At 39.7% G+C, this 72089-nt stretch overlaps 2 protein-coding genes and 1 long non-coding RNA gene across 3 annotated transcripts; 2 read left to right on the top strand and 1 right to left on the bottom strand.

The window, feature by feature from the left end:
- The first annotated feature begins 9695 nt into the window (after window positions 1-9695).
- Window positions 9696-13920, top strand: LOC145554638 (uncharacterized). The gene is made up of 3 exons (XR_014090622.1): window positions 9696-9834; window positions 11359-11679; window positions 11761-13920. It is a non-coding gene; the product is annotated as an uncharacterized LOC145554638 (long non-coding RNA).
- A 45485-nt stretch (window positions 13921-59405) lies between these two features.
- On the top strand, window positions 59406-63128 carry ttc36 (tetratricopeptide repeat domain 36). The gene is made up of 3 exons (XM_008426424.2): window positions 59406-59661; window positions 59867-60055; window positions 62780-63128. The coding sequence occupies exons 1-3, from the start codon at window positions 59556-59558 to the stop codon at window positions 63046-63048; spliced, it is 564 nt and encodes a 187-aa protein (XP_008424646.1). The 5' UTR covers window positions 59406-59555; the 3' UTR covers window positions 63049-63128.
- Window positions 61020-71036, bottom strand: LOC103475041 (F-box only protein 40). Its single transcript, XM_008426423.2, has 4 exons — window positions 70495-71036; window positions 70319-70358; window positions 67679-69565; window positions 61020-65316 (listed from the first exon to the last, which is right to left on the bottom strand). Exons 1-4 carry the CDS (start codon window positions 70680-70682, stop codon window positions 65134-65136), a joined length of 2298 nt encoding a protein of 765 aa, XP_008424645.2. The 5' UTR covers window positions 70683-71036; the 3' UTR covers window positions 61020-65133.
- Between the last annotated feature and the right edge of the window lie 1053 nt (window positions 71037-72089).

Genomic DNA, 72089 nt, shown 5'->3' with positions numbered 1-72089 from the left:
TGCAGTTGTTCTATACTCTTTTTACTATCAGATGATGGATTGAGCAAAGCTCTGTGAGATACTCCACAACTTTATCTCTGAACAGATGATTAAATCAGTCACAGGTTGATTTTATTTACTTCTTAGGTAATCATGAATCATTTTCATTTTGTTTAAAGGCATTATGTCACTTCCAGGCAAAATTGCTTGAAATAAAAATGATGTTTAAATCAAACACGAGTTCATAATTTTTGGCCTTGAAAATGGGTCTCTGTCTCTTTAAGAAGCTTCTACTTTTTCTGACACTCTACCTTCAGCACATCATCATAACAATGCTTCATTGTGCCGTTTACATCTGTTCTTAGCAGCACTGGGCTGAGAATTAGCTTCTGTGATAAGCTACACAGATCCACCAGGCGTCTGCTTATTGCTGCCACTAGTCTGGAGGAGCTTCGATAGGAATTTGGAGGGGTTTGTGAAAATAGGGAGTGATTTGCTTAAGTTGATTTGCTAACCGGGCTGCACAGTTGGTAGAGCTGTTGCCTTGCAGCGAGAAGGTTCTGGGTTCGATTCCCGGCCCCGGTCTTTCTGCATGGAGTTTGCATGTTCTCCCTGTGCATGGTGGGTTTTCTCCGGGTACTCTGGTTTCCTCCCACAGTCCAAAACCATGACTGTCAGGTTAATTGGCCTCTCCAAATTGCCCCTAGGAGTCAGTGTGTGTGCATGGTTGTTTGTCCTGTGTTGCCCTGCGACAGACTGGCGACCTGTCCAGGGTGACCCTGCCTCTCGCCCGGAACGTTAGCTGGAGATAGGCACCAGCACCTCCTGACCCCACTGAGGGACAAGGGTGTCAAGAAAATGGATGGATGGATTTGCTAACCGCCAATAAAACCCAAAAGAGGCTGAAGAGAGCAAGTGTTTAGGTACCACCAAATGGCAGGCATGGGAAATTCAAGGATTCCTCAAACATGCATGAGAGAATCAAACCAAAACTCCAAGTATGTTTTTGATGAGGAAATAACTTACAAAGCTAAGAAAAAAGTGGAATTTACATAGTATTCCCATTTAACAAAAATGCCATCATGAGGGGTTGAGAAAATAGACCCAATGGAAAGCAAGAATTGTGAATTATAACAATAGAAAACAAAAAAAGAAACTTGGAGATTCAGGAAGAAATTCAAAGAACGCTAGAATACACAACAGAGAGCAAGTTTTTCAAGGCATCTCACAATGAACTGACAGATCTGGGGCACTGATTAGTGAAAATTGATGTCAGGTGAGACCAATTAACCGAATGCTCTGCATCTGAGTAGAGACACAAAGTGGGACAATTGAGGGAGAAATGTTGGAAGTCTTACACAGGGAAATAACTGAACATGATGATCCCGGAAAGGATTAGAAATGAATAAGCACAAAACAAAACATAAAAAGTAAAGAACAAGCTGTCCACAAATTAATCAAAACACGAAACAAAAAGAGTTTTTGGCATGCACTTGACTTTGTGTTATTCACATAACGTCCCAATAAAAAACCCTGAAGCGTCTGCTTCTTATGTGGAAATGTGGATCAAGTCAGCGGATAAGAATGCTTTATTTGCTCGCAGATGAACTGCAGATCATCTGGTGAGTGTAGAAGTTTATACGTAAAATCATGTTTGCAGGGGTGGCAACCATGCCTTTGAAGAAGTATAAAAGAAGAGGGCATTCTTTATTGTGATTATGGGTATGACAGTGATGCTACAAGGCATCATCGTCTGAATGCATCAGCATCACAGGACTTTCAAATCTCTTGCCTTATGCAGAGCTTTGAGGCACTGTTGCTAGCTAGCAGCTTTTTTTAAAGATAAGAATACAATACAAAGCCCCGCAAAAAAGTAAATAACTTTCAATATTTGTTTCTTGGCAGTAATATTTTAAAATTTAAAGGTTTATTGACTCAACTGGAACTGCACAGAGTTATTTGCTTCAGCTAATGCACTGTTTGAAACAGAAGATAATGAGGAGTTTTCATGTTTTGGCACAGCCAAATCAACATGAGGATTGTGCGTTCCTCAGAAAGAGATCATTTCCTTCTGCAGAATGCATTCAAATGTGGAGCAGCAGAAACCAAGCAGATTGTAGATGATGTCTGCAGCCAGGCGTAGCAACGTCAGCCTTCTCGTCATGCTCAGCTGGACGTTCATGATGCACAATCCTCTCTGCCTGATGTCAGGAAGTAACCCTGTAGCAGGTACAGTGCACCCAAGACAGCCCTAATGATGCCTGCTCAAATTTGGTGCTGAATATCTGATGGAAAAATAGGAATGAAAAGCCAAGTCTCTGCCTGGAACCCAGGATTTGATCAGCATATTAATGCAGAATAGTGATTATACTCTGCTGGCAATACCTCAAGGCTGGACATTTAATGAAAGACTGACCTTCCAGCCAAAGCAGAATAGCATTACCCAAAATGGGAAGTTCACTATCAGCATTAAATCTTTAAATAAAATCTTCTTCATTTACATAATTAGAATTTTGATCTCCAATGAAGGCTGTCCACGTGCTGGGCCGTTTGGTAATATGTGCTGCAGGACATCAGGAACTTTCACAGAGGACAAACGAGACGTATTTTAAAAGGGAGATGAGGCAGACGGCTGTATATATATATATATATATATATATATATATATATATATATATATATATATATATATATATATATATATATATATATATATATATATTCAGAAAAAAAGCAACACACATGTTCACTCAGGAGGAGACACCTTTCCGCTGAGAGCTTCTGATTTAATAGAGCTGCTGCAGAGAATTTACCGTCGGCCACTTGCAGTATATAACTCCTGTATAACTTCACTGCTCTTATCTACCCTTGTAATGGACGCTGATTGGGGATAATGACATTGTTTGATGAGGTAGCCAAGAGCTGAGGCAGCAGTCAAACGATAAGGTGTATCCTTTGCACAATTCTCATAAATGCGCCGTTTATTTATTTGACCACTTATTCAGTTACTTTTATTTAGAGATGTAGAGATATTTGGCCAATTTCAGATCTAGCTTTGATCCCCTGATTTAGCTGATTCTAGTTTGCATTGCACTCTTTCATTGCTCAATGAAAGAACTAAGTCTCTGTCCAACCCTGCGCATGAAAGAGAGATTGCTGTAAAACACTGTTTTACATTTTTAAAACAAAGACAAGATTATGTGAAGCTGACATTTTAAACTGTCTGTAGAGGGAAGAAGACAAGAGCTGCACATTATCCTGATTGCACCATCCCCACAGCGAGACACGATGACGGGCCTTCTTCAGCTGACCCGAGTTGATAGGAAGATGGATGCAGCTACATACCTGGCAACCCTGGTGAAAACCTGTTAGAAAATAGTCCTACACAACCAGAGATTTCTTTTGCAGATTTCTTTCTCTTTTGCTTATTTATTAGTTACATGTATGCTGGTACTTTATGAGTCATCCACAGACTTCATAAACATGACAGGATGTCACGTGTAGGATTATGATTGCAGTGTGACAGCACTTTTAGTATCTCGACAAACACACTTTGTTGTCAAAAGTATTTGCTCAATCATCCAAACCAGTTAAATCTGGTGTAAAATAAACCAAGGCACAGTCTTGAGACACCCTTTAAAAAGTCTTTTTGCTGCCCATTTTAAAAACTCGAGCTCTAAATATACCTTAAAATCCATCAATACACAGAGTTGAAACTGTGTTAGTACTATCTTAGAAGCTAACACCAACAGTTCACAAATAGGTGAGTTTCCCCACAAATAATTTTCAGATATGTTTCAGAAAAAAATCCATGAATTATGAATCTCGGGAGGCAGGAGTCCACTATAGATTGCTCAGTGGATTCCACCACCTGATGTGGCAGGATGTAAGATGTGCAACAACCTTCTTAACCTTTAGCGGTTATTATAACACAGTGGAAGTGATTGGGAGCAACGCCAACCAGCCATGAAGTGGAAAGCCGTGAGAACCATAGAAATGGATGAGCCTGGCCTTCAGAGTGGCTCAGGAACAGGAAGAGTGTCAAGGAGTTGGTTTCAATGGCAGAGCCACTGCATCCAAACCGAACGTCACCAGCTGCACAGCACACTGCCGCTGGACGCTGGCGCAGAGCAGATGTGTTCTCATGCCTGTCTGCCAATCATATGGATGAGTCTGGGTTTGGCAGTTTCCAGGAGAAGAGCACAATATGGTGCTGAAGGGATTATGGTGTGGAGTTGTCTGTCAGGAGTTGGGTTCACTCCCTGAGTCACAGTGAGGTTAACTCTTAAATGGTCCCACATACTCTCCTGTGTACTGTGGGTGATCCAAGAGCCGTGTGGACTCCGTCCGCACTGATGGACGGTTGAGATTTCACTGATTTCCTACATTTCTTCTGATAAATTCCTTAACTTCCCAAAATGCCACTTAGCTCGACTTCCACTCACCCAGGGTTTGAGGTATTATTCATGTTTTCCATTCTCTGAAAGTCCCAACATTCCCACACAAGTTCCTAGATTTTGTAACCTCTTTTATCAGATCCGATTCAAAATTTAACTCCATTTTATCCACAAGATTCCACCAGTTTTGAACTCATCAGCTCAGTGTTGCTTTTTAAACACCACTGAGAAGTTAACTGTGTAGCTGACACACACTGTCATAAAAATCCATCTCTGCACTGCCGAGTCTTTGAGTCCAGATTGAGTCTTCCTCAAGTATGTGCAGACCTCCGTAGAGTGAAGTTTGTTCAAGTAACTCTTCAGCAAACTGGGACATTTTGGACAACCTGATGCTCTTGACACTTTGAGGTCCATGAGAACATTGAAGGTTTATCAGTTTGAGGTCAGGGCTACATACCAGCCATGTTTCTCAACACCAGATGGATTACAGTGGAGACACGTTTCTTGTCTAACATCAGTTCCTGATTGGACGAATCCTCTGATATTCCCTTTCCCAGAGGAGTTAAAAGTGTTTTATGTGAAAAGGATGGGAAAATTTCTCTTTTCTAGTCAAAGGGTTACATTGAGACATTCGTTGACAACATACATGATATAGATTTGGGCTTAAGTGTCCTGTCCAATCGGCACGTGACAAAGGATGAACCCACAAATGTTCAGTGGAAAGACGACGACTCTTCCCACCGAGCCGTAGTTCCTCCTCAGCCTACTGAGGATGAACCTTTGCATTATAAAAGAGGGATCTCATTACAATTCAGGAGTGTAAAGGTAAGTGATCCATTACTTTTGGAAATATAGTGTACTCCCTCCCTGCTGCATGGTCCGCGAACTTGCGTCAATCACAAACCATCTTTTCTGGTGAAAATAAAAACAAAATCTGCCATTCTCATTCAGAAGGATATTGTTTAGGTGAGTGAATAAATATTTATTAACCGTGAACTGGAACAGCAAATGTGTGTGGGTACCCTTAATATGTAAATGTGTCTTCACAGGCAGTCAAAAAGCAGGAAGTGCGGTAAACCATGGTGAAATGAAAGCAGCAGGGCGATGTAAAAGCTCTCTCTGTGCTGCACTATGAATCAGAGTTGGCCCACCTTTCCAAAGATACAAATGAAATTAATTAACTGCTGACAGACAGCCATATGGTTTGTAAACAACAAGCCGGTATACAATATATCATCCTATTAAAGGTGAGGAGTTTGTAGGACAGGTGTTATTAAGAATTATTAAAATTAATGTGGATCAGCCCAGACTGATTTTTAATGAAATGTTGTTTGCTTTGTAAATAACTGGAGCAGTGTCCTGTTTCCCCCTTTATATTCTTGCTGGAAAAAAAACTTGAAAATGGTGGGAAAACACGGCAGGTGTCTCAAATATTGCTAACGTTGCAGAGTTACCAAATTGAAGCAAAAAGGCTGAATTGTCAGTGTCAGGTAAGAAGTAGCATTATTTGGATACTGAAATCACAAAAAAACATGGCTGGAAAGGGAAAAAAAAGGCTTGTTTCTAATATTCTAGTTCATAACCATAAACTGAAAATATCCCACTGACAGCAGAGAGGGTAATGATGTGATATAAAATGAAATTCTTTAAACTGGGTACAAATCCAATTCCATCCCGTCGCTGTTATCACAAGTTTGTCACATTTGTGCATCATGTCCCAATACTCTTTAATCCCTTGTGACAAGTTCTGCAAATGTACTTTTTTTTAAACATTCCCTCTCATTTCTTCAAAGAGCCACACAGTCGGAGTCAGGAACACAAACTCCGTCTCTCGTGTGCTGATATCAGATGGCGGCTTCATCTCTGGGTAGGAAATCCCTCACCGACGCCGCAGCGGCGAGGAAAAGACAAATCTGGAAGTTTGTTTTCTGTCCTGATTTAGTTCTGGAAAAACTTAAGGAAAGTTTTAGCTCTTGATTGGACCGTAATGGGTAGCTCTTCCCTTTGAAAGCCCCTCTGCGCTGGCGGCCTGCGGCTAAGCTGTCCAGCCGGCAGCAGAAGGTTTGCGAGCCGATGACGGAGCGTTGCAGGGAGGAATTTGATGAAGCACTCTGAGAGGCTGATTCGACATACAGCTGATGGCTTAACTCACCTCAGGCGTGTAAGCTATTGCTTTACTGTTTAGCAACAACACTTTACCTCTCATAGCTCTTTGGAAGGAGACATTTAGCGTGAACCAGCTACGACGGTAATAACTGCATAGAATCACCTGCTTTATGAGCTTATCCAGTCACAATGAGCTCTGATGATGATTCCTCTGTACTAGGGTGGCCAGTAAGTGTGGAGAATGACTTGGCAGCGTCAGACTACGTGGAGGCTTGTGCTTCGCTGCTTGGGTTTTATGTTTGAGTGAATGGCTGATAGCAAAAATGGACTGCAAGCAGAATGGCTGTTCAGAACTGCAAAAACTGGTCTCACAAGTCGTTCATCATCCAACAGCTTGAGACGTGCAAAAATAAAAACGCGAAATATGATCAAGTTTCAGGTGGCGACATAAAGTTGGCAATGAAAGGGCATTATTGATCGTTTTTGAACAACAAAACTGTGCAATTTGTGAAGAGGATGAAAAATGATTCATGCCTTGTAGCATTTTTTTTGCAAATAAAGACCGAGCAAGTAGCGCGACATGCATTTGTTTTACCCCCCCCTGACATCTAGGCCTAGTTAAATCAGACTGGGAGGTTAGTGTTGGTGAACATTTGCTCAGCAGGGTTTAGGTCTGAACTTTAACTAGGTCATTTTAGCTTATTAACATGCCTATGACTGTATGTTCCTGAGGTGAACCTCGGCCCTCAGCCTAAATGTTATTCTACAGAATTGCTCTGTTTTTAGCTCCATTTATGATCCCTGACCAGGTCACCAGCCCCTGATAGAAGAAAAAGCATTTCCACAGTATGATGATGCCATCACAATGTTTTATGGTGTTATTAGAGAGCTTTCTTCCACATGATTGGGGTTGTGTGTGTTGTAGTAGTAAAGCTGGCGCCCCCTGCAGATGAGCCATCATCTATCAACGCAGGGCTTTGACTCATGACCTTGGGACCTTTGCTGCATGTTGCTACCCCTTCTCACTCTCTGCCGGTTTCCTTCTGATGACTGTGAATAATAGCAACCCGTATCACAATCATTTTCAAGAAATAAAATATTTTTTTTCCCCCCACATATTTTCCTGTATGCTCCACACATGGCTTGTGGTCAATCAAGGACGGGACTTTTTCTGTGAATATCTGCAGGTCCTCCAGAGTTCTCATAAAGCGAACTACAGTGACCCAGAGCCTGTTTGTTATTTGCCTATTTTTCTGTGGAATGTAACTCCAAATTATTCATAGAAAATTCAGAGCATCGGTTTTCAAAGTTTGAGAGAAATAATACACAACTGCATTCCCCTTTGACCCTAAACATCATTGCTACTTTATGTGTAAACTTTTTGCTGTTGCTATGCTTGATGTTCCATTCTTACACTCTTACACGTTTCACTGATGTTGTACCTGCTGTCATGTGTAGCACCCAAGGGCGTAGGAACAAGTTTATCATTGGGGGGGGGGGGTCACATATCGGAAACTTGAAAGATCCGTAAATAGCTTGAGCAAAAATGTCAAACAATGGTGTCATCAACATGTTACTCTAATCTGACCCCTTGTAACGAGTAATCTAACGTGTTACTATTTACAATCCAATAATCAGATTACAATTAACCAAATTGAGTATTTGTGATTATTTTTAGAAAACACATATTGTTGCTTTCTTCTTTTTTCTGGGGGAGATGCGTTTCATATGTAACACCAGCGACACAAACGTAAACGATGGAGGGAAAAGAGATGCACATTTTCTAGCTGATGGATGAATTTTTCATTGAGTGATCAAATAACTCTTTCAAAGTAACTATGCCATCCAAGGCAATAAACTAACTACAGTATATATGTGTGTACACCTGTCACAATAACAAATTTTGATTTTTAATAAACAATATTATTGTTGTTTTTAGACCCATTTTTTAAGTAATAAATGTTAATGGGATAATTATAATGCAAGAACACAATCTGAAAGATGAGTAAACTTTAAATTATAATGAACATTTAACACTGCAACTGGAAGGCATTTCAAATATCCAAAACAAATAAACAAAACGACAAATAAAATGAATTTTGAAGTCTTTGTAAATAAAATTGTCCTTCAAAAAAAGGTTTAGCTGAGACCAAAGCACCAACCTGAAAGCTTTTATCATACAGTTTTTTGTAGAAAGAAAGAGAAATAAAAAGAAGTGATAAATCATGCCAATGGAAATGATTGAATTTGTTTTAATTTATCCTGAGCACGGAGCTCCGTTCATTGTGCGCGTGGAAGCGGACACGCAGTGCGGATCACGCGCGCCGCTCCCCCAGGAGGCTCCAATGTAAACCTTAACTATAAACCTTGGGGCTGGTACAGTTTATAATCAGTTAACTCACATTGTGATTAACAGTAGAGTTGCTATCCTGGCTCCCTGGCTGGGCTGGCAGTTTTGGCGGGTCTGAATCGCTGCCAACAAAAAACTCCGCTTCATCTCCAAGACGACGAACAAAATGTGTCCAGTTTTTGGTTTTTCCTTGCTCTCTTTTTTCCTTCCTTCTCACTTTGCCGCTCCACTCCATTTCAAAAGAGCAGAGCAAATTTTATGTTTTATGAACAATTACCATTTTTGTTGCTTAGAGATGAGTATGTTTACTGGTAACCAAGTGCCACGAAGTTTTTATGTTTTTGAACAATAACAATTTTTGTCGCTTATCTGTTGCTAAGAGATGGTTGTGTTTACTGGTAACCAAGTGCCACGAAGTGAACTTCAGATTCTTACTTTTGCGAAATGTGCCAACGGTAAATGTCCTGTATCTAATCAGGTAAGCGTTATTTCGAAAGAGCTTTTGTTTTATAAACTACTTGTTATTAATTTGGTTTTAAGAGATAAGCGGGTTTTTTCTGGTAACGAACTGCCACGAAGTCTAAATCGAGATTTTTACTTTTGTGTTGAATGTGTTAAATACATTTATGAATTACAAAAAAAAAAAAAAAAAAAAACTATTCTGCAAAATTCACCAATTGCACAAATCTTGTTAGTGTAAAATAAGTGGTATTTCAAAAGAGCGGGAGAAACATTATATTTTTTTAATCAATAAGAATTTTTGTTGCTACGCTGTTAATGTGTTGCTTAGAGATGATCGCGTTTTCTGGTAACCAAGGTCCACAAAGTAAACGTCTGAGAGAGAGCAGAAGAAATTCTATGTTTTTTGAACAATAACAATTTTTGTCGCTTATCTGTTGCTAAGAGATGGTTGTGTTTACTGGTAACCACGAGCCACGAAGTGAACTTCAGATTCTTACTTTTGCGAAATGTGCCAACGGTAAATGTCTTGTATCTAATCAGGTAAGCGTCATTTCGAAAGAGCTTTTGTTTTATAAACTACTTGTTATTAATTTGGTTTTAAGAGATAAGCGGGGTTTTTTTTTTTCTGGTAACGAACTGCCACGAAGTCTAAATCGAGATTTTTACTTTTGTGTTGAATGTGTTAAATACATTTATGAATTACAAAAAAAAAAACAACAAAAAAAAAAACAACTATTCTGCAAAATTCACCAACTGCACAATTCTTGTTAGTGTAAAATAAGTGGTATTTTAAAAGAGCGGGAGAAACATTATATTTTTTTATCAATAAGAATTTTTGTTGCTGCACTTTTAATCTGTTGCTTAGAGATGATCGCGTTTTCTGGTAACCAAGGTCCACAAAGTTCCATAAAGTAAACGTCTGAGAGAGAGCAGAAGAAATCCTATGTTTTTTTAACAATAACAATTTTTGTTGTTAATCTGTTGCTAAGAGATGAGTGTGTTTACTGGTAACTAAGTGCCACGAAGTGAACTTCAGATTTGTACTTTTTCAAAAGTAAGTAAAAATCAAAAAGCAGAGCACAAACATTTCTAATGTAACTATTACCCACATTAAAAGTAGGCTTTTTCCTAAAATAAGCTTTTTAGCTATTTTGTTTATTTATTAACCATGTTTAGCACACTGAATGGAGGAAGTCAATGTAAGACAACATGCTAGTTATAGCCCACATGCCACTGGCTGCATTTAGGCTAATATTACCATTATTCGATATTGATATTGCCTAATGTTTTGTGATACCAAGTATAGGCTACAGAACAAAGACAGAAATATTTACAGAAAGAGATGTTTAAGCAGAATCATTGCAAAGGCAGAAATGAGAAAAAAAAACACCATTTATCTTAAACTCCTAGAACTGGCTTTAACTCTTGAGTTAAAGGAATTCTATTAGAAAACAAACACCTGCTTTAAAATCAGACTTGAAATGTTCCTTTCTGTGAGCATCCTATGTATCATCTGATATTGTTCGGACAGGTTCAGATCTGATATCACTTGCCTTGTTAAATTTCCTGTTCCTAAGTTCTCTGACGAGGCCCAGAAATTTGATAACGAGTCAGATTTCTAAGTTTTAAAATGTTATCAGAAAGGTAGAAAGTTTGCAAATTATTTTCCTTACACTTTACAGTTATGCAGCACTTTGTGTTGATCTGAAGTAATCATCTTTGTTGTAAAATATCTTGGAATTTGTGGCTGCAGCATTGCAAATGCTAGAAATAGTTATGGGATGTGAGCACATCATGGTGCTTGTTAGAGAGCCCTAAATATTGTATGTTATTGTATTATTTCCCTCAGTTGCTCAACATATACTGTTACAGAAACTCACAGTTTCAGTGTTGGGGTCACATTGTATTTGGGAAACGTTTGATAGTTGTGCACATAAGAAAAAAATAATGTAGTTTACTGCTAGGTGAAACGCTAGTTAAAATCTAACCTGCTTGGAGATACTCAGACAATGTGTATATTTATTTATTCATATTTATATAAATTTCCTTCTCACCCTTCCGCAGGTGGACTCTTTCATCCACTGAGCTGGGGTCGTCTACCAGAGGCCTGGGAGCTTGAGGGTTCTGCGCAGTATCTTGGCTATGCCTAGAACCTGACATTTCCGGACTGAGATGTCTGATGCTGTTCCTGGGATCTGTTTTAGCCACTGCTCCAGTTTGGGGGTGACTGCCCCGAGGGCCCCGATGACCACAGGCACTACCACAGGTCCCTGCGCTCCACCCTGTAGACGCAGGGTGAATCCTAGCAACCTGCGGCCTCTTTGCCGGGAGCACCGGATGCCACCTGATGGTGTAGACCCGCCGATTTCTGCCAGGATCAGTTTGGTAAATGCCAGGTCGCTGACAAATAAAGCTTTCATCATTAGGGATTTTTTTCCACTTATTGATTGGATGTTTTATTAACAGAATCATGGACAAGTGGTTTGGTGACTCCAGCATTTTTAATGAACTTGTACTGCGGAACTGTGGCTATTTTAATGCTCCAAGGATGTCGGGGTCCGGTGGAGGAATAGTGACTGTTTTTAAAAGCAGTTTTACTTGTAAACAGTTGCCTCTGGCCTCGTTTAGTAGCTTTGAGATCAGCCTATTTGAACTCGGCAGCTCTCACACTGTGCTGTGTGCAGCGGTCTATCGGCCACCGAAGTACAACAAAAACTTTTTAAATGACTTTTCTGATTTCCTGGCTGATATTATGCCATGGTATGACCGAGTTCTCATTGTTGGTGATTTTAATTTTCATGTCTGTCGTCCTACTTCACCTATGGCTCAGTCATTTCTTAATTTTACCAATTCTTTTAATTTTGTGCAGTCTGTGACTGGTGCTACCCATGAGCATGGTCAGTCTTGATCTGGTTTTATCTTATGGTCTACCAGTTTGTAATTTAGTGATTGGTGACTCATTATTTTCAGACCATATGCCTGTTTTATTTGAGATAACGCTGTCCTGTGCTAAAGCTAAAGCATGCACTGCAGCTCGGTTCTATCGTGTTCTTAACCCTTCTACTGCTGGTCAGTTTTCTTCTGTTCTTAATCAATTTATTGGTGTATAAACTGCTTCATAAATAAAGTTGGTATGGGATGGTATGGTACTGCGGTCTTCACCTTCCAGGCCTTTTCCAGTTCCTCTCTGAGGCCCTGGTATTTCTCCAGTTTCTCGTGCTCCTTTTTCCTGATGTTGTAGTCACTTGGTATTGCTACATCCACCACAACGGCTTTCCTCTGTTCTTTATCCACCACCACAATGTCCGGTTGGTTCGTCATTACCATTTTGTCAGTCTGGATCTGGAAGTCCCACAGGATCTTAGCTCGGTTATTCTCCACCACCTTTGGGGGTGATCCCCACTTTGATCTTCCAGTCCATATTCTGCAGATGTTCCTGTACACTATGCCCGCCACTTGGTTATGTCGTTCCATGTACACTTTCCCTGCCAGCATCTTGCACCCTGCTATTATGTGCTGGACTGTCTCAGGGGCCTCCTTGCACAACCTACACCTTGGGTCTTGTCTGGTGTGGTAGATCTGCGCCTCTATTGCTCTGGTGTTTAGGGCCTGTTCCTGTGCAGCCAGGATGAGAGCCTCTGTGCTGTCATTGAGTCCAGCTTTCTCCAGCCATTGGTAGGATTTCCTGATAACAGCCACTTCAGTTATTTGTCGGTGGTTCATCCCATGTAGGGGCTTGTCCTCCCATGAAGGTACCTCCAGCACCTCATCCTCTGTTCCCCATTGTCTGAGACATTTATTGAGCACATCGTCTGTTGAGACCTTGTCCTTGGTGTATTTATGGATCTTGGATGTTTCATCCTGGACAGTGGCTCTCATACTCACTAGTCCTCTGCCTCTTTCCTTGTGGCTAGTCTCAGGGTGCTGAATTTGGGGTGGGACCCTCCATGCATGGTTAGTCGCTTCTGAGTCTTAACATCCGTGGCGTTCATCTCCTCCTTTGGCCAGCTAGTTATTTATTTATTTATGTATTTATTTTTATTTCTAACTGACAGAAAAGACAATCAAGAAAGAAAAAAAAAGAATGAAACAGACTACAGAAATAAGAGATAAAACAAATTATTATGCCCAAGTGACAAGCAAATTTTATATTTTCTGTTTGAAAAGGAGCAGGTAGAAGATGTAATATCTTATAATGTCCTGCCCCTTTAATACTTATCAATTTATAATCAATTAACTGTCAAAACATCAAAACAAGACAACTTGTTTCCATTTTACATGACATTTAAAGATGTCCCATTATTTAAACACTATTTATATCATCAATAGTATTTACAGACTTTAAAACAGTCATCTTATAGAACAAATTTTGCAATGAGCTCATTTTTAATCAGTTTTTTAAGCTGGTTTATATTTCTACTTTTTTTAACTCATCATTCAATCCATTCAATACATTTACTCCACATGCCAATAAACAAAAACTCTGCATGGTTGTTCTAATACATTGTTTTTTAAAATGTCCATCACCTCTTAAATTATAACTTCCCTCTCTGTCACAAAACATTTTCCATATATTGGGTTTAAGTTGCTGATTTCTGACCTTAAACATGAATTGTACAGTTTTAATATTTCAGTATTCTGGGACCTTGATGCTCAGCTTGGGTTCCCCAAGGTTCAGTTTTGGGCCCACTCCTCTTTTTACTGTACATACATACGCCCAATAGGTTTTATTTTAAATAGCTACAGTAAAGGATTCCAAAAAGGTTTTGTTCCCTCAATTTAGAAAACTCAAGAAATCACCTGCCTTATTTACCTTCCTTGTTCCTTGTTTAGGCAGCCAACTAGCTATTCCTGCAGGATCTCTGATTACTGGTAAGGCGTAGCTGTTTATTGCACTGATCTTGTTCTTGCCATTGAGCTGGCTTCTCAGGACTTGCCTTATTCGTTGGAGGTATTTGGCTGTGGCTCCTTTCCTTGTGACCTCATTGAGGTTGCCATTTGCTTGTGGTATTCCCAGGTACTTGTAACTGTCCTCAATGTCTGCTGTTGTTCCTTCTGGGAGTGAGACCCCTTCTGTGTGGACGACCTTCCCTCCATCCGACCACACTTCTCTAGTCCGAATGACATCCCAATGTCAGTGCTGTAGATCCTGGTGGTGTGTATCAGTGAGTCGATGTCTCGCTCGCTCTTGGCGTACAGCTTGATGCCATCCATGTAGAGGAGTGTTAGGGTAACATTAATGGTGGCCCCATGCTTGAGTCGGTATCCGTAGCCAGTCTTGTTGGTGATTTGGCTGAGGGGGTTCAGATGCAGAACAGCAGTGGACACTTGTGCAAGTGGTTTGTAGTTTGCATTTTGTATAAATAAAAAAATAAAATAGAAAAACAAAACTGCAACTGCAAACCAACTGTGCAAGTAGTTTGCAGTATATATTTTAAAAAAATAAATAAATAAATAAAAAACTGCCCTGCGACAGACTGGCGACCTGTCCAGGGTGACCCCGCCTCTTGCCCGGAACGTTAGCGGGAGATAGGCACCAGCACCCCTTCCCAACCCCACTAAGGGACAAGGGTGTAAAGAAAATGGATGGATGGATGGAATAAATAAATAACTGCCCTGCGACAGACTGGCAACCTGTCCAGGGTGACCCCGCCTCTTGCCCGGAACGTTAGCGGGAGATAGGCACCAGCACCCCTTCCCAAGCCCACTAAGGGACAAGGGTGTAGGAAAATGGATGGATGGATAAAAAACTGCAACTGCAAACCAATTGTGCAGTTTGCAGTATACAGTATATATTAAAAAAAAAATAAAAAAAATAAAAATAAAAAAAAACCTGCAACTGCAAACCACTTGCACAAGTGTTAATCAAATGGGGCAGAAATCAAAAACTCTGGAAAGAATCATAATTCTTTCCAGGAAACTCTCTGCCCCCACTGCTGTTCTGCATAGGTCTGAATCCCCACAGCCAAATCATCAACGCGAGCCATCCCGTCCTTCCAAACAGACTCCAGGATGGTGGCTCATGGGATCCTCCCGGTCAGAGCCATCATGCACTCCCGCGACATCTGGCCCCAACCCGGAGTCGGTTAGGCACCTTCTGTGGGAGTGTAGCGCTGCTGTGGGCCTGTGGGCAAAGGCCGGCTCCTTGCAATTCCCATACTTGCCAGCAAGGGAGGTCCTCGACACGCAGCTAGTGCTGCACGGGGTGAGCCACCGGAAAACATAAAATGGGGCCTCATGGAGATGTGGCTCACCCTAGCCACCATATGGACCTCCAGAAACCTGCTGGTAAGCAGGCGCAGGCAGATGCCCACCCACGTTTCTGTGATCCGAATGGTGGCAAAAAAAAGAAAAACATACAGAGCTGCAGGTGGCGCGCCTGTAGCTCAAGGACACAGGCACAAAGAAGAATCGCCTGCGCCTCTTTGGACGAAGGAGCCGGCGCTCCACGGACAGAGGTCCCAGCAGCAGCGGCCTGGCTCTCCGGGTGAGGCAGGTGGGAAGGAGCAATGGGGGAGGAAAGCCTCTCTGAGCACCATCGCTGTTTCGAAGAACGGGATGGCTCCAAACTTCAACCAGACTGGCCACGGATACCGACTCAAGAATGCAGCCACCAAAAGTCTCCTCCTCTACATGGATGGCATCAAGCTGTACGCCAAGAGCGAGCAAGACATCGACTCACTGATCCGCACCACCAGGACCTACAGCACTGACATTGGGATGTCATTCGGACTAGAGAACTGTGGCGGATGATTACAAAGAGAGGGAAGGTCATCCACACAGAAGGGGTCTCACTCCCAGAAGGAACAATAGCAGACATTGAGGACAGTTACAAGTACCTGGGAATACCACAAGCAAATTGCAACCTCGATGAGGTCACAAGGAAAGGAGTCACAGCCAAATACGAGGGGGTACCCAAAAGTTTCCAGAATGACGCTGCTGCATGCGCATTTTTCGTAGTGCACGATTCTGCCGCTAGGTTAGTGGTTCTCAACGTGGGCGGTACCGCCCCCCAGGGGGCGTTCAGAGGACGGTAGGGGGCGCTGGCGGGACATTTTCACAAAAGGGGGGTGCTGGGATGCTTTTGGGGGGCGTTTAGTCGAAGGTAAATAAACTAAGAATAAACTAAGAAACTAAAGTAAATACAGAGCAATAAACTGGTATGGCAAGACCTTTCGAGCAATAATTAATACAGAGACTGTATGCCAAGAATAAACAGACACTTTCCAGATAAAAAGTAAAATAATATTGTTGAAATGTTATGGGTTTGTTGAGACCATGGGTTTGTTGAGAATAAATATATCTTACAGACCATAACGGTAAAGAACTGATCACTTATTTATGTTTTTAATTAGATTTGATATATTTATTCAATATTATTTTTCATATCAGTGTTAATGTCATGAGGCTGATGACTCCATGACACTTTCAATTTGACTCATTACGATTTGATTAAGAACCAGATTTGTTCTTTGTAATTTCTGTCCAGTAAGACTATTAATCTATAAATCAATGGACAGGTCTATATAAAGATATAACCCATATTTCTGTCTTATATTTGTCTGGCATTAAAAGGAACTTTTGTTTTTCCACTGAAAGCTCTGGTTTGCACAATAAATGCCATGTGGGTGAAATTTTATGGATGATACTCTGATGTCCCATTCTCCTGAAGGCAGCACAGAGCTGCCTTCAGGAGAAACCGACAGAAACACTGAAGAGAAGAAGAGTTATGATTAATGTAGTTACAGTTCTATCCATGTTTTAATGTTGCAGAGTTCAGTCTTTTTGCAAATAGTTCAAAGTTTAAACTGGCATGTTGTACATCTTTTATCTGCTCATTTTGTGGAATATTTAACAACTAGAAAATGGCAAAGAAGAATAATATTTTTCCACTCTGGCTGCTGTTAGGCCTACCAATTTTAACTTGAATGTTTATTGCATTTTTCTTAGACACCTGTGAAAATAATTTCTATTCTTTTTTATTCTCTGGGAAATTATCTTGATGATAAATACAGAAACAAGCATAAAAATCAAAACATCTACAATAGTGATTGTAATATTGATAAAGTAATGATCAGTGCAAAGTAGCTTGCAAATTCTTTGGTGGGGGGCGGTGAGGGACCTGGATAAAGGCTAGGGGGGCGCTGGCCCGAAAAAGGTGACCGCTTTTTTCCGGAGCAGGAAGCAAAACTTCACAGCCACGCTGTGAAGCCGGAAAAAAGCGGTTGATCATCAATTGACATTTCACCATTTTTAAAGCGGGTGAACCACGAGTAAACTTGAGCTCAACACATAGCGTCATCCTTGTAAGCGGTCTTCAACATTTGAACGGTTTCCGATGCTTTTTTCCCGAGCAGGAAGCAAAGCTTCAGCCGCGCGCTGCTCATAGAACTTCTCCATGAAGAAAAATGACGTCTGGACAAAACAGCTCTTACAAGGAAATTCACTGTGGGTAGATGAAACCTTCCACATCAACGCTGCTTGGCACACTGATTGAGAAGGCGTGGTTGAACAAATACCTAGAGGCAGAATCGTGTACTACAAAAACTGCGCGTGCAGCAGCGTCATTCTGAAAACCTTTGGCCACCCCCTCGTACCTCCAACGAATAAGGCAAGTCCTGAGAAGCCAGCTTAATGGCAAGAACAAGATCCGTGCGATAAACAGCTACTCACCAGAGTAATCAGAGACCCTGCAGGAATAATCAGCTGGCCAAAGGAGGAGATGAAGACCACCGATGTTAAGACACTCGGAAACTACTGACCATGCATGGAGGGCTCCACCCCAAATCTAGCATTCTGACTAAACACGAGTCATAGGTAAGGTAAATAAGGCAGGTGATTCCTTGAGTTTTCTAAATTGAGGGAACCAAACCTTTTTGGAATCCTAAAGACCTTTATTGGAAATAACAAACTGTTCCACAAACAGGAGCCTTAATACTGGACGGATAATAAATGACTAAAACTATATGATCACGTAAAAGGTTAAAATAAGATTCATAAATATATATGTATAGAAAACAACAAGGAACATGACAAAACAAACCCTAATTGATATCTATGTGCTTTTTCTCTTTCTCTCTGTCTGAGCCTCGTGCGGTGCATCTGACCTCTGACCTCAACTCTTCCCATCCGTCCTCCCATGGACCAGATGATCTCCCTCCTACAAAACCAGCCGATGAAAATGATAGAGAAGATCTGGAGGATCAAGAAGACAGAAAAGACCTCCATCACCTCCAGGGGACAACTGTCAGTCTCCTGTTGGGCATTTGGACTGAAAACTGTGTGAGACTGAGCTTTAACAACCTCCACTGGTCTGCTGTCCAGTATCAGCGTAGAGGAAGAAAAGCTAAACATGCTTCAGAGCTGTGAGAGAAGACGACTCTGAACTGTTGACGCTTGTTTCATCTGTGGACAACATGGACATTTCCTGAGGGACGATCTGGACAACCCAAAGATCCAACACCAGAACCAGTTGGACTGACAGGAAGCCAGAGGAAAGAGACGGGGGAGGATTTCGCTGCAGCAACGCCGAGACCGAGTGGGGGAGAGGGGCGAGAAGGAAGGAACAACATGAATCCACATCAACCACTGTGAAGGACGACCTGTCTGTAATGTCCATCTAGATCACGACTTTAAATCTGAAACAACAGAGCAACAGAGTGAGCAGCAAAACTTCCCTCTACCAAGTATCAAGTACTTCAACTTTTGACACCAAAGAGGACAATGTCCAGAGCAACAGCTAGTTTAGATGTTTCTGAAAGGCTCTCCACTCAAAGAACTATTGCTGGTCCACTGTCGAGTGACCGAAGTCCAGAATGAAGTTTTAGACTTCTATGACAGGAAGTAACAAATCCTCCTGAGCAGACAGGCGATCAGTGTTCCTGCTTCTACGCTTTACCTACTTTCCAGATGGATAATCTGTGCTTTCTTGTTGTGTTTTGAACGGACACTTAAATATACCTTCACTGCACTAATGTAATTTTTTTGTTTTGTTGGGTTTCCTAGAAAACACATGAAATTGGGTAGCTTAATTATGATCATTCTTAGTTGTTTGACTCCTGAGGATGTTTAAGAGTTTAGAAATTCATTCTTCTAGACATAAGAGAAGTCAATTTAAAATTAACTTTAATGTGTGTAAAAGACTCATGTGTTGTCTCTGCCTGGCAGAGCTTTCCATCCAGAATTGCTTCATGATTGATTGTCCTACAAGCTTTCTGTATTGTGCATAATTCATAAATAAACCTGATTGAGTGATTTTACCTGAACAGTGCTTAGTAAGTTTTTTTCCACAACAATGGACAAAAACATTAAAGGCTCTCAAGTAAAAGGTGTGGCGGTTTTAGCTAATGTTGGACCCATGAGCCAATGCTAACATTAGCATATTAGCCTGCAAAGACTTTTATGCGTCATCTTTTCAAAGAAAAATTAACCTGTAACCATATATGCGAGTAGTAAAGGCATACATGGCACATGAAAATATACTGAAGATGAATAACTCACCTTTAAAGAAGCTCTGTTTCTTCCAATGGAAGCTTCCCGCACTTTACTGCACATGCGCACCGCTGAGCTGAAGCATTCACTCCAGCGACAAAAATAGTCAAATCCAGTTTACTCAAAATAATGCAGTTTTGTACTTTTCTCAGGCCAAACATGTACATTGCTCACATTACTTGAGTTGAATAAACAATTTAGTGAGACTTGAGTAAAGCATACAAACCTAATTTAAGTAAGAATAGGTATTGCCTTTTAGTGTTCTAGGCAAGGGCGTATGAACGAGTCTGTCATTGGGGGCGACGCATATCGGAAACCTGACAGATCAGTAAATATTTTGAGCAGAAATGTCAAACAATTATGCCATCAACACATCAGTAATGCGTTACTCTAATCTGACCCTTGTTTCAGTAACAAGTATTCTAACACGTTACTATTTACAATCCTATAATCAGGATTCCACTTTAGCATTTGCCTCACAACTAGCAAGTTAGGGTTATCTTCACACTCTGAAACTCCACCTGGCTCTCCTATGCCTGATCTTCTCATAATAAAATAATTTAGCTTATTTAAAAATTAAAAACAGTTCATACATATTTCACTACACTAAATGAAGACCTCACCAGAGCTTCTTCACCTTTCTTCAACATCATTCTAGCACTGCTGTTCTCCTAAATATCTAAATAATATAATATAATATAATATAATATAATATAATATAATATAATATAATATAATATAATATAATATAATATAATATAATATATAAATACACGTTAAGCGGTCGCGTATGATCAGGTGTTGCTCACTTTAAATAATAAAAAGGCTAATTTTGCTGCTTTTTCAGTCTCATTCTAAATCATTGTGACTAGACTAGCTAACTTTTAAACAAAGTTAGCAGTAAAATTTTGGACATGTGACTATTGCAGAATTAAAACAGCTTAACCAAAAAGATTTAGTTCTATATATGAAAATAAACTGAGAACAAGATGTTATAAACGAGCGATATTCATGGCAACATTCCTGACAGATCGTTTACCTCATTCAAACATAGTTTTTCTGACCCGTCTGCTGCTGCCTTTATTCTGAGCCGTTCAGAGAGGGGAGGAAGCGCTTTGCTGAATGTGCTGTTGTGGGCCTTCAAAATAAAAGCATGCGAGTGGAAGATTTTAAAATTCTTCGCAACTGAGGTGAAATTATTGGGGGGACGAATGTGACTCTCTTCAATATTGGGGGGGACATGTCCCCCCCGGCCCCCCTGCTTCCTACGCCTATGGTAGCACCACATGATATGAAGCTTTAGCTGCTTTGTCATTTACAGTGCCAAAAGTCTGCAAAGCTAGAAGAGCTTTGCAGACAACACTGTAGCTGTGGAGCATCTTCAGATCCTGCCTGTGAAAATCTAACTTTAAACAATCATGGTCACACTTTCTGATTTTTTTTACTCCATCTTGTCCCTACCAGAGCTTTATGGATTACAAATCAAACATTTTTCCCCCTGTGGGTGTAGTTTATTACACCCACAGGGTGTTTGCAGTTATTTTTCCAGGTTATTTTTTTCTGGATCTCACACCCCCTCCTGAAGTACCGCTGATTGGCTGTACCCCAGAGAGAAGAGTTCTGGAAAATTTCCATCTGTTGTAGCGCTAAGATGGTTTCCACTGTGTGTATTAATTCATATTAACCCTTTCATGCATGAATTATTATCCTTTGTGTCAGGACATTTTTCCAAAAGATTTTTTGATTTTCTTAAGGCATAAAAAAATGGTAGGAAAATTCTTTGTAAAAATAACATTTTTTTAGGTGATCAATTACCATTTTCTCCAAATACAAAGTTGTTATTTGAAAAATACTTCAGTAGTATTGTTCTTTAAGGATTATCTGATGTCACGATATGTTTTTTACCTGCAAGAGTCGTCTGCAGTAGAAGGAGGGACCGGGTTGGTCGGCATGCTTTTTTGTCTGTCGGCCATATTGGATTGAACAAAAATAATTTCTTGCATTTGCAGCTGATGGCCAGTAGTTGATGGTGTATTTTATGATGCATTAGTGTCCACTTCAGTGGTCTGTGTGCATTTATAACATAAAAATCCACAAGAAGCACAAGAAAATGGCTTTTAGATAGCTGTCCACTGTAGTGACCACTATGCATGAAAGGGTTAAGTTTTATTTGGAGCTTGTAATACTACAATAGGCCGTCATAAGTGTTTTTAGCTATCACAATTATGGGAGACAGGGGCCAGTATGTGTATCCTACATTGTAAAACTGACTTTTATGGCTGTAATGTGACGAAATGTGAAAAAGGTCAACGGCCATGAACGTTTTTGCAAGGGGCCGTACACACCAAGCTGTGTTGTGCGGTTTACATTCAACAATTCATCACCTCCTCAGCCTGCTGCCAGCTCAGAGCTCCGTCCATGATGCAGCTCAACGGCGTGACTGCCACAGCTGCTTTTGGCCCCGGAGCCATTGCCAGTGATTTATAATCAGGCTGTATTTTGTCTCGGCCGGGTGCACCCCACTGGCCACGGTGTCGCCCTAGCAGAGGCCGCCTTGCCGTATCTGTGGTTCAGAGGAAAGCGGTACCTGTGAAGTGATATCTCAGTCGCTCGGATTCGTCGGAGAACGCCCCAGTCTGGTCGTGTGTCAGGTCTGCTTCTGCAAGAACAGGCGAAATGAGGGTGATGAGGCAGAACCAACACAAAATATCTCCTCTGTGAGGCAGCTAAAGTTTTACAAAAACCCACTTAAAAAACTTGGATTTCAAGTATTTTAAGGCATTTTACTAGCTTAACGAAAGTCAATCGTGGGTGGAAGTCTTTCTTCCTGACACACTAAAATATACACATGTAGCATTTTTAAATTAAATGGCTTAAACTATTAAAATAAAAAAATATGCATTGCCTGAATCTCAGCAACTTCTCCTTAGATGTTTACAAGCCAAGTGGAGAAAAACGGATAAAAACAAAATTGATGTACATCAGAAGTCAGACAGATGTTTCTCTTGATTGCATTTTTTCTAATGATTACCATCACTTATTTTTATAGCTTGTTTTTTTCTCACTTTTTATGAGTAGTTTGCTGGGTTGAAAGCATAAAATTCTTTCTTAAAACAGGATTGGCATCTTCTAAATTCATTTAAACAGCATAAAGTCTGTCCATGTTTGCCAGGCTGACCGTCCTCTGCTTACGTCAGACGAAAAAAAAAAGCCAATTGGACAGAAAAACAAGGCAGAGAAGCCGCCGTCAAAAAGGCTTGCAGTAATCACTCGAGGCAACATCTCTGGATTTCACTTTGTAGTTTTGGTTTATCTTCTCGGCACGTGGAGCTCGTGCCATGCAACCAGGAGATTTCACATGCAGACAGCTCAGAATCACAACTGAGAGTTTTCTCCTGTATTTTATCATTTAGGTTTCCACAGAAGAATATCTGCTGTCATATGCAGCTTTATTTGTTGCACCTTGTTGCCTCATTTCAATTGTGTTGCCTTGCATGAGTCTAAATCCACATGTGCAGACTTCTACTGGAAAAAAAGCTCTTCCCATGTGGGAAATATTGCAACACAATAAGGAGATAATCAAATAAATTGTCTAGTTGCTTTCAGTCCAATTGATTCCAGGCTGATAAATTACCACACAAATAGCAGCAGATATAAAATATGAATAAAATGCCTAAATTAAAAGATCTTTTTTCTATTTTTACTGTTTTAGCTTCTGTTCATTCCCTTCGTTATGTATAAAGCCCTTAATAATCCAGCTCAACCATATATATCAGAGATTTGATGGTTCCACATAACGGAGCACTTCAGAGTCAGACTGATGGTTTCCTGGCGGTTTAGAGAGTTTTTAAAAGTAGAATGAGAAGCAGATCTTCCAGTGGAATCAGTTCTGAGCTTTAGTCCGTCAGGCAGACACCCTGGCTACATCTTAAGGTGTTTTCTCACCTCATAGTTCAGGAAATTTGGTTCGATTGGGAAGAAAAATTAGATTTGTTAAATTTTCAGCTTTCATGCTGTCAAACAAACCAAACAAATGTAAGCAAAGATGGAGTCAGATTTTAGCGGTTGGAGGATTTCTCTTTTGTCTTTGGGAAAAGACCACAAGCCACTTCTCCACTATTATAATGCTTGTTTTGGATGTATTTACCCAGAATGCCCTGCGCTGTGGTCCGCTTCTTTCTTTTGGAGAGGCCTCCGATCCGACTGGTATTGACAAATGCATTTGAACTGTTCCAGAGTTCAATTCAACCAAAGGTTTGCAGATGCCACTTTGGTCCACATCAGAGTTTGACTGCGTATTCACACCTCACCAAACAAACTGAACTTTCCAGGCAAACAAACTAGAGTTTGATTAAAGCGGATTAAACAGGGCTGGTGTGAATTGACCCCAAGACTAGAATTAAAACCTTTATTTTTGATAAAACTTATAATTAGCCATCCTGAGGTCTGTGTTCGTCATAGCTGCACGTTCCCGGGGGTCCTATTTAGCTGTAACACCTTCCTTTCTACAGGTTGTACACTTGGCCCTAAATAACGAAGCTATATGTACACAAATTTTGTATACTCTGCTGTAAAATAAAATAAAATAAAATAAAAGGTAGTTCTGGGCAAAAAATGGAACCATGTAAAAATGTAAATAGACTTCTTGGAAACCTGTGTGTTGTTTTGTCCTGTGTGGCTAATCGCCGGAGGGCGTGGCTCCTCTGGCTGGATGCCTCACTGCTCGCTGCTGCCTATGATCTCATCACCCAAACAACTGCTACAGGCTCTTGGCATTGTGTTCTCAGTACTAGCCAACGATACATTTTTACAGCGGTTTTAGATCAACTCGAATGAAACCCTGCGGTAAGCTGAGATCGCCTGTTAGTCAGTTTTAAGCTCCTCTCAGGAAGATTACCCATGTCGAGCTGTGTGCTCTGTACTGACTTAAAATACTGGTTTTCTGAGTCTTTTTGGTATAAATTTGCAAGCGAGATTTGTCAGACTGTCATGGATCTTAACAAACCGTGACCTGTGCATTCATAATATGCACATGATGATGAAAATACCTTCACTTTCTCTGAGCTTTCCGTTTCCTTCAGCAGAAGCCCCCCCGTTTGGCTGGCATGAACATGCTGATTTTCACATTTCTAATATAAAAGCATTAAAAACCTCAACTCCTAGGAGTCTCCAATGCAGAGCAGCATAAATCATGTCATGCTAATGTACTGTAGATTTGATTATGCTAAATTTAATGTGCCACAGGCATTTAAACCTCACTTCTGCTCTCTGTGAGCACACTGAAGGCGCACCGCGAAATGAAGTTCATCAAAACAAAGAAAAAAAAATAAAACAAAAACAGGAATATTTGATAAAACTAAGGGGAAAATAAATATGCTTCTTGAAAATCACGAAAGAGGAGTTCTTCAATGAAAAGTGCTGGATCATGATGTGTATTTTAACGAGGGGAGCTCTATGGTTTCTGGAATCTTGTCAAAAAAATTCTCACGGACAAAAATTTGCAGCTGTGCAAGTCAGCCCGGTCTTTAATGATGTGGATTTAAATAGATTTCCATGCATGTATAGTTGTTTGAAAAAGTATTCGTACTTCAGGATTTTTTTTCAGTTTGTCTCTGTGAAGTCGGAGGCTTCCATGCATTTCATTGAGATTTAATTTGACAGGATAATGGCAGCACGCTGAACTACCTCCAGAAGTCACCTAGTCAGATCCACATGTGTGTAATTTAATCTCAGTCTAATCGGAGTTGAAAGTCTCAGAGGTTTGAAGACCAAACAGTCTGGTGAGAAAATTATTTCCTTTTTTCTGTGACGCTTTAACTGTCTCACATAGTCCTGCTCAATCTGTTAAAACTGGAATGAATCCACAAAAGCAAATCTGTCAAGAAATGCCCGTCCAGTGGAACTGGCAGAGAGCATTAGTTGATTGTTACACTCCAGCCATCTTGGTTTTATGAAGATTAAATTTGCAGATGAAACAAAGTTGAACTTAAGAGTTTTAGATTCTATTTTTTTAATATTTTGGGCTTCGTTGTATTCCTGAGTTCACTCCCTTCCTCAGCCTCCTGCTCTCTCTCAGCTGTTCCTAATCTGTTCGTTAACTCAGCTGTGTAACGTTCCACTAATCAGCCTCTCCTTTCAGTCAATCACTGGTCAGATCCTCAGATTGTGCCGACCTCTGGCTACTGGTCTTGTCTGCTCCCGTTACCCCTGTGATGGTTCTTTTTGTATTTAAAGTTGCCTCAAGAGATGTAAGGGAGTAAAGTTAAGATGTGGTGAAGGCGCGCTGCTTAAATACAGCAAAAAGCTTTCAGATCAATCGGCTACATTTAGAGAACATTTTATGAACACAGCATTCCTGTGGTGATGCATGGTAGTGGTACCATTATACAGTGGGCTTAGGTCTTTTTTTTAGCACAGACAGGGAAGCTTTTCAGTGTTAACGTGAACACATTATCTGGGTTCCCATTACAAATGTGCATAAAACTTTGTGTATTTTCTGATGATGTTGAAAAAACACAATTTTGCAATTACGGTGTTTCCATTAACTAAGAAACAATTAAAATAACATGACTATGTTTGTTCACGAGAAATCTTTAAAAAACTTACCACCCAATCATCCTCCTACCACTTCCTGTCGTCTTCTTCGTCTTTTCTGCCAGTGGTGACGTCTGGTTGTTGATCATGTGACTCATTTGACACAAAAGAAGCGTTCCAGTTGCATTTCTGCCAAATACACAAATCTGTATATGGTCAAAAAAAAAAAAAAAAACACCTCATCCAGGCATTAAAACATTTTATCCAAAATTGTGTTTCCATGAAGCAAGTTTATTTTCATAATTCCAGTTTGTGCCGTTTTATGGTTAATGGAAACACAGGTAGACTAATCCTGTAAGACAGCCTGTTAGATGTATTGTAAGACTGAAGGTTCGCCTCGCAGCAGAACAACGAACCTGTATGTACAGCCTAACCAATGGAACGGCTAATGCATTAAATTGGCCTAGTCAATGTCCAGACTTGGCTCTAGTTGAAAATCTATGGTAAAACTTTAAATTTGCTGTTCCAAGGATGAAAACAGTTTGTAAAGAATGGGTTTAATTCCAGATGTACAAACTGCTGCTATAGACACACCCCATGATAACTTGGTTAACCCGTTAACTGTCACCCTTAAAACACTTACATGTAAGTCAATGGGTCTGTGAGGACGCCTGTGTCATGAGACAATACAAAGCATCAGCTAAAAAAGTTCAATGCAAAAGCAGAAACCCTTCATAGATTTAAATAATGTAAACCCAGTTGTCCTTTTTCCTTCCACTTCACAATTATTCACCACTTTTTGTTGAGATTCTAATAAAAGGAGAAAATGTCTTTGATTATAATTTGATAAAAAGCATTGTGTAAGGCTTTTACCAAGACATGTTGGGAAATCACACATACTTGGTAAAGGTTGGAAAAAAAAACTTCAATTTGGCTTGAAAGATAATTATTCTTCTTTAATATCCTGATTCCAATTTTGAAGGCTGCTTAGGATGTGTGTGCAAACAAGATGGTCTTTCACACTATAACTAAAGCTGGAATAACTTTTAAACCTGAAGACACACGTTACTAGAATTTAAAAGAAAAAAATCCACCCAAGCATTTTCATTCTTGGCCTCTTGAAAGAGCCTCAGAATTGAAGTCATCATGCTCCTGTTTGACGACCTGCAGGGGTTTATCAACTTTTGAAAATATGCTGTGTGTGAGGATTTGAGTTCTTTTGTGTATTTATTTCTATTTTTTTCTGAGTTTATTTAGTTCTGTTCCCCTGTGATGTCCTCTCTGCTCCCTAATTGTTTCCCAGGTGTGTCTAGTCCCCCTGATTACTACCTGTGTATTTGAGCCCACCTGTTGTCTCTGTTCTTTATCAGATTCTTGTGTGTCGCTCACAGTGTCCTGCGTCGACTCTGCTCTCGTTTCTAGTCTTGTATTTTTCAGTTGCTACCGGTATTTAGCCGTGTCTTCTGCCGTGCTGCCTGAACCGGACTGTTTTTGAGAACTTTCTTATTAAACTTTTCATCATCATCTCAAGCTGGGTCCCTGCGTTTGTTCTCACCATCACAAAACCGCCACTTCATGACACTGAGTTTAAAAAAAGTTACCAATGTTGTTATTTCAAAAGCACACGGCCAGAAAAATATCAGGGAGAGGTTTAGAATGGATGTATTGCCCTTCGCACCTCAAACGGAGCACGATTTCAGTAATAACAATGATCTTGGGGGGGGGGAGGGGAAACTTACTATAATAATACAAGAACAGAAAAGAAAAACTGTTTGTCCCGGTGGCAAGTAAACCTTGCGGTAAGTAGTACTTTGAAAGTTTTATAATGCCAGCTCTCTCAGGCTGTGTCACATTCCTACTTTGAGTTGAACAGTGAACACAGTGTTGTGACACCACTTTTTCTCACCACAGAAAATTCAGAAAGATGTTTCGTGATTACAGGTTCTGGCTCTATAGGTCAATGCTATTCAAACCGTGAGTGGCTTCCTGTGGATCAGCACTCTGCAAAGGAAGTAAAGCAATATAGCATTCATCCTTGCAAATCTGTAGAAAGGGACCGCGGCCTGCTGTGCTCAACAAAAGACGAAAGCTGAGGTTTTTTTTATTTTATGCCCATATCTGGATGTCCTACATCAAAGGTGGTTGTTATTCCCGTTAACAAAGCTCAAAATGCAGTGCTTTTCTTTTCCCTTGTTTTAATGACTTAATTTACCTGAAATGTAAATATGTGAACTTCAAACGTTCCCAGACGCTGAGATTTGAAATCGTTTGTGCTGATGTGCAGAAACCTGCAACAACTGAGGCAACGCAGTGAGAAGCCAATCACTTCTTCGCCACACAGGCGGTTAACGCGTTCAGAATAAATTCAGTAGACTCAGCTAAATGCTAAAAGTCAGAACAACGTGGCTTCTTTGATGTAAAAGCACAGATTTGTACTGAAGTAGCAGGATTTCAACTCATCCTGCAGAATCCAGACGCAGCGTCACAGTGGGAGTCACACAAGGGCAATGAGCAACCAGGAAGTACAGTATGAGTTTAGTTTGTTGTATGAAGCTATTTATTGCATTGCACATCAGTTTACCCTGCAACATTTTCAAATTTGTGTTCACAGTATTCTTTCACTGTAAGGACACAGTAAGTGCTATCATTCATGGGAGTGAGAGCATCATTCGGTCATCGTCCATTTGGGAGATTTATCCGTGTCGAAGCTTTAACTACCTGACTGTTGATTCAGTATTTTAACAATGTTTCTTCCCTCATGATGCTATATATCTGATGAAATGCACCAGTTCCTCTTACCGTAATGCAGCCCTACAACATGATGTCACCCACATATTTCACAGTTTTTCCTCCAAGTGTAGCAATGGTCACTGTGGCCAAACAAACTGTTCCACTTCAGCTTCATCAGCCACAGGACTTGTCTCCAAAAATGAAGGTCATTGTCCCCACGTGCAAACCGAAATTTGACTTTTTTGTGTCTTTTGGATTAATGGCTTCTTCTTTGATGAGCGGCTTGTTGGTATCGGGATCGTTTTACTGTGGATGATTCAGCAGCATCGTTACAAGGTTCTTAATCTGCACGATTTGCAGATTCATTTCTGGGACACAGACCCTGTAACCTTATTATTTGTATTATGATGGATGGACATTCCCATTATGTCTACACTTGCAAATGATTATTTTTAGCAGACGAATGCAGAACCTTCAAACATCTGGAAATTGTTCCCTCAGATGAACCAGACCTGTACAGCCCCACAATTATCCTCCTCATATTTTGGCAGATTTTTTATTACAAATTTTTTTTTTTTACTTTCTCATTGTGTCAAAACAGGCAGCATTGTGTTCCAGGTGTGGCGTAAGCAAAATCTGCCTCCAATTAACTGGAAAATGCCAGTTAACCTTCAGAGATTTCTACATTTTTCACTGTCTGATTTAACGTCACATCAAAAAATGATGGATGTCGGTTTTTATTGTGTTTTGTGCGTATGTAAACCTCTGGTTTTAACTAAAAGTTATTTGATAATCTGAAAAATGTAAGTGAAAAGCAAAAAGAAATCGGTATAATTACCCCACTCTGGAGAAAGAATGGTGCAACATTTTTAGACTTTATGCGTACGTAAACTTCAGGCCCGAATTTCATTCCATGGAAACGTGTTGGGCAGCAAAATCAGTCGTCTTCATTGTGCAGATTTCAAAAGACGGATGCAGAAATCTCAGAGAAATTTTCTCTGTAGTTACCTTTAAAAAGCTCCAGGGTCAGCTGCTGCTGAGTAAACAAGTATTGGAAATGATCAAGGAATCAAAGCGTCTTCCAGTTTGTGGAAACCATCAGAGGGTTGGATCTGGAGTGTTGGTGGGAGAAAAAAACTCCAAAAACTCTCTTGGAAGTCAGTAATTTTTAAAACGCTGATGAGGAGTTCCTGCTTCTACGGTTACAAATGGCCTGGGATATCAAAACGAACACCTCCATCCTAAAAAGCTATTTACTGTATGCTGATGTGAAAGAATCCCAAAAGTGAAATAAATGTATTCCCCCATCTCTCACAATAACAACGCAGTAGCATTAATGAGCGAAGCCTCAGGTGCTTCCAGGTGGAAATGACAGTGGGCCTGGTTGAACAGGAAATATGCTTTATTACTCTCCTGTAGTGTATATTTTTTTAATGCTCAACACAATCTCTCAAAGTCTGTTTAAAGCAGGTAATCTTTTTCCAAGTGACACTGAATCACATTACAGTGCCTGTTGGAAGTACTCGCCCCCTTGGATGTTTTATACTCGTATTGGTTTTACCAATCAGTTGTGATCGACAAAATTTGGCTTTTTTGACAAATGTACAAAAAACACTTTAATGTCAAAACGAAGACTGATTTCTACAAAAAAATGACATAAATAATGAACACAAAATAAGTGACAGCATAAATACCCACTAAGTAGTGCCTTGAGAGTGGTGCATATTTATGCAGTCACTTATTTTGATACATATTTTTGCTTACTTGTCATTATTTTTGTAGAAATGAGTTTCCACTTTGACACTGAGGTTTTTTTTATACTTTTTTTGTCAAAAAAGTTCAACCTAGTTGGACATGATTGGCAATAAAAAGGGTAAGACCTCCAAGGGCGTGAATACTTTTTATGGATTCTTTATTTTATTTGCTGTAGAGATGAGACTAGAGCTTTTCTAATTAAAATGTGTGTTTTCTCTTCTCATGAGAGCAAACATACGAGTATTAACACATTCCCTTTAACTGACAGTTTTGCATTGTTGGATTATTTTGTGCGGTGTTTAGTTTACAGTAATTGTGGCTTTTGCCTGTCAGCTGGATCAACAAACTCTCAAAGGATTCAGTTCACCAACCCAGACAGTGTCAGTTCGCATAAAGACACTATAAAGAGAAATCCAGCTCCATCTGAGCGAGCACTTGGAGAAAACTCAGTTAAAATAATACGCCACTGGGAGAGCTGTCTTCTTTAAAGAGGCTCCTCATTTTTTAAGACCTGGCTGTCCCTTTATTAGTTACCATTTTGCATACCACTTACCAGATTTGGCTGCTAGCTGCATGCTTAAGTGTCTATATATTCTATTAGTTGGATCCATCACCCTGTCTTTCCAATTCTGTATATTTACGTCAAAGCAAAAAATAAAACATGTTGTGATTAACATCCATCCATCCGTCTTGGCAGAACCAGGTCCAGGAGGGAAGCCAAGACATTCCTCTGCCCAGCATCCATTTCCAGCTCATTCTAAGAGGCTCAAAAGGAGTTCTTTTGGGGTGCTGTGGTGGCGGACGGGTTAAGCACAACCCAGATATTGAGGCCTTAGTCCTCGACGAGGCTGTCGAAGGTTTGATTCCCAGCCTGGTGACTCTTGTCGCATGTCTTCCCCCTTCTCTCATTACCCACCTTCCTGTCAATTCACTATCAAATAAAGGCCACTAGAGCCAATAAAACCTTACAAAAAGGAGCTATTTTGGCCAGAAGGGATATATGTAGCGCCTCCATCACATTACAGCAGCAGTATCCTCTCTTTTACCAATGCTGACCAAAATGATCAAACTGAAAATATTCATTGGCTACTGAAATGCTTTAAACATATATAAATATATATATTTTAGAGTAGCTGTTTCCTGCTTAATGATAAAAAAAGAAAGCAGTGGATCTTTTTTTTGAAAATGGATCTGAGAGAAATGGTGGATCCTCATTTAAAAATGCACTCACACTTATGTGAGATAAAAGTTATAAAAAAAGACAAAACATTTTGAATCAATGTTTTTGTTTTCTCTAGTTCAAAAGCCTTTAGTTTATTCTCTGCACCAAGAGTATCTGCCACTTTTTGTTCAAAATCACACAAAAAAGACAAATATGTTGAGTTGCACCTAACATCTGAAGATTCATTTTGGCCCTAAAAATGTCTTAAAAGTGTTCATCTCCACTGCCAGCTTTAAAACAATTCTGAGTTGCAAATGGCTAATTGGCTAAACTTTGAATGACCCAGAGTGGAAGAAGAAACTCAGGCCCTCCAGTGGCTGGTTTTCAGAGTCCAGGTTATGTGTGTGTAACAACTACTTAGTTTAATTAGCGATAAACTCAGCGGTAAAGTTACTTTTGTTCTAGGATCACACATGAGGATGATAAGCAAATAAATTCAACTCCAGTTTATTTTTTCTTTCCCCACAGAAAAGAATAATAATTCACATAACACCAATTACCTTCATGAAGATTAATAAAAACTTAAAATTGCCCACCCTCAGAAAAAAAATAAAATAAAATATTCAGGAAAATAAGGGTAGGTTTCTTAAGTTATAACTTAAGGAAGCTCATTTCTACAACCGCTTCTTTTTTTCCCCAAGAGAAAAAGTTTACATATTCCAGTTAGTCAGTCAATATACAGTTCAGTCGGTCAATTCAGTCAATGTGCACATAGTCAGTTTTTTGGGAAAAAATGTTCCTGAACAAATAGTTTGTGGAATATAAAACTAATTCGAGGTATTGGGCCCCCCCCTTTTTGTTCAAAAATCTTATCTGTTGTCCAAGCAAAATGTCCAGCTCCAGCCGCACAGTCCCTCCTCTTTCCAGGCTCAGTCCGAGTCACAAAGATGGCGGCGGGGCCCTCCTGCTTCTGGAACTCCACGGGCTCGTTCAGATGTCGGCCATTAAAAAAAACCAACCTGCATGCAAAGTGTTAACCGATCATGCAGGTATATGGAAATCAACGAGATTTTATTCAATTACTTCTCATTGAAAAAACAAATTAGCGTTTCAAATAAACAAAAAAAACGAAGAACTTACTTAATAACATCACTTCACCATAACAGTCTCATTTCACAGAATTATGCTACTTACAGAGTGACACAATATACTCCGGTTGTTTTTTTTTTTCTTGTTCAGAAAAAACTGAGCAACATTAGCTCCGGCTAGGTAGCCATTCTGCATAAATAAGCAGCTGAAAATAATACGACAGACTCACCGGAGAAATCCTGGAACAGAATGTACATCGTCCAGTTCAAAATTACAGATTTAATTCGTATAACAGCAGCAGTAGTGACTAGTGACGTCTCTACTTCTGCTGAAACATGCTTAGTCTGCATAGTCTGCCATTTCTCTTTCTTCTCCCTTATGCCTTACTCTTCTTCTTTACCGACACAGGAGGAATTTGGGTCTAGTGCCCTCTACAGGACATCCTAAGAACTAATAAGACAACACATTAAACATACCGACAGACCAGCGTAGTTTATGGGAGTTACATGTGGAGTTGAGTCCAACTACATGCTGTTGGTTTCAGACTCACACATCATCTCTGTCACCAACAATTTAGCTGGAATCCCACACAACTTTCTTGTAATCTAAAGGATTTAACAGGCAGCTACACATGTCTGCCACTAGGTGTCAGTAACTGCATTTTTATTACAAATGTGCACAAAGCTGTGTCACTATTCTGCTAATGTCAAAAAACACAAATTTGCAACTGAACTGTGCGAAGCTAAGACACCTTTGGTAGAGTAGAGCCAGCAGCACGTTGTTCAAATAAACCAGAAACAAACCATCATCCTCCTACTTCCTGTAAACGTGTTTGTTGTTTTCACCAGTAGCAACATCCGGCTGTTGATCACGTCACTCGTGATGCTAAAAAGTGTTTCCATTGCAGCTGAAAAACAACCTCCTTTTAGCACAAAAACCTTTCATCAAAGAACTTATTTTTGAGATTGCTGTGTTTCCAATAAACCCATTTGTTTTTGGAATTTCAATTTGCGCAATTCTATTGTCAATGAAAAAGAAACCAATGGTTCCCAGTTCTTACCACAGTTTCTGTCACCGAAAAACTCCCCCTGTAGTATGAATAAATACAACGCAACGCTTTCTCCCATGCATCCAAAACCCATATAAACAGTTGGGATCAGTTTCCTAAAGTTTAGAGACTAATCCAGGCACAAAGTTATCCATGTATGAAATTAAACTGCTCACCTTAAGATCCTACATACTGCGGTATATTCTCATCATATGTCTTGTTTAAGCTGTTTTGGACCTTTTCCAACTGCTAACTGTAGCTGCCTCCAAAAACATCCATTACCGACTGACCTTCTCTAAACATTCAAAGTGACGGCTTGTAAATCTCTGATCCATCAGATCTTCTTCTTTAAATTCGCTTGACATGTCATTTTAAGTGTTGACTCGATAAATTTGTTTACGGCAGGTAACCTAATCATAATTTCCATCAATATCCAACTGTCTATTCAACAGGCAAGTTGCGAGGCCTTGTGCGAATACCAGCCCTGCAAGAGCTAAAGAAGGTTGTTGAGTTTCAGCAAAACAACCACTGAATTCTGATCACTTTTAAAAGAAACCCTGAATGCAGGTTGTTTCTTTTTCCTCCCTTCCTCTTTCCTTTACAGAGCGGCGCGTAGGCAGCTCTGCTCCTGCTCTACCTAAGAAGAGGTTACTGTATATAATTGCCTGACTACAGGCGAGTGCTCTTGATGTCTTCTTGGAATGCACATGGCAGAGTGTTTGCTGTCTTTTCTAGCACATTCACCCGTCACAGTTGTATCAAAGATGCTTGCAGAGGTTCTGACACTGTTTGTGCTATCATACAAATCAGTGACCCAATTACAATGTAAAGTCATTGGAGTTTTCTAGAAATAGACTGATGTATGAGAAGATTAAATACTTGGTGATGATGGCTAACTTTCTCTGAGGTGCAAATATGGTCGGTTGTTTAAAGTAAGGCAGTATGAATGCAGATTGTTTCACTTTTTAATGCTGGGATTGTCTGTTTTATCAAGTTTATCGAGAACCAGGAAACAAAGAACCTTGAAGGTGTAAAATTAGTTGCTTTTTTTAAACTGAAGATGTAATTGCAGATCTTTTCTCTAAGGACAAATGGAGCTTTCTGAGTCACCGTCTAAATCAGGAAGGTACCATTATTTGTGGATAATAATATAGTTTCTTAAAGCTTGTTGCTGTCTTTTACTGAAAACAAACAACTCTTTATCAAGAATACTATGTGTAGTCATTGGCAATCTAGAATATTTCACAATCTCATGCATGGATTTTGCATCACTCACTATGTCTTAACTGTACTAATTAATGTCACAGTTTAAGTTCATACTTTTCTTCAATTCCCTCTCTGCTGCGTCATTTGCAATTTTGAATTAAATACTTTTCTGAGAACTAAAGCCAAGACGCACCGCTTGCTGTCTGACTCTTAACCACCCGATATGATTTTGTCCTGATGTTGAGACTCGGACTTGAGACCAAAAGACTCGTGGGATCGATAATCACATAAGAGTATCTGCTGGAAATCCTGTCAACATGAACACAAGCTGGTTCGGTAGCAAACTCAGAGCTCAAAGAAATGCACATTTTTCATCTCAAGCGGTGGTTTGTCACTTTTGGGAACTGGAAGCAGACAAGCCAAACCACAGAGAGCTTTTCATTCCCTCCATTTGTCCCCAAGCTACTCCTCTCAGACTCTCAGGATAAGTCATCATGTAAATCTTCACTAAACTGACATTTGCATGACATAATTTACTGTTGCTACTTTTTTGTGTTGTGCTTTGACCATTTTTGCTCCGCACCTTCTGGCTGCCTTGTACTTGCAACCTTTCTTTTGTCCTTTATATTAATAAATATAGTTATCATAAGCTACAAGCTTGAACACAACTAAAAAGTTTGTCAAGTATTATCATATAAGCCCTAAAATAACAAGAAAAAAGGATGAGACTACAATAATGCTATAATTTACAGAAAGCTAACTTGCGAACATCAAAGTACACTGAAGGTACTTTTTTTCCGTCTCTCTTAACCCAGATTTTTTTTTTTTTTTTTTGCATTTGCCCACTTTGATATAGCTCAAGGACAAAAGAACCATCCTGGAAAAAAATTGCAGTTTTGTAGAAAACATTCAAGCGTACCATTCTCATTACTCTTTTATCTGTTTGCTTGTGTCGTAAGTCAAAAACGAAAGATGATTTTGGGGGGGGAAAAAATGGAAGATATTAGATTTGTCATATACATTTTCATCAGATGATTATGGCATATTAAACAGAGAGGTAGGGACCAAGTCTGCTTTTGCACCTGCTTTCTTACAAAGTTTTTAATCAGAGAAATGGGGAGCTGGTTCAGATAAGGAGCACCAGGAACATGAAAGAAACGGGAACCTGGAGCAATCCACTGCGAAACTCGATTAGCAAAACACATTAGGTCACACACGGCTACCATTATTTAACTTTCAGATGAAAGGATCTGGGTACTTTACGCAGATCCAGCAACTTTATGTTTTTCGCTCCGGTTTCTCGATTACGGCCAGACATTCAGATTTTGCCTCTCCGTTGTGACTCTGAAAATAAGAGCTGACATAGGTGAGAACGAAAAAATGAGAAAATTAGAAAAACACTGAGGCATGCACTTTCATCATGGAGACGCTGCTTTTATCTCAGGTAAGAGGATGTTTATGCTAGCTGTGCCTAAAACCACTTTTTTTTTTATCCTATTAGCACAGATGGAAATTTTCCAAAAGCGAGATGTTGAGAGAGGGCTCCGACAGAAAGACGACAAAACGGCGCACATCAAAAGGAGGGAAATGACAACTTATTTTGAAGAATCATCCAGGTAACAGCTTGCCGCTGCAAGTAGGCATCTGAGGGAAGCCGGTTTGCATGCAGAACACACACGTTGGGACTTTTTACGGTCAGAACCACTGGAGGAGTTCGCTCTGTCTATGCAGAAAGACTTCTCCACTGTAGCTTGTAGGAATTGTCTTTCGGAGGAGAATTTATCTTTGTGACAGGTGACAACAGACTCTACAAAAACCTTTTGATTCATGTAATATTTTGATTGATTTCCAGTCCTGCCTCGAAAATAAATGGACTAGAGGCAGGCCAGCGTTGCAGGTGACAGTGTATTGCATCAGACGGACTGCCTGGCGATGGGTTCTCTCTCTTTATGGTTTGTCTGCATCGTTGCGATGATAAGTTTTGGTCCTGCCCTTTGTTGTTCCGCCCTCTGGACCGTCTTTCAAGCGAGTAACAGTATAGCCCAGACCTTAATCTTTCCCGCACATTTGTCATTCTTTCTTAAAAGAGAACCACGTTTTCTGTTTGATGCGCCACATGGTCTGCAGGACGTGGCAAATGAAAGAGGAGCTGAGCATCACAGATGAAGCCTCACTATTGTTCAGTTTTCCAAATTAATTACTCAAGTTCTCTGATAAGCTTTGCGAAAAAAAAAAAAAAAAAAAAGAGACGCGAGTGAAATATCACTGTACTATTGTGGACTTCTTGGTTTGGCAAGTACAAAGGGATAAAACTATTTCAAAAAACCTTTATTTTTCACTGTCAAAACTAAGACAAGTCCTTTGAAGTGTAAAATTTCCCTTAGAGTGTAAACAACTCTCTCCCATCCATGACGTTTACCTCTCGTCTTTGTGCTGGCAATTTTCTACATGAATAAAGAAGCGGCTCCTTTCTCCCACTGGCTAGACCCCGACTGGAGTGCAATCTGTTATAATATCAACTCAAGCCCCCATTGGCAAGCATCATTAGTCTCCTCTCTTTCTTGCATATTCAGTGTTGGTACAAATTGTGTGGGAATACTCGGCACTCCCATTCATCTGGAACTTGAAGTCACAGTTCCTTGCAAAGACATTGTTTGTTATTTTTTTCACATTTTGTCACAATACAACCACCCACTTCAATGATTTTTGTTGGGATTTGTCTGACAAACAGACACAAAGTCACAGTTTTTAAACTTGTCTTTTCTCCTCATCTTTCGACCTTAGTGGGACTTGGGTTTTTAAATTGCATGTAATTGTACTCTAAGGAGTTGTCTTCTTTTTGTGTGTGTGTGTGTGTTCAGCGCTTTGTGTCAGCGGTAGCTCTGTTAAAGTGCTTTTACAAATAAAGATGGAATGGAAAAAGGATGCACAGCAGTGGCTATACACATAAAAATCTAAAAGCCAGTTTTCTGAAGCAGCTTTTATGCAGACTGAGATATTTGCTTTTTTTTTTTTTCTCCTCAAATATCACACCAGGTCAATGAGATGTGGTGAAAACACATGCATGTGCTTTCACCACATATATTAAACTGCAGTGGTAGTCGGAATATTGAGGTGTGTAATTGATTCAGCCCGTACTTTGATCTATTGGCAGAAGCCTGTGGTAGTGAAAGCAGGTAAATCTTAAAAAGAAGGATTGGACCTCTGGGTTCCCTTCAAGAGACCTCAGTCGGTTCTTTAGGTAAGACTTGAACCAGTCAAGTTCTGTTCCAGAGAGTCCAACAGAAATATCCAGTTGTTTCAGTAATATGTCATGGTCAGCAGACTCAAACGCTGCGCTGAGGTCCATCAGGACCAGAACCAGCTCTGTGGCTCTTCCACAGTCTGCATTTATGTGGATATCACTGACCGCTTTGACGAGGGCGGTCTCAGCGCTGCGGTGAGCATGGAAACCGGACTGAGGGACATCAAAGCGGTTGGTATGTGTACAGGAAATACTCGATGTGGAGGTTTCCACACTTACCGGATGATTTCATCGTTTCACAAAGTACATTTTATTTCTGAACTCTGTGTTTCTTTCTTAGTGTTTTAAGTCAAGCTTGTCTTTTCTTTTCCTTCAGTCTAGCAGGATGCAGCATATACAACCTCAACTCCTCTTCCTCTCCATCCTAATGCCGCTGCTGGCTTCACACTTCGCTCTGCACTGTAGGTACGAAGGCTGGCTTAAAATTTTCTCACACATCCCTGTCATAAAAGATTGAGCATGTGGGAGTCATTGAAATGTATTCATGCTCACAATGTAGAGGAAGCACGGGGCCACAGTAATGGTTGTCAGGGGCTGGTATGCCTCAGTGAACTGAAGACGACATTTTCTGTCTCACTGGCTGCAGGGATGTTGGAGTTATATAACCCTACAGGAGGCCACAGATGAGAGAGTCACGTGTGACTCCTAATAAAACGCAACATTTAGTTTGTGTGCCGTGCAGAGCGTCACGTAGTCCAAGTGGTTTTCAGAAATGAGCTGTCTTTCTGATGCTCTGGATGATTGAATCTTTTAAAATGTCTTTTTTTTTGGTTTTACTTTATTGGTCTTCTTATTTGTAGAGCTACATGGTGAAATATTTAACACCTCAAAGAATGTTTTGACATCTCATCTGATTATTTCACCAAATTTTCACACAGGTGTTCACATTCAGTTCAGCCTTTAGTTCAACAGGCGTCACCTTAAATGGCAAATAAAACTTCTGTCACTCAGTTTCTGCAGCTCCTTTTATTAATGCATAATTTTTCTCCCACTGTCTGCTTTACGTATTATTTTACATTGGTTTATATCACAAAATCTCAAGAAAATATAATGAAGTGTATTGTTGATTATATGTGAAAAAGTAAAGGGATATGAATAGTTTTGCAAAGCACAGAAATTTCAATGACGGGCCTGTAAGGTGTTTAGTCACAGAGCACCATTGTAGCTTGAAGGATCAGGATGTTTCCAGTATAATGAGGCGAAGAGCGACCAATGAATATAAAAACCTTGACGTTTTCTTCTAATCTGCACTAAATTGAGCATATTTTTGAAAAACCTCCAGCAAAAGGATGAAAAGAAGTAATCAAACCACTGTTGGAATATTAAATTAGGTGTTTTTTTAAAAATATGGGATTCATTTTCTCGCCCTTCCAGCTTCTGTTTCTTAATAGTGACAAACCGTTTAGATTTGGTCCGGAGTTGAGTAGATATACTTCACTGAATCAAAGTAACAAGCTCTCGTTTAAAAGTGCTTGTTATTGCTATTGACAGGCTCAGATGGTTATTTGACTGAATATAACGACAGAACTGAGACATCCACTGCAGCCATTTTTCATCCGACATTATCTTCTCCCAGCACACTTCCACCAAGCTGACTTTTACAGATATATTTACACATGTGAAGCAGCAAATGGCTTTCAACTCAGCATGTGTTCAAATTAGATATGAAAATGTCCTTATAAGCCTCATAAAACATTCATTTTCTGCACATTTCTAGATATGCAAGAATAAAGTGACAAGATATGTTTCATGCTATGTTGGTATTGCATGGTTTTTCCTTTTCTTTTTCTTTTTTTAGGTAAAGCTCCGTCTTTATAGCACCATCATAGTATTGCATATCTGCCATGCATTTCTGTGCCATCTGAAAATATGTGTCTCTATATTACCAGCATTTCAGCACTGAATTTCTACAAATCTGGCCATGCAGCATACATGAAGTGATATCCAGCTGTAGATGGACTGCCACTGAGTTTGTGGGCATGCTGAACATTTCTGCTGCAGAAGCACAGCTCAGAGTTTCCATATATTCCACTTTTAGACTTCACCACTATCAAACGTACAACAGTACTACACATGTTTTGTAGTAATGACCTGATTAAACCTTAGCGTCAGCTAATGCTGTTGGAAATGCCTACCCAGCACTAAAGAGCAGTCAGTCCCCTCAGCATGTCGATACAGAGAATACAGCAGACATTGGCCTGTTTTCTAGTAATTCAGCTAATAATTATTAAACCACTTGGGGGCACACTAATGGACCATGCATAGATTGGTGAATTTTCATCCCAAGAAGTTAGGCAACCATCAATTTGGGGAAAAGCTGAGCCTCATCTGCACTGTAATTTATTTTAATGTTTGTTATAATGTGAGGTAAGCATGTGAATATTTTTTTTTTTAAATAAATGTTTCAGGCTGTAAAATGTATCCATTTACAGAAAAGCCACTTAGCATATGCTAAGTCAGCAGGCTAGCTATTATTAGCTAACTAGCATTAGCAAAGCAAGCAACAAAGCAGATCTCTGCATTTCATTACTTTCAACCACAGTGGACATTTGTACACTGAAAGAGACTGCATAGTGCTTTGTGTGTGTAAAATATTTCATGATACAATTGCCAGAAGAACTTTGTTTGCTGCAGTAACCAGTAAAATATGACTGATAAATGTAGGATAACCATATTGCATGGCGTGAAACCTCTTATTTTGTAGCTTCAAAGTAACTTTTGTAACTTTTTCCAGCTCCAAATTTGGACATTTTGTCAGTATAATATACAGTTTAATTGCAACAGGCAAACACAATATTTAAGTTTTATTATTAAAATCCTAGATTTGTTGCACTGCTATCTTAAAATCTAAGAATGGTGCTTTCTTTTAACTGCACACTTTCTTTTTTTTTTTAAAGTGTCTGCTTCTCTTTCGCTTTTCAACTAAGCCATCGTCTCTGAGATTCGTGCAGTTACAGTTTAAATGATCTGACTTGCAGGCAGGAAACAGGCTTAATCAGACAAGACACAGCTGTGACTGTCAGTGTTAATAAGAGCAAGAATTTTACGTGGAAAAAAAAAAAAAGAAATATGATGTTATTCTTGCTTCTCCAACACTAATAAGTGCTGGTGGGGTTGATGTAAAAAAGAAAAAAGTGATATCATTCTGACAAAAGTGTTACAAAAAGGAGTCGGGGATTGATGTTTCTTTTTAAGGAGAGCTTGTTCAGGTTTGATTGGGAAATATGAAACCTGCAAAAAAAGGGGTGCATGATGTAAAAGCGAAGTAAACCCACTGCAAACAGACACCTGAAATTAACAGACTGGAGTTTGTTCATGGATGTGTGACGACTGCAGGAATCCTTCCCTGTTTTGTCTTAGCAGAAAACTTTCAGGCCTCTTCCTATGGCATAGCTTCTCTCAGATCCGTTTTCTTTTTCAAATTGAACTCTAAAATAACTTTTGAACTACCAGTTATTTTAAGGCTGAGCTGTGATAAGATGTGATATGATGCAATTTTTCATGAGTAAGGATTCCATGGCTGGCATGGAAAAGCTTCAGAAGCTGAGGCCAAATGAGATCAAAGAACTTGCTTTGACTCTGAACTTGTATCTTTTTTGCATTTCAGCTCAAAATGTAGAGCAGATCTTGAGTCTTAAAGAGTCAAGTTGAATATTTTTGCTGTGATTTATGTTGCTAACATTTACCTCAATAAACCAACCACCCACAAAAAAAAACAACAATGTTTTAAAAAGTAATTAAGCAATTAAAAGAGAAGGTAATTGTAAAAACATCAAGATAAACTTCATACAGCATAAGGAGCATTTAAAAAGGCAATTTAAAAAAATCACATCAAGCAGCTGTGCTTAAAAATAGAAATTATGAGATCATAAACGCATTGAAAGGTGATTCCAGACAGTTTTGTCTCACTGAGACAATATTGAAGAGTAGATTCAGTACTCTTTGTGCTTCAGTGATTAAATGTGTGTTGGTCTGCTGTGAAGAATGAATGAATCATAAGTGACTCACTTAGATGTTATATTTAGCGCTTTCCCACGTGGATTCGATGGTTATCAACTCCGAAGCCTAACAGTTGGATATTTGTATGTCTCTAAAAGGAAACCAGCTTTTTTTTTTTGCTATTTATTTCATGTTTCTGCTGTTTACTCAGACTTCACAAGCTGCCTTTAGTTTTCTATCAGACAAATTCAAGAAAAAAATAAAATAAAAATATAAAATTGACTCCACCAGTCTAAGTGGTTCGAAAGCGCAATATTGCACAAAGCCAGAAGTACAACATGATCCAAATCAATGCAATCGCTGCTGGTGCTCGGGTCGCACTCGTCCCACTCAGTTTGCCAGGGTTCAAAATGTACTACAGAAATCAAATGAAAAGCTAAGCATGTTGTGGGGATCTATAAAGAGTAAACAGCTGAATCCAAAACCAGACTTGACAGAAGAGCTTGAAGTGAGGCGATTGCCAGATGAGAGGGTCACGATGCGAAACCCATTAACACTCCTGCTAACGGCTGGACAGACTCTTGACATAAAATACAAACAAAAAGCTACAGAGCAGCTTCGTTTTTAGGCAGACAGAAGCACTTCTTCTCAGAGAAAGAAAATATGTTTTTATGTTTTCAATGCGTTCTTGTACTTTTATGTGCCTTGCAAGAGAGTTTGCATCCCTCGGAGGATTTTGTCACATGACCCACAAACGTCAGTGTATTTCATTTGGGTTTTTATAGATTAGAAAGTCGTCCATATTCGAGTAGTTGAAGGTTTTAAAGTTACTTTACAAATGAAAACAAGAAAAAAACCCTCATTTTTTAAGAGTTGCTTCATGAAACAGTGTTTTTGTGGACTTGAAACACTTTTATTCTTGGAAGCTGGAAGTGGGTTCCACAGTGAAAATGTTGCCCTCACAAATGAATGTGAAAACATTGGCCATAATAATCCAGGCGTGTCCAAAGTCAGCAGACCTCTGCAGAACGTCGACAGGCTGAGGAGACGGTAACTTCGTCCTCTGCATGTCGATGTTCTGCAGAGGTCTGCTAACGAGCCATCATTTGATTCAGGTGTGTTGACCCGCCTTACTAAAACATGCAGGGAACCGGCCGGCGAGGCCCGACTCTGGACAGACCTCTAACCTCACCTGACCTGTGACCCCAAATGCACCATTGCTAAACAACAGGTTACATGTTCATGGATGTGAGGCAGAACATCATTAATCAACTTAGAGAAATTGTTTGCCATTCTTGTTGTGTTTGTCGCCAACGCTGTGCACATGTACCACAACCCAGGTCTAAAGGTCTGAGGGAGTAGAAATACAGCTCTGGGATTTTCTCTCGTTACTTCTGGATGAAAACATTTCATTAAATGTTTGTGAAACTGACTGCTTAGCTGCTTCATCAACTAATGTTTTTGTGTCACTTTAGGTCAGGGGTGTCAAACACATTTTCGTTTTGGGCCAAATCAAGATCATAAAAGCTCTTAGATTGCTGGTTGTGCCAGAATGTATTGATAAAACCTGTTCACAAACTGGTAAAATATCAGTGAATTCATACAAAAATAAATGGTGTTATTGTACATATTATCAGTCCCTCCAGGATTTTGTGACACTTTTTGTGATTTTTTGCAATAAAACTCAAAATGTTTGTAGTGTTAAACTGGAAATGTTTTTGATATTTGCTCTTATTTATGATGATAAATGTGACTTTTTATTACTGGCTGTTTAGATCACGGATTATAATCTGACATCAATGAAGGCTGAGGCAGCTGTTAGAACAAGTAAAGTTTTTGACAATCACTAATAAACTCCCAATGATGTATTAGCTCAAAGAAAGTTCAGGGATTTGTTGATTTTCCATGAATTTCCACAATAATTCTCTGGAAACTGGAGTGACTGATTGATATAATTTGGCAGTAAACAGATAAAAACAGCATTGATTTGATTGACAACATATTTAAGCAAACTTAAAATTAAGTCTTGAATGGATGAATTGTGTGCTGTCCTCTTCCAACTTTTGGATGATGTATTTATGTACAAAACCTTTTTGTGGCATTTTAAAACCCAACTCTACTTCAACTCTGACTTTCTGCTGGATTCCTTGATCTTGCTGTGATCTAATGTTCCCTTTAGCTGCATTTCTAGCTGGAGGAAATTGTACATGAAAAAATGAGCAACGAGGTGATTTCTAAAGGCATCTGAATGTGTTGAGTCTTATTTAGGATTAAGCACCACTTGGTTTTGGTCTATTACACAAAAATATGCCAGAGTGTAAAAAACTTCAAAGAGGTATTAACATATTTGCAAGACTCTGTAAAATCCTAACAGACCTCTCTTTGCTCTTGCAAACATTTTACAGCTTTCCTTATCTGTACATTAACCGACGGCAACAATTAAAACGTAATCAAATTAAACAGAAATTGCAATAGATACAAGCTAATTGAACGAATGAAGGATGACACTTGAATTCATTACTGTAATTTGTGTGATTTTGTATCTGACATTTCATTCACTGACAATTAAAGTGACAATTAAATTACCCCTCTAATCGCCTCTGTGCAGAGCGAATGTATAACATGGAAATTAGGGGGAAAGTAAAGTTAAGGCAATTTTCCAATGGAGCTTAAATCACCGTGGGTTTCAGGGCCCGGAGCTTCCTGTTAAACCAACTTGTGTGCCAAACTTTCCCCCTGATGACTCCACTAAAGTGTCTGAAAAGAAGAGAAATTGATTAGTGTTTGCCATCCAAACAAATTTAAATCTTTTATTAGCTTGGTGACACGGAGCCAAATGTAAATTAGACTTCTGAACTTCGATCGCGTCAAGATGCTGCCGAAAATGTTCCAGCGGTGGCTTCTAGTGGAAACACGTTTGACGTCTACGATGAAAGAAATCTGATTACTGAAACAGGAAGCAGCGCAAAAAGGGTGATGCAGCCTGACACACTAATGCAAATCTAATGTCTCTAAAAGCTAAACTGATGTTTATCTCCACTGTTTTTTGAGCATATTTGCAGGAAATACATTAGATGCACTGCAGAGTTTCAGCATTACCTCACATAAATATGGCTTTTAGCGGTTATCTGTTCATGAATTGCTGCCAGACGCTCTCCCTTCTTGCCTTGTTTGCTGAGTTAACATGTTTTCAGTGACTGGCTGTCCAAGCCTGTTGACTCGTGTATCTAAAACGGCAGGAATATGGCACAAACAAACCACAACGCCAAAGCTGTGAAAACACAAAAGTGGAGACAAAAAAATAAAAAAATACCTCCAGGCTGTGATGTCAAAATGACAACATACTTTTCCACCTACTTGTATTCCAAAAAAAATGCATGAGTGAAATTCATGCCCTCGTGGCATGTGGCGTGTATTTAAAAGCGTTTCAACACCCCCAGATTTAACTTCAGGATGGAGGAGATTGCCAGCGAGGCATGGAGGCAACTTCTGTCCACAAACTGACAAGACGCAACTTGCGAAGAAATGTTACCCGACAAACTATTAAAGCGCTTTACAAGCGCGTGTCGCTTTGACACGAAAAACAACCGGGCCCCGTTACTCGGCCCATTTAATCAAATCGCAAACCCTGTGAGGTTTAATAAATGTTCCTGCCAACTTTCATAAATGGAAGATCAATTGTAATTGATTTTATGGCCTGATACATTTATTAAAGTGACATCCATTTATTCACGTTCTTACCTGTTTTGCCATCAGCACCTGTTTGCACAGAAAAAGCTGACAAGCTCATACTTTATTCAAACTGTGACTTTCGGATTTTTGTCATGCAGAAATAATTGCTACAGCACCAACACGGATTTAACACACCCAAAGTAACTCTTAATTTCTCTCAGTGGTCAGCTGATGAGACGTCTCTATGATTTTAACTACATGATATGAGCTAGTAGTTAATTTGTAACAGCCTGATGAGAAATGCCACTTCCCCGTTAAAAGATGAATAAATTAGTTTTGGGATAGCAGCTCCTGTCGCATGAAACGGCACACAGAGAGCCGCCCCTCCTCAGAGCTCAGCACAAGACAATTAGAAATTAGCTCCACTCGCCAACTGTGCTGCAAAAGATTCTCGAATGAGCCATGAGGGGAACGTCTTGTGAGGTTGTAAATGTTGCTTTTTTAATAAGATTCAACTCTCTGCATGCATAAAAACACCTACAGTGCCTGGCAAAAGTATCCCCCCTGTTTGACGACCGCAAACTTCAAAGTGTTTACTGGGAATTTCACTCTGTATCTGCATTATTTCTGTCATCTGCTGCACAACAGTAATGATGCAAAGTTGGTTCGTGGAGGCGTTTACTAGTTTTGCCTACAGATGATTTTGTTTTTTCCAGTTGGAAAATTGGAATCAGCTTGGATCTTCTGATTTGACTGCGATCAATCAACCTGTGGCTATTTACTGAAGTCATCAAGAAAACATGAAAGGTTACATTTGGAAAGGTTAAAATCAATCTAGATGATGTGGTCAGGTTGTGCCACAACACGGACTGCTTTCTCTGAGAGCTTTGTTGTTTATGTATTCCAAAATAACCCCAGAAGCAAGCACACTATACTGTTTGCCAGTTGTGGAATTGATAAATCAAGCTAATGAATAAAACAAGCTTGCGGCAGCATGGAAGTGAGCCCCTGTGACATATTTCAAAAGTTAATGGAGCCTCACAATGACCACAGGCCGCCATCATTGCCTGGTCAGAAGGAAACCCTGGGCACTGAGCATCAGCTGTTCCACACAGGGTAAACTTAATTCAACTTTTCCCTGGAAAAAGGAGAAACTGAAGTTAAATACACTAAGAAAGTGTTCATTTTTAATGATCTTCTATTGACAATCTATAACATTTTATTGGCATGTAGGCACAAGCTCCATACCAATATTGTTGACATTGTGTGTATTGATTGCATTTTAAATGTGTAAACTGGCTTCCTCCTTGTTTACACATATATTTAATCAATTACATTTACCTGTTCAAATGCTAACTCTTTAAATACTTATACTTTGTAAAATGACCTCCAGTTTTTTCAGTAAAAAGCAGCAGATAAATTTGTTTTTGGTTGAACTGTGTTCTTGTTTATCTCAATGCTGTTTGGGAGCAAAATTATATTGTTAAAAAACAGAATTTGTCCTTAACTTTAACTTGTAGCAACTGACCTTGATAGCTAACTAAATCACCTCCTTTCTAATTCAGAGGAGGTGAAATTCAAATAAAAATTCTGAATTTGATACTCTATAAGAGTATCTTATAAATACTCTTAGAGTCTCTATAAGAGGTAGATGCTCTCCTGTCCACCTTGACAGGTAGCTAGTTGTTTTCAAGCTAACTAGTACAGAGGTAGCTAGCTAGATAGCATGAAAGCTACTTCAATGTAAGCTATTTATTGAAGTAAATACCTTATAGATAGATAGATGGTTAAAAACCAAGAAAAACTACCAAATGGATTCATAGACTCGTATTTAAAAGTTTAGTAGCTATGCCTCCATCTTTATTTTTCCAATCATAAGTTTCAACTATTTTACAAATTGCAATATTTGGTTTCAATTTGACGGGTTCTTTCCCCATGCAGAGAAGCCTGACTGACTTGAATGATTAATTTTCAATTTTGGAAACCTAATTTCAATCAGGTCTACTGGACAAATATTGACTTTCATCAAAGATGAAATCAAACAAATAGGAAGACAAATGAAGAAAATAAATCAGGGAGGCACAAAAATAGAAAACACTCATTTATTTTTTAAATCTTGATTGTTCTTCTTAACATCCAGGCAAAATCTCCATCTACTTCCAGCTTTTTTCTTTTATGACAGTCTTATAACATAATTTTCTGAGGCATGGCCAGATAAGGCAAATTTAAAACAAGCACGGACTCCACTTCTCCAGATGAAAAAAACTGAGCTTTTCGAGATCAAATCAGGACGCATAGCAAAAGCCGAGGCTTCACTCGTTTTCAGTTTCTTGACAGCGTAGCTTTCCCTGCTCTCTCCATGACAAGTTGTGTTTTCTCTCTCTCTCTCTCCAGATCCACAAACGACACCTCAGCAAACAACTGTGAAACAGATGCCTTCTCCTTACTGAGGCTCTCTGACCTCTAAAAGGAGAACTCGTAACAGTTTGGCAGCGTGATTCGGAGAAGGAACTGAAAGTAAATACACATTTGTTATTCTCATAATCCCACCTCGCCGGCTCGCGTGAAAGTCAGAGCTGATTGGTGCTGCAAACGATTCAAACATGTGCGTTTAATTGCAGCGGCGCTACAACGTCCTCGGTATCATCCCTCCTCGTGTCTCGATGACAAAACGGTTTGTCAGGTTTGTTCAGAATTGCTCTTGTGAGGATTTAGCAGATGGGACGTCCAAAGGCAACCCAAATGACTTGAGCAACGTTGAGAAAAACAAGTGGTTTGATGAACCGAGCTGCTTGTTGGGGAAATTACGTGGCAGCCAAGCTTAAAACACCAGGCTTTACCGTGTCGGATCCTCTTCCTCCTGTGAGGGTTAATGACGTGGGATGTTTCACAGCTCTGTCAATTAATTACAGCTTGACTGAGGTCACTGCCTCCAACCTTTAGCTGAAGCTACACCTCGTAACAAACAGCTGTATTTACACGAAGGCTGCAAGTGGGCGGCTGTAAAGAGAGGAGCAGAAAGAAAACAGCTCTGCCTCCAGATATGGATCGTTTAAGTCACACCAAAAGACCAGTCCATATATTATAGGACTGTCCCTTTGTCGTACCTAATAACACCTTGTCAGCCTTTCAGCAGAAAACACGAGAGAGCTCATAATTGCAAGAATTGAATGAATCTGATGAACCCTTCATGTACTTTAAAGCTATGAAAAAGAAGAATCAAATGCAGTATCTTCCTGACAGCAATGAACTGGAGTCTTGATGTTGTTGTACTGCTGATGGCCAAAGAGAAGCATCATGTTTTATTCAGTTGCCACGCATGAGCTGCACAGACCAAATGCCTTGAAGTGACCAACTGAGAGCCGGAAACCTCTGTCTTTGGGCTCCACCCTTTGGTCAGTGAGCAGAACTGCAGCAACAGGCGTCGTCATGAACGCCTGGAGGTGAAAATCAGAGGCCGTTGCCATTTTCGTGATTTCTTCCTCCTTCCACTTATTTGCGCGCATAAAATAAAAAGTGAGCAATATCTCCTAGTAATAAGTTTCAAAAGGTGGAATAAATGCAGATTGTTTCACAGTCATACTTACATTTTTACACTCTGCAAACTGACAGACAGGAAGTAATCTACGAGTCACACAATGCTGCTCCCGATTAGATCTCACACATCACTCCAAGGGACTTTTCATTTTCCAAATGAGTAATCCCGCCTTCACAAATGATGTAGCCGCATGACATCAAGTGTTAAATAAGCTTCGGACCGAGGCTATCCATTCTGTTTTGTGGCTGCACCGTAATGTGTACTCCACCATAAAAATCTTATTTTCTATTCAATTCGGTTAAACGATCTCCAGGGATATATTCATGTGCATATCTGACTTTCTAATAGAGGACTTTAAAGACATGCAGATGGCTCCTCACAAAGGCAGCCTCGGCGTGCTCAAGCGCATCCTGCCATGACAACAGTTGTCTCCAAAAAGGCATCAGAAAAGCAATGCGGGGTGGAGGCTTTCCGCGGGAAAAAAAATTGAAGCATTACACCTTTTCATACTTCTTTTCTTTCCCTGATGGAACTGGGATGATGTAATATGCCGAAGATAAACATTGTTGTCAAACTGTATTTCATTATTTTCGTGATTATTCTTGGCGGCTGATTCGTCATGCAGAAGAGAGACAATTACGAGAGGCCGCTCTGTTATTGAATGCAAGCAAAGAAAACAAAACAAAACAAAAAAAAAAAAACCCGCCGCTTGAATATTCAGATGCCTTATAGGTGTTTAAATTACCAGTTTATTTTAGTTTACTTCCAACAAGCTCTGCTTCAGCAATTGTTCTATTCTTCAAAAGAGACAACGCTGGCTGTGCTCCATCAATATTGGAGAAGGAAAATATTATGAGTGATTTTGTTAATTTAGCGAAGCAATTGTTGTTGTTCATTAGCAGGATATTACAAACCAATGACAGAGCAAGAAAAAAAACAGACAAATTAAAAATAACAGCAACGTTAAGGACAACAGTTGATTACGCTGGGTTATAAAAAACTCCTTTTTTGGAAGTTGTCTATGTTTCTTCAAATGAATTAGGAATATTTGGATATTTGTTAAATGTTAAATATATATTAAATATTTGTTATTTCTGCATAACAAATATTTTTGTTATGCAGAAAAATCCAGTTTAATTCTTTATGCAAACGAATTCAGGGGACAAGAAGGTGCTTTGTTCAAACGAGATCACAAATTTAACACTGAACATCACCTTAAAGTGCAAAACATGGTGGTGGAAGCATTATGATGTGGGCAGGCTTTTCTCTGTCAGGGTTATGTAAGACGTTGAGCTAAACTTCAGGCAGTCCTGGAAGAAAATCTGTTGAAGGAGACAAAATATCTGAGACGTGGAGCGGAGATTCAGCTTCCAGCAGCACAATAACTCTGACCATCCAGCCAAGAAAGAAATCAGGGGGTATAAATACTCACTGCAAGCCACTGTCTCAGTCACTTCCACCGTTTGGGACTGTTATTAACTCGTAGGTTAAGTATTGCCTTAAAGGAGAAGCTGCTCAGCTCACTGTTCTTTGTTTCTAAGAGCTAAGCAAAGCCAAGAACTCTGGGTATTGTTTTTGTGCCTGATTTGAGTAGAGCTGCAGACTTTTAAGTAAAAAGAGGCATATCACCGTTCCCCAGTGATTTATTGTTGAGGGGATTTTTATGCCCCTTTAGCCCTTTGGTTTTACCACAAAAGGACAAATATTACTTTGGACCTCAGAGACTCAATGCTTGTTGTGGCTACAGCCGACTGTAGAGCGAATAGATTCTGCACACAGCCACTGCAGTGCAGACATAGATATGACACATCTCTAAATATCTGCAGTGTTTAATTTAGCTAATTTACATCCCTTCCTTTGCATGTCTTGCATTTGTTCAGAGTCAGCTTCTGTTTTGAAATTAAATGGTGCGTTTCCCTTTTGCAGACTACACACACACACACACACACACACACAAGTTGAGTGCACCTTTAATTTGCAGGGTAACACTATATTGATTGCTTGAAGCAGTCAAGCTGCATCGCTATAAGACCTCCCTCAAACAACACACACCTAAACACAATCACATTTACTTCAACATCCACCGAGCGCTCCCCGCAGGCCTGGAACGTACATTAGCCTGGGGAAATATAGAAGAAGTTTGGCTCACCTCACTCACTTCTGTTGTGCTCCAAAGTTTCACTGAGTTGTTTTCCTTTTCAGCAGCTGAAAGGGGCACAACACCTCTAACAAAGCAACCTGCTCCACTTGAAATCCTCAGTTTTTTTGCCCGAGTTAAAACCATAAATCATCCTGGGCTCGTTATGACAGTTCCAGCTCCGCTTCACCACATTACTTTGGGAAAGCATTACAGTTGCATGCCAGGGTATCCCCCAGTCCTTAGACTGCAATTTGGTTTTGTTAGTTTTGCTTTCCCTCTTTGCCTCAGTTGATACAATCATGGTTTTAATCATGGCTGCAAAGATACAGCACAGGAACTGGCAGACTCTAATTTTGTTGTCAAATTCTCTGAGGCGATGCAGCGCCTGGAACGTAATGGTTTTATATTTTCTATGTCTTGTTCCACATTCTTTATGCTGGTTCTTCATTTCATTTCTGCATGTAAGACATATTTGTTGCCTGTTGTTTACGTTCTTACTGGATTAAAGTAAGTAATTCACTTGAATCATCTGTCACTGCAGTTGTTTTGACAATCGTAGTTAGAAGAGTGCGATGATGTGTTTCGCTCTTTTACATTCTTTGTTTGAAGCAAATTTGTCTGCACTGACATGATTTATTTAAAAATGGGGTAAACTAAAGTGGTAGTTTAATAAATAAGCATATTAACTGGATTAAATTTGATTTGAAATTTAGTTTGTATTTAATGATCTGTTATGTGGCTCTTATTTGACTGCACCTACATGAACTGACTTGAATCAAATTGAGTTGGTTCAAGTTAACTTCAATTAAACAACTGAATAATTAAAAAATGAACTAATAAACATGAAACTCAAATGTTTTGAATTTAGTCGAGTGAAGCTGAACTTTGTTTAGTTGAATAAAATTGAGCTGAACTATTTTGAATTTAGTTGAAGTGAACAGAACTCGACTGAAATTAGGCTTATCAAGACTGAAGTGGGTAGAATTAAATAACTTCAGCTTGACTTCATTCATTTGAGTTGAGCTGAAATGAGCTGAGCTGAACTAAGTCAAGTTGAAAAGAACTGACCTGAGCTGAAATAAACTGAACTGATTCATTAAAATCAATTGAACTAAACAGCTGGATTGAGCTGAAGAGAGCTGAGGTTAATTAAATTAAACTGAAGTGAGCCGAGTTAAATTTAACTAAAGAAACTGAAGAAGTTCAGATGAGAACTGAACTGAACTGAGTTTGCACTGTGATAGACTGATTATCGATCAATCAGTCTACCAATGGACCCTGGAGACAGATATGAGGTTTGCATATGATTTGATGGATGAATAGAGTTGAACTTGAAAGAATTAGACTCAGTGTGAATTTGAGTCAGACTGAACTGAGTTGAGTGAACTGAACTTGAACAAAATAAAGATCATTGCTATCTAACAACTTTTTCTACATTTAGCTTGGATGTACTGCTAGCTAACTGAAAAGTGTCCAAATTCTGAGATTGGTTTAATACTTAGCGCAATAAAAAATATCTCTACTGGCCATAAAATGCTAAAAATACTAAACATACTTTGCTTTTGCAATTTGAAATTAGTCATCTATCCTCACATTGACATTTGTCTCTCATTTAATTAGCATAATGGTGCCAGCTAAAATCATCCATCCATCCATCTTCTTGACACCCTTGTCCCTCAGTGGGGTCGGGACAGCTAAAATCAACTTTAAACTATATTTTGTTTAATGTAAGCACATTAGAATGAGCGCTTTTACTTAAAACTTGCCACCAACGACATATATTATTTGCTTAACGTTGGTCCTCTCTGCACTCACTCTCCCCGACTCTCAGTAGACTGGATTACTTTTTAATCGCGTTCCCAGGGCCCACGCAGAGCATGCATCCGCGTTTTGTCATCATGCAGCAGCAGGCCAGGTGTCAGCACACAGACCCGTTTACCTCGGTGCTGCAGACGGATTAGCGTGAGCTTTGATGTCAAATTTATGGACAGTGGAGAAAAACACCTAAGTGCCTCTCAGAATGATCTGTTTGTTTATGAGACGTTATAAGGCAAGAAGAAACCCAAGGGAGAGGAAAAATTATGAAAACATGCAGAAAGGGCTGGTGGTGAAATTCCTTTTGTTTACGATTGTTGTTTATTTTCATGTTTTATTCATCCAGGTTTTGTGGGTCATTTGTACTGAAGAAGTAAAAGAACTCTCTCTGCGTGGTTTAGGGGAAGCCGAACTGTTGCATGAAACACATTCTGCTGTCTGAACGCCTAATGAGTAATAATGTTGTTGTCATGCACGGTTTGCACTTAAGCAAATACTGCTTCATTATTTATCCACTGTTGTTGCAGTCAGATTTAATCTTGTCCCTGTAATTGCTTAAAGGAAAAAACAAAGAGTGTGTTTACAGCCCTGCGTTTGCGGGTTTTACAGCAGCACTACCACTTAAGGTCACTTACTTGTTCTCCTCTTTCTTCTTTTTCTTTTTTGATTATTTCTTATCAGGCGTTTTGGCCTGAAGCTGAGGCGGCTCGTCTCCCTCAGGTCCTGCTTCTGGAGCCTGTAAACACTGCCAACGAGCTTCTTTATTGACATAATCAGGTTGAGTGGTGCTGATGTGGTGACATTTGCTGTAATAGGAGACTGATAATCCTCACACAATTGCTTTCCTTCTTTTGGACTACATGGGGAGGCCATGGGGGACACGGTCCGCTTCTGCAGGCAATCTACTGCCCACCAAGTGACCATGAACAGGATAGCCTCACCTCACTCTTTAACTTGCATTACCCTGTGGAAAATAGGAGTCCTGCAAGATCAAACCGTCTGCGGTAAAATTGGGAAGGGGAATGAGAGGACAAGCACAGACAGAAGCTGCAAGAGCTCTCTCAAGTGGTGAAACAGGAAACTTCTCCATGTCCTTGAATTGTATTTTCATTTATGCTATTCATGAAAATGGGCGTTCTATCGGAAATCATTGCAATGTGAATTCACAAGTTGTTTGAGGTTTGGTCTTGAAATGAGTTTTTGAATCTCAAAGGAACACAAAACTTGAAGCAGAACACCATGATAACAACCCGAAGCAATACTGATATAGTTATTACAGTTTCATCTGTCCCTGGAAAATAAGAGCAGCTTTGTACGTCCCACTGCTTGTATCATCAGAGGTTTACATACAGTGTTTTGTAAAAAAAAACGAAAACAAGGATTTGAACTTTGTACCTTTTGTTCCACATCATGTTTTAATATGATATTGTGCAGCAGCATATTTAGTTCTAATATTTTCCTCCAAAGAATTGGAAACTGTGTGAGTCGTTTGTGCTAAATTAAATCCGATGTAGCCAACGGCCTGCAGGAGTCACCTTACTGGCAAATAATTAGTCTCAGCATCAATACAGCTGTTTTCAGGAGGTTTGGTGAATAATTTTAGTACGGCAACAAAACCATGGAGACCAAGTAACACACCAGAGATGTCAGAGCTTTAAAGGAGCAGTGGAGGAGCTGGAACTCAGGTGGAAGAATCTGATGAGAGTAAAATGTGCACAATCGATCCAATATCAAGTAAATACAGGGCCAATATCGCTAATACTTTTTATTATTTTATTATTTGACTTTTAGGTGTTTCCTTCACGTTTTCTTTGAATTATTTTGCAAAAAACCTAAGACTGAATTTGAACAAAGTTAATAGGCGTCTACAAAATACTTCAAATAACAAATTAACATCCAAGTTGAGAGCAAATCAAAACTAATTAGATTTTTTTGTTAGCATTGAGAAACTACAAAAATAAAACAAAATGTTAAAAAGTGATTTGAAACCAAAGTATCAATCTTATCATGCTAATGTTAAACCAATACTGATGCCAATCTGGGATCAATATTATCCCTATTTTGGATTGATCCGCCCACTTCTAGCAGACAGAAGCTGTGCACGCCCCAAATGGTGCCGTTATGTAAAGGTGGCAAGGAAAGATAATAATTGTTGAAAGAGCGCCATGAGATTTTCAGTTTGCCAGAAGACATCCAGAAAAAAAAGGCCAACATGTGGAAGAAGCTGCTCTGTGCATGGCAGAAGACTGACACTTCTCTCTGATCGCAGCATCCCCACAGTGAAACGTGGTGATGACATCATGCTGGGAGGATCATATCGTTCAGTATTTACATGGGAAGATGGATGGAGATGCAAATAGTGCAAATCTGCCAGGAAGCCAGTTACAGGCATGGAGGAGGTTCACCTTTAGCCTCTGGATGTTCAAAGATGGGAGAGATTTACAGCAAAACGTGGATGTAACATGACTAGTTGTAAAAATGTTCAAGTGGTATCAATGTTGTGGTCAATCAAGTCTGTGTACTTTTTCCTCCTGTTAACAGAAACACATGAGAACCACATACTCCAGTTTCAGTCAGCTTAGGTTTAGTTTCCCTGTGAAACAAGCAGCTAACTCGACGAGTCAGGCAGCTTCCTACAGCCTTCAGGCAGCTTCTGGATATTTATTTATTGTACTGGACAAAATCTGAGCACACAGAGTCCCTCTGCATAGCTGTGCATCTACCTGATGGCTTCTGTTTCTGTGCAGTTGCATCATCGATAAGTGCTAGAGCGCCATTCTCACTGGCAGCCACCTGAACTACTTTAACTGATGAAGAGGCTCTGAAAGCCGTTTGTGTTTGTAGCGTTTTCTGTGTCGAGTCCCACTGAAGTTTGTTGAGGGAATATTTCTGTGCAACCGCTGCCTGGTTCTGACTTATTCAAAGTATTTGCTCTTTCGCTAAATTGTGAATGTATGGATATTTTGATAAGTAACAACACATACTTTCTGACAGCGAACTTGAATTCTGATGAGGTAAAAATATTCCTTTTTCATTCTCCCACAACCCGTTTGCTGCAAAAGTCTCTTTCTTATCCACTGCCCAAGCTGATATGTTTCATTTACTTTTGTCATCTGCCTTTAAATATGACAGGTATTGGTACAGGTACAACAAAATACCCGTAAAACAAACGTTTAGCACCAAACTATCCGAAACTGCATGTTCTGAAACATTAAGTACAAAGAGTAACTACCTTTTGTATTTTCAAACAAATTTAGATTAGACTATGGAGAACCAAAACTAACACAATAATAAATAAAAGAATAAATATATAAATTTAAAAAATACATATATATCCGACATAAATAAAAGAATAAACATATAAATAAAATAATATATATCCAACACAATAATAAATAAAAGAATAAATATATAAATAAAAGTAGAAATATATTAAAAAAGAATATATATTTTTGATAAGAAATAAAAGCATAAATATATATTTTCTTTTTCATTTCCCCTTACACACGAGTTTCCGTCAAGAAAAATTGATAATTTGCTTTGCCTGTTTTGCTTCTCCCTTTTCTGCTTGCTGTTTTTCTGCTCTATTATTTGCTGTTTTATTTGCTCGCTGTATTTCTGCTGCATCGTTATGTTAATGAGGTGGGCTGCCTTCTATGTCCAGCTCTCTATTGGTCAATAAACAGGAAAGAGAACGATCCGTGTGCAGATCGATTGTGCATGCCTTCCTACTTGCCGCTTTCGGCCTCAGTTCAAAAGTCCTGAAGTTATGCAGGAATCTCAACGTCGCTCAGTTTCTGAATTGTTAAGGTTGGATGAGTTGGAACGCGTTAAGTTTTTGGTTAACTATACTTCTGTAATTTTGTGGAAGAGGTTAATCATATTGTCACTTCATTAGCAACCACCGGTTCAACTCCTCCAACACAAAGCCCCAGGGCCAGGCCAACGCGTAATTTGAGCAAGTGTTCTTTTGCTTCCCTCCTTGTGTTTCTTCTAGTTTTAATGTAAGTCGACAGCTTACGTATGTATTTTTTTTTCTTTTTTTATCGTTCAAAATTCTACCACTGGGGGAATTTACTTAGCTTATGTTCTGTCAGCTTATGTCTGACATTTACTCTGAGTTTGAGGGAAAATGTTTTAGCATTTCATTTTTTGGGGCAGATGATAATCGATAGCATCAACTGGCCTAACGATGAAGACATAGATGAGTTTTAGGGGGCTCCTCCTTGAAGCTGCGTCTCCAGCCAAACTTACGATCTCAGAGCAACTCGTACTCATGTACATTTTTCTGTTGAACATTATTCCTGGATTTTAAAAAAATGTATTAATTTATTTATTGCATGAATGTATTAATTGTAACAATAAAAGCCGCCTTGTGTCCAGCAATAGGTCTATGCACTAGCTTGGCAGACATTTAAAGCAACATTTATGTTTATCTCTTTAAAATCTAAGCCTAGGGTTTGCTCTACCTACATCTTCTTTAATACAGTTTTATTTTAAGTGGCATACAGTGAAAAGGAATTGCTGTTGAGAATACTGTGAATGCCACAAAGACCTTTTCTATTTCAAAAAAGACAACAGTGCTTCGCCTTTCCTTTGACAGTAAATGTTGCTCTCTGGGAAATGCGTATTGTTCCTCTGGCATCAAACGGGAACAGAGCAGGAGCAGAAATAATAATAGGTGCATTGTATGTTTTAATATTTCATGTGCAACGCTGGTGCAAATTGCCTTTGGTATTGGTTTGGTATTTGCACTGGAAAAGCTTGCAATACATCTGTGTGCTAGTTCAGAGAGTAGCACGGAAAACAGTTTTTTATTTGCTGTTAGCACATTAACTATTTTTTCTTTTGGAAAAAAAAACATGTTCATGTGGAAATGCTTCTGGAGGTTCTCATCTGTCTTCCTTTAACGTATTTCTAGGAAAACTCTGCAGCCAGAATCTTAACATTTGTATTACTTGGTACAATGGTCAGTTTAGATGTGAATACCTTAAGAAACCAAAAGTATAAAAAGACTAATAACTGCTATTTTGTTTCCATGCTACTCATGTAGTCCATTAAGAAATTGAACTGCCCTCCTCAACGTTTACACATACTTTAAGGATTTTTATGGGAGGTTGCATTGTTTTTTTGTTTTTATTTTCAAAAAACAAAATCGGAACAAACCTAGCGACTTTTTTCTGTTATTGTTAACTTTAGGAACAACGTGTGAAGCACCAGTCTCACTGCAGTAATTGCGATGTAATGATGGACCAAACTGTACCGTTGTAACCAATAGAAAGATTCACCTGCAGTAGCCACCCTTCAACATAAGAGGGCAGCACAGCGAAGACTTGTAGATGAAATATCACGGAATTAAACAAGCTTACAGCAAAATGAGCCTATGCGTTGTTGTTCAGCTCCTGGCATTGCAGCAAACCACCTTCCTCAACTAGTCATCTTTCATTATTATTATTTTTTTCTACATCCCATCTATCTAATTACTTTGTTTATATGTTGTTAATTTAGCTGTGCTCTTGGCCTAGTAGCTGTAAGCTGTTCTTACATTTTCTGCAAATAACAAACTAAAACATAATACTAATCTGTTAGTTTCTTCTTCCACATGAGAGCTGATATGCTCAGTGCTTTCTAACTTGCATTTTTTTCCCCCGAGTTAACCAAATTCAGATGTGCTGGAATCTCAAAGTCCACCTCTGCTTCCGCCCCCTTCTCTGATTGGCTGGCAGCGATGGCACAGTTTGCGGGAGGAAGAATGCCCTGTCCTGCTGTGATTTAAGTGTCATTACTTCCCTCTTTTTTTTTTTGTAATTCTCTGCCTACTCCACACACAGCAGGAAGATGGCTTCAGCACATGACAGAGCTGTTCTCCAGGCTATATTCAACCCCACCACCCCCTTTGGAGATGTTCCTGCCCTGAACCAAGAGGAAGAATTAATTGATGATGGTGAGCGTGAGCTTCTGACTTGATGCGTCTCTGCATATCATGTCACAGCATATTGAATTTATTTGAACACATTCCATTCCGAGGGAGAGAAAAAAAAAGTGTAATCAAAACTTAGTTCTGGGTGACATTTCTGTGTTTTTCTTTGCCACGGTACCTGTCAGCTGAGTGTGAATGCGCTTCCAACCTGTTTATCTCCTCCTGCCAGACAGGGGTTTTGACATGGAGTTGCTGAAGCAAGTGAGAGAGCTGGAGATGCGGGGTGTCTCAGCGGCAGAGGCTGGGGAGTTGCAAGCCGCTCTTCAGCTGTTCAGCCAGGCAGTCCACATCCTGCCTCAGCGAGCCTCTGCCTATAACAACCGGGCCCAGGCCCTGCGGCTGCTGGGGGACACAGCAGGTAAATTCAACAAATCCAGTAATAACCCTTCCCAGAGGCGCTGCATTGTGCCAGCATGTCAGACTGCTGAGTCTGAGGCCAGCGTGACACAATGCAGGAACTCTGCCTGTCTGCTGCATTTATAAGCCCTGTGTTGGCCTCTTATTATTATGGTCTTTATATGCTAAAGATGGCTGGGGCTTTAGGAAGAATTTTACTGTTCATATCACGTTCATCTAACTGCATTTTCACACCTGAAAAGACTCTTTTTATAGATAAAAATTCCAACATTTTTAGCTGATACCAACCCGTTCCTCGCCCCGCCTGTGGTGGCGCAGCACCAAGAACCACTTAAAGGAAACGGCATGACAAGAAGAAATGAGTAAACAAATATGGAGTAGTGTCAGATTTTAGCGACACTTGTCTTTGGTAAAAAAAAAAAAAAGACTTTACTACTGGTAGCACTAGACAGATTATTTGCAGATTATCTCTGTCCTAGTGATGGGTAAATGAGACGTCATGAGGCGCTTCGACTCATAGCAACACTGTATTGATACTGTGTCGATACTGTGTCACTCAATACTGACCCCTGCTGGACATTAAAAATTCCTACAGGCAACGTAGTGATTTGATGACAGTCTATACAATAGGATTTAAGTCTTTGTATTTTATTGAATATTGAATGTTGTATTATGTCATATCTTCAGTTACATTTAAAATATATTTGATATACAGTCAATAAAGAATGTGAACATGTACCATAAAGTGAAAATTTAAGTGAATGTGTTTGGAATGAGGATGCATGGACTGTTTTTTTCCCACACATTTTTATAAAAAAAAAAGGTTTTTACAACCTTTTGAAATCTAGCCTGTTACGCTTTTTTGACAAAACTTCTCCTTCGGTAGAAAAAAATTGAGTACACTACATTTACAGCGAACCCTTGTTTTTCTTAGAGGTTGCGTTCCGAAAATAACCCGTGAGGTGAAATCCGTAAAGTAGTTGCCTTTATTTTTACAGTTATTATACAGCATAAATAAATACTCTACATTGAAACCAAATAACAAAACCTGTTTTCAGATCAGCGGATGTGTGTGTGCATCAATCGGGCCTTAATGTAATCCGCAGTCATGTCATTACAGCGTCTCCTCCAACCTGCCCCGCCTGATTCACAGCTGTATCTACGGCAGAGCGACGGATCTCGTCAAACGAGCCTCCGGTCGGGTTCTGCTGCCTCTGGCCACAGTTTTTTTTTCCAGCAGACATTGAAAGTTTCAGTTTCCATCTCCTGAGTGGCCAATCTGTATTAAACACTGTAACGTTATTGGCACTCAGGTAGAGAAGAAGAAACCAATCATATGGTCAATTAGGACGAAGAACACTGTGGAAAAAAAACTGCACAAAAAAATCTGCGAAGCAGCGATACCGTGAAAAGTGAACCGCGTTACAGCGAGGGTTCACTGTATATGAAATAATTTATAAAAAGCAACAGAGTAATTTGTAGAATGACTGCATATCTGAGTTTATCTGTGTATCTGGGACTTCATTCTCATGCCTGGCCTCATAATGCCTCAGCATTGAAAAGGTGGATTTATTTAAATAAGACAGTTTAATTAAACATATGCGACACTTAACCTGCAGAACATAATATGAAAGTAAACTAAGAGTCAGTTTCAGCTGAATTTGGGTTCAGATAGATTAAGTAGAAACTGACAAGAACCAGATGAAACGACAAAAATGAAAACAAATTTATTTTCCAATCTAAGATCAAAATGGTCCCACACTGCGGAAACCATTCATTTGAAGCTGCTCCATAGATGATAATGTAAAAAATCAAGAATTTGTTTGGCAAATGCTTTTGACAGATTTGCTTCCTTATAAACACAGTTTGGCATCCAGTGTCATTTTGAAACAGTTCCTGTATTGGTCATGTGACTTGCTGAAACCAACACGTGCAACGACACGGGTTTTGGTCTGTGGGCTTGACGCATGCGCCGACGCGTCGGTGTTGCTGGACCCCTTTCATTTTGTGAAAATAATGATAATTTTGGCATGTATTCAGCCCATTTACAATGATACATAAAATTTAGTGCAACTAATTAGCTGTAGAGATTAGTAATTAGGGTCCACCTGCATGTCATTTAATGTCAGTATAAGTAAATTGGTTTGTGAAAACCTTAGAGGATTAATAAACAAACAGCATCATGAATAATTAGGTGGAGTTGTGGAGACATTAAAGCAAGTTTAGGTTATAAAGACTGAACTGTTCAGAACTGCATCCTGAAACTGGAAAAACTGGGAAATTCACAAACCAACCAGAAAATTGCTGTCAATCAAAGAAAATGATCAGTTTTACCTTGAATTTCTTTGTTTTTTTTCTTGTGTTAACAGGAAGTTTAGTCATTAGTCGTTTCTAACTTTATCAATGTTGTAATACATGTCTGTGTGTTTCAAGCACAAAACTTCTCTCATAACTTCTATTTTATTCTGTTTATTTTGCTATGTTGCATTTGTTGCTTCCTCCCTTGAAAAAGAGGTTTTTCATCTCGAGTTTTTTTTTACCCTGAAAAAATAAAGTTTATATTAAAAAAAGCTTTTACTATTTACAAATGCTGCAATTCAGGCAAAAACTACTCAAAGAAATGAGCAGTAGATGAAAGTTTACTGCTGTATTTGATTCTTTAGTTAAACATACTAGAAAGAAAATCTTTCTCCCTAACATATATCTACATGCTTTATCGTGCCAGGAGCCCTGCAGGATCTCGATCAAGCCATCTCCCTCAGCGGCGGTACGGGACGCAGCGCCTGCCAGGCTCTGGTGCAGAGAGGCCTCCTGCGGAGACTAGCATGCCAGAATGATGAGGCCAGGGCGGATTTTGAGAAAGCGGCTGCTCTCGGAAGTGAATTTGCTCGACAGCAGGCAGTGCTTCTTAATCCGTATGCAGCTCTGTGCAACAAAATGCTGTCAGAGGTGATCAACAATCTTCGCAACCCCAAGTTGCCAGAGATGGAGTAGCTGGTGAAGATATTTTTTGTCAGCGTCTTTCATTTTGATGCTGAATGTCAGAAAAATAAAATGTTTGCTTTTTAAATGTCTTTTTGACCTTGTCGCCAGTGCTCCTTCCACTGTAAATAGGAATCTGGGTGTATATCATACATTATCCACTAACATTTTAAAACAAAAAATACATTAACAAATGAAACATGTAGCACTTTTTTAATTCCAGCAACATTTGCAAAATATTTTGGTAGCAAATGCTAAAAAGATATATTAATTTAACTAAATATATTCATTCAGCTCACTGTTTTTCTCATTTGTTGTTTGTGACACGGCACTGTTTCTTCATAACAGTCATATTATGAATGAAAATATCAGTCTGGTGAAAATAAATAAGTCACAGACTTGACGCTGAGAAAGTGTCTGAAAAGTGTTAGAAGCAAAAATAGCAGTTTTGTTTCCAACTTTAACTAGTTTTGTGTCAGTGCTAACACAGAGATGAAAATAGCTAGCTAAGGTTTTTTTGGCCTTTGCTAATGAATGGTAGCAGCAGTGCTTGTCAGCTAAACTTTAACGTGCCACCTTGTTAGAGTTGACTTGTACCGCCCACCTGTTCACCGTTCAGTATTTGTGTATTCAAGCCATTTATTTGTATAGCATATTTCAGCAAAAAGGCAGTTTAAAGTATTTTACACCATAAATACATAATACAATTATGAAACAAGCAATAAACATTACATTGTCAAATCATCAAGAAAAGATACATCAAATATATTGATCAATGTTCTAGTTATGAATCAAAGGTAACTCTAAGCAGATGGGTTTTAGCCTTTATTTGAACAAACTCAGTTTCTAAGCTGTTTTATTGTGTTTCTGGAAGTTTCCTCCAGATTAGGGGAGCATAACACCTGAATTCTCCATGTTTGGTTCTGGTTCTGGGGATTCAGAGTAAACTTGAATCAGATACCCTCTTTAGAATCTTTAATGTATTTTGGTGATAACCCATTCAGTGATTTATGAACTAATAAAAGTATTTTCAAGTTTATTATGAGAGCTACAGGGAGCCAGTGTAAGGACTTTCAAACTGGAGTCAGTTGCTCTTTTTTCCAGTCTTAGTGAGAAAGCGCAGCTGTCTGATCTGTTTCAGTAACAAATGTAAATAAAGATAAACGCGTGGATGAGTTTATTTAGATCTTCCTGAGACTTTGTCCTTTAATCCAAAAAAAGTGTTCCTCAGGTGACAGAAGGCCGACTTTGTTACCGTCTTCATGTGTCTCTGAAGGTTCAGGTCAGAGTTCATCACTACACCCAGACTTCAGGCCTGATCTCAGCAATAGCCAAAGCTGTGTGATGACTCTCGATCGGCCCTCTTTATGTCCAAAGATAATAACTTCAGCTGGGAAAAGTTATGGCACATCCACACATTTATCTGTTCTGGTGCCTATCTCCAGCTGTCAACAGGCGAAAGGCGGGGTCACTCTGGACGGGTCACCAGTCCATCAGCACAGAGACAGACATGACAAACAACCATGCACACACACACACTCACACCTAAGGAGAATTTATTCAGACCAGTTAACCTGACAGTCATGTTTTCAGACTGGGAGGAAGCCGGAGTACCCAGAGAGAACATGCAAACTCCATGCAGAAAGACCCCGGGCCGGGAATTGAACCCAGAACCTTCTTGCTGCAAGGCAACAGCTCTACCAACTGTTGAAAATAAAGTATTTTTTCCTAATCTAAACTAATATATAAGGCAACATGGATTCAGAATATCTAAGGCAACATGGATTCAGATATCTAATTTTTTTAACACTCTGTAATGTGATGCCATGCTCTGCACAGGCACTTCTGCTCTGCTCCACTGGATGTCAGCCTTACCACATTGAAACAGCAGCACCTCCTTTTGGCTTCACAAGCAACAAGGGTAATTTTTTGCTTTCAGCTCTTAAGTGAGATGATTCAACATGTCTAATGAAGATTTCTTCCATTTTGACACAGCAGATGGGCAGAGCACACATGCATCAGCCAATTCCTCCAGTGACTCCTAAAAATGGCGCTGCTCCTGCTGTGGTCCACCCACTGCGTTCCAAGATGTAAGGATTATCTTTTGTGCTTCAGTTGTTGGTGTTTTTCTCTGACCTCTTGCAGGCAGGCCAGAGCTGCCGGCTCCCTGCGCTCCTCTCTCTGATAGAAGGAGCAGCTTTTCAGGTGCTCCGACATGGAAGGAGCATCACTGAAGCTCCAGCGGTCCACCGGAGAAAACAGAGAGCTGAACCTCCAGATCTGTGAAGCATAAAGGAAAACATAACTTCAGCAGCAGGGCAAAGTGCAGTGGTGGCGGCTGTATTTTTAATTCAGATGGAATCTAGAGCACCGAGTATTTTTATTCCATGTCAGAGCACGATGGGATTTCAATGCCATCTGTTACAAATTTATACAAATTATGCCATTCATTGCAGAGCAAATACCCAGCTGTTGCCCATGCATTCGTTTCAACCTGAAGTGTTTCCATGAGAGATCATATATCCCACTAGTTACTGGGAGTGCTGTGTTTGGTTTTAGGCCATTCCTCATCAATGATATCACTGGAATCCTCTCTGTCTCGTGATTACAGCCTGACCAACAGTCAGTGTAAAAATAGGTGCATGAATTAATGTCTTTCCACTTTGTAAGCTTTGTAAGACTGTTTCTGAAATATATTTTTAAAAACTTTGTAATGGGCTGCACTTTATTCTTATCTGTACTAATTACTTTTTACTTTAGAAATGATCTAAAATTATTTTGTAGATTTTAAATATATTATTGTTTAAAAAAATTTTTAAATGCCTTTTTAGACTCCATGGCCTGCTCCAACACACCGCTTCAATAACTCTGCACCTGCCACTGAAATTGAGCACGATTAATACCGTGCACTCATCTGCTCTGCCTCAAGCAGTCCTCCAGATTTGGATGCATTTCAGAAGGAGACGGTGCTAACACAAAACGCTGACTTTCAATTACTACTGCTCAGCACTTCTAAATTATTCAACAGCTTCTACACAGCGCTCGTAAATCTGAATGAGATTTAAGTGAAACTTATGCCGGTGTAGTTTCCTGGAACAACCGGCATCTAAGGAGGCTGGTTTCTGTGTCAAACAAAAACCCAGCAAACCTGGTGAGATGACAGCTGTTAAATATGACCTCTGACCAGAGCTGCTGTGAGCTCCCAAAAAAACACAGGAGAAATAAATGAATCTTTTCAGCTCTATGTAAGAATATTGATACTTCTTGGAATTCAAAATTTCATGAAGTTGCACTGTATTTTAATTAGTGCCATTTTATTTCACAATCGAGTAACTATGTAAAATAGCTGTATGTGCCATTTGACTTTGCAATTTGACATCTTGAAAATGTCCTTTGTCTCTTTCATAATCGGATTAGCCATTCATGTTAAATGTGACCATAATCAGATTTTGTGCGAAGGATTTATGACCCCAAAGCAATCCGGATACACAGAAGAACATAGAGCTCACACAGTAATTATGGATGCCGGGTATTGATCAATTTTACATTTGTGAATCAATAGGAGTTGACGCTATTGTCACAAGATCATAAATAAAGAAAGATGCGTCTGAACTGCTTGCTTCAGCCACAGTTTACGTCTGAATTTACTGGCTTCTGCTGCTGCAGAATTATGGCGCATGATTCACATCGGTGACGTAAAAGTAGGAGAAAGTGCAACACAACTGTTCAGACTACAAACGCTTTGAAAACTAATTGAAATCTAATGGATTTTGTTTATTATATGGAAATGGCACAAATCAGATTTTTTTTGGAGGGTTGCACAGATTGGAACTGGGCCTTTCAGATTGCAGTGAAAAGTTGGTTAGGGTTACGCAGGAGCAAAAAAACAGTTTCACATCTGCCTGCAAGGTGAATGTAGTCCTCAGGTGACTTCTAACAGTAATGTATTCTGCTGGATTTATTCTAGTGGTGGTACGGGATGAATACAAATGTTTTACATTAAGGATTCAGGGTAATATTAAATACACTTTTTGCATTGTTTTTTACAACTTTTGAAAACCACGCAACTTTTTCTCCTCCATTTAAAGTTCTGTACTGCCTTTTGTCGTCTATTACATAAAACTAAATGTCCTCATTGTATTATGAGTAGGATGCATTTCTTTACAAGCCACTGTGCCATCAGTTTAATGGACCATTGATGGACATGGAACAAAATGCTTCACTCACGTTTCACTTTGCCGCCTGACTCTAAAGGGCAGTAATCTTCACTAAAGACGGTAAGGGGGGAAAAAAGTCAGAAGCCACTTTAAGTGGGAAGCCATTAAAAGCTGCCAACCCTGCTGTTAGAGACTGAAATACTGTTGGAGAGGACTACTGAGAGCCTGGAGAGTATTTACAGCAGCTGCTGTCATGTTTTATGAATGACTGAAATCTTCCAATGACACACAACATAATGGTGACAGTTACTACCTGATGTACCAATATAGAAATCTGACCTTGTTTTTTTTTTACTTTTCACAAGATTGAGATTAAAATGTAACCATTCTATAAAATCGAGATTAAACTGAGATGATAAAGCAATAAAAAAAAAAATAATAATCTGCAGCAATGAACAAAGGAAGGAAAATCTTAAAATACTTGCTTTTTTCCGACTTTTCCATGAACTTCCACCATGAGAATATGTCTTTTTCTTCCACTCCAAAGACACCATTCCTCTGTCCTGCAACAGCGTGGCACAAACTTCTCTCATCAGACGGGAAACTTGTGATAGCTGAGACAGAGTGAAGCTGTCAAGGTAGCCAGCAATATGCTGAAGGATCTCAAGAGGCAGACTGCTGAGGCCATTGAAATCTTGACCAGCACTTCCTGGAGGACTCAGGCTTTTCTCAGCATCTGTGAAGGATGAAGGGAAGTGTGGCTGGAGTACCAGGGCGCTGACATCTTGGCGGTATTTGATTGTAGCTTCTTGACCCGAAGGGTGAAACCTTATCTGGGAAAAAGTACAGCCAAGGTATGCCAAGGGGCAGCGCTGCTGAAACCAGCCACTTAGCGAGGCCTGTATGTCACAGTGAGCATTCCTGAAATGAGACTGGAATTCATCGCGGCGGAAGGAGTGGCCACACGTATAGCTGAAAGATGAGCTGATTTTGTTGTATCTTCTTGTGACGGGTTCAGTTTCAACATCAACATAAAGGCCACAGGGTCTTTCCGCGACGACATTGGCTAGAGTTGCATCTGCTTTAAAGGGGGCAGAAGAAAAGTTGTACGTTTGTGTTCCTATGTCTACATATAGACCATCTGTCGCAACACTCTCTGAAATTAAATGCCCCTTCAGCTCCTTTTCGAGGGAACAGAGAAGTGTTGCACTGATCTCTTCAGACATGGGAAGATTTTCAACTGACACGTCCAAATCTAGAGTACCCACACTCTGGTGTGCAGTTTTGGCCTTGTGTGACGGGTCCTTCAGGTGACTGCGCTTTGCTCTGTAGCTGGCAGGAACATTAAATGAGCGGACAGTCTGAACCTCGATTGGCTCCAGATTACCGTAAACAAAGTCCTTCTCTCGTGGAGTGCATGCAGCAAGTTGACCAAAGTTAATGAGCATTGCCCCGTTGTGCACCAGGTACATGTTATATTCTGCAATGTTGACTTCTTTGCCCAACCTTTCAAGGACACCGTCCTGCCACGGTGCAAGGCCAGTTGCACCATTCACGTTTCTGGACTCATTAACCTCAGCTTGATGTGAGTTTCTGTTTCCCACCTTTTCTACTTCATAGTTTAGAGATTTTTGCCCTTCTTTTTCTTCCTCTTTTCCTCCATTATTTAAACATTTAACAGCTTGGTTGCACCCTTCCTCATCCTTCTTAAATATTTTCTCCCATGTATTGTAATTTTGAGTATTTGCCACACTCCCATTTTTTGCCAAGGCATCTGTCTCTTCTTGACTCAATTCTTTTCCCTCCATCTCTGCTCTGTGATTTTCTGTAAATTCACCACAATCTAAGGAGCAGGGGGTGTCCTCAATAGAATAGCTAACTCCATTGGAAATATTTGGAGAGGCAGGCTCTTCCTCCATCATCTCAGGAAAAATGCTTTTCATTTTAATGGACTGAAACAGCAGGGCTTGATCCCGGAGCGCCAGAGCAACGTCGAGGTTTGCCTCAGTGTTCGGCTGAAGACTTTCAGAAACGTTTCTGTAAAAGGTCATGTCTGTTCCAGGAACAGGCCAGCGGTTCCACTCCTGAGAGCAGCAGACAACACTGGCTGGGCAGACCTCCAGGTGTTTGGCTGACTTGTGGCGAGGCATTCTGAGCGGACAGCCAAAGTCAACATTGAAGCAAGGCACCGTCTCGTTTGGACAGAGAAGCTGGTGCTCTTCTTGCTTACACATATGAAAGGTGGCGCCACAGTTTTTGTGACACTTAATGACCACACATGAGATGGAAAGGTTCACCGGGGCTTGACAGGTGACACTGTAACAGTTGTCACAGTGATCGTGGATGCCTTTTGCCATTTTTGTTCCTTTTGCCTGGAGAGACAAATAAAAACACAACACAGAGGGTAGTAACAATGTGGGCAATATTTTTGCAACTGCTAGGCATTTTCACCAGCTTTCTCTTTGTAAATAATAACAAAAATACCAATCTTCAGTTGTGCTGTCGGAAGACTGGTTTTAGATGACAGTAACTAAGGCTCCGCTGACAAGGACACAATTTTATGCGAGAGTTTTTTTTGTCTTTTAGGCTGTGCCAAAAGAATGAAGCATCTTGGGAGACTAGAAATGACCACTTTTGAAACCGGGTTATAGTGAATTTATTTCAGAACACCAGTTTTATTTTAGCCCTCGTAACACAAGTTCAGCATTGTTTAAAAACCACCTCCTTCTTCATTAGGGTAGTGTATCATGTCCCAAATCCCAGATCATCTCCAACTACTTAACTGAACATGGCAGTGAGTCGGCTTTCAATCTGATCAGATGTCAATCCAACAGAGCTCCTCTGAGATGAGGGGGAAGCGGCGATTTGCATTATGTGCATTATGGATTTACAGCCGACAAATCTGCTGCAACTGCATGATGCCATCATGACAGTGTGGACCTTAATCTAGGATGGGACGCAGAGTCTTTGTTGACTCTGCGTCTTGAAGAATTAAGGAAGTTCTGAGGATCAAATCCAATCCATCAAACCTAATAAAGCAGCCAGAGAGCTCATTGTTGAAAACTACGCATATTTTAAACACATTTTTTAATATTTGGGCTGCAGGTAAAAATATTTGTACTCACCATTTGGAATCTAACCGTTTCAGAACATTTGTTTGTTGTCCTGTAACATAAAATGCAGCGTACAGAAAAAGCAGCAAGAATATGTAAATCTTAAAATGCAACACTTTTAATTGCAATTCTACAATAAAGCTAACAAAGGTTTTAGTCAGCAGCTGCTACAATAACAACATTCTCACCCTTTGTTCTTCTGTCGCCTTGTGTTCACCGGCACCTCTGAATAACCTCTGCACTGTCTGGACATTATAAATAGACACAACAAGAGGGCAGACAGGCCAGTGGGATGGGGCACCGTTGTCACACAGCCATTAAGAACCAAGGTCAAGTTACAGCCTCCACCTCCACCCCACAACGAGAGGGTGACCATGAAAGCAGATAATCCGAGTAATTAGCAGTTCAGCTACTGCATGTTCATAACACGCTTTTAGTTGATATTGAATCCCTTCCCTGGTAAATAACTGTACTTGTTTTAACAGTAGAGCTAAATGACAGTACCAGAGGGGTTACAGTGAAAGTCACAAGCAGTACTTTTACTTTTTTTTTTTTTTCATTTGTATTTTATCAACTCTTGCCATGCTTCATGTTGACCACTGGATGTCAGTCACACACTTTCGGAAATTCAACCAACATTTTCCCAGCAGTCTTTTCTGCCCTTTAAAATAATAATAATAAAAAGCAACACACAACCTTACATGAATTAGGTGACACTTGGTTTGCAACTTGCTTTAAAATGTGTGTGAGATCCCTCACTGAAAAATAATGATAATTTCTCAAGTTTCTTGAGCAAAACAAAAAAATCTCATCATGTCAAAGTAAATCCCTAATTACAACTGCAGTAGTTAAAAAGTGTCCACAGCTGTTAGGTTTCTCCATAATAATAATTTTAAAAAATCTGCATCTGCCTCTCTCAGGCAGGCTTGTCATTCATACGTTTTAATCAATTTAATTCTCTCAGAGGCAACGCTGTTCAAAACAGTGGGGTGCTTAACTAGCCTAAATAGCTACAAGTAATTACACTAATTTACATTAATTCTGTTTGAACTATCCTCCCCTTTACTTACTCCACATCAGTCTGAAAACATCCCCAGCAGCTATTTCATACCCCTGTAGAAAATGTGCTGAATGCTTCTTTTTTTTCTTCTTTTTGTCCTGCTGCAGATCACAATGAACAGCTTATCAGAGCCAGCTGATTTGTTCTCTATAGACCCTGCAATCAGCATACATTACAACTGGCAGACAGAGAGGAGGGACAGACACCATGGTGAAGAAAAGGGAATTCAGCATCACTGTTTTATAGCTGAGAATAGAGTGTTCTGGTGCTGAGCTCAAATTATTCCAGCAAAATTACAGAATGCTTCAAAGCAGGTGGAGAACAAAAAGGATATCATTTATATTTTAAATTAAAACAAACTCCAGTGAGTTTTGGTTGAACATTTAAGATTATGTGCATGGAAATTTTCTTCCAATAACTAATTGTAACTTGAGTAATGTTTGCCAGCTGCTGGGTATTTAGCACGCAGTCTCAAAACAGTTAGATTTTCTGCCTCACAGCTGAGATCAAAACATGTACTTACCAGAAGAGTTAAAGCTCAAGAAATAACACAACAGCTTGATAATTTAATAATGTATGCATAAGCCAAATTGTGCAAAACGATACAGAAACTTTACACGGGTTCAGATGGTGTCAACTGGTGAAAAGCACGGCACGTTATGACAATGATACCAGTTGTTTCTCATTTTTCCAGTTTCCATTCTGAATGTGTGAACTCACCAG

Source organism: Poecilia reticulata, chromosome 13 (genome assembly GCF_904066995.2).
Source record: "Poecilia reticulata chromosome 13, P_reticulata-male-v2, whole genome shotgun sequence".
Lineage (NCBI taxonomy): Eukaryota > Metazoa > Chordata > Actinopteri > Cyprinodontiformes > Poeciliidae > Poecilia > Poecilia reticulata.
The sequence above is the reverse complement of the archived record's forward strand: the minus strand, read 5'-3'. Positions and strand labels throughout refer to the sequence as shown.

Excerpts from the sequence above, each read along its gene's own strand:
- LOC103475041 (XM_008426423.2), bottom strand. The coding sequence starts at position 70,682 with ATGGTCACCCTCTCGTTGTGGGGTGGAGGTGGAGGCTGTAACTTGACC. Across the intron at positions 69,566-70,318 it reads AAACGGTTAGATTCCAAATG|GCAAAAGGAACAAAAATGGC; the intron begins GTGAGTACAAAT and ends TTGTCTCTCCAG. Across the intron at positions 65,317-67,678 it reads CATGGAAAAGTCGGAAAAAA|ATCTGGAGGTTCAGCTCTCT; the intron begins GCAAGTATTTTA and ends TATGCTTCACAG.
- ttc36 (XM_008426424.2), top strand. The coding sequence starts at position 59,556 with ATGGCTTCAGCACATGACAGAGCTGTTCTCCAGGCTATATTCAACCCC. Across the intron at positions 59,662-59,866 it reads GGAAGAATTAATTGATGATG|ACAGGGGTTTTGACATGGAG; the intron begins GTGAGCGTGAGC and ends TCCTCCTGCCAG. Across the intron at positions 60,056-62,779 it reads GCTGCTGGGGGACACAGCAG|GAGCCCTGCAGGATCTCGAT; the intron begins GTAAATTCAACA and ends TTATCGTGCCAG.